The sequence below is a fragment of the Triplophysa rosa genome, linkage group LG15 (assembly GCF_024868665.1).
Source record: "Triplophysa rosa linkage group LG15, Trosa_1v2, whole genome shotgun sequence".
In the NCBI taxonomy this organism is placed as follows: domain Eukaryota; kingdom Metazoa; phylum Chordata; class Actinopteri; order Cypriniformes; family Nemacheilidae; genus Triplophysa; species Triplophysa rosa.
In genome coordinates, this window is record NC_079904.1 from 15,584,936 (window position 1) to 15,657,024 (window position 72,089).

At 39.5% G+C, this 72,089-nt stretch overlaps 1 protein-coding gene across 1 annotated transcript; it reads right to left on the bottom strand.

Annotated features, from left to right (window-relative positions):
- Positions 1-1,590: 1,590 nt before the first annotated feature.
- Positions 1,591-46,966, bottom strand: cdh2 (cadherin 2, type 1, N-cadherin (neuronal)). Its single transcript, XM_057352768.1, has 16 exons — positions 46,664-46,966; positions 43,830-43,938; positions 19,060-19,268; positions 14,097-14,237; positions 13,820-13,975; positions 12,419-12,563; positions 11,544-11,716; positions 11,318-11,455; positions 11,044-11,229; positions 10,093-10,346; positions 9,600-9,742; positions 7,240-7,473; positions 6,926-7,159; positions 6,036-6,175; positions 5,022-5,186; positions 1,591-2,962 (listed from the first exon to the last, which is right to left on the bottom strand). Exons 1-16 carry the CDS (start codon positions 46,709-46,711, stop codon positions 2,756-2,758), a joined length of 2,682 nt encoding a protein of 893 aa, XP_057208751.1. The 5' UTR covers positions 46,712-46,966; the 3' UTR covers positions 1,591-2,755.
- Positions 46,967-72,089: the final 25,123 nt, after the last annotated feature.

A 72,089-nucleotide genomic window follows, 5' to 3' on the forward strand; every position in this document is an offset into this window, starting at 1 on the left:
CATGTGCATATACAGTTGCTCTGCTCCAAACCAAACGAGTTTCTTACAAGTGTAGTATGCATTATACAGTAGGTAAGCAACTGAGTTATGCTACTTTTTTGTTTATTCCATATAGCTTTATACAAATTCTACAAACACAAATTCAAACAAAAAACTCAAAGTGAGGGCAGTACAAGAGCTTAAAATTATAAACCCGAGATGGAGGCAAGAGTATGTTGATCATAACTCAACATGTGTTTAATTAAATACTGAAAAGTATACACAAAAAATAGGTGCCCTGACGTTTAGCCAAGTTTGCAGTTTTTTTTGGAACTTTGAGATGATTTCTAGTTGGTAGACCATCCTAGACCAGCAATAGTTTTCAAGCTGGTCTAAGGAATATTAGAGTTGGTCCACCAATTAAATCACCAGGTTGGACAGATAGCAATCAGCTCCAAAAGGTTATTATACTAAAACTAAACACTTAAAATATTGGGCTAAATACTAATTGAAAAACGTAGAAATGTTTCCTCGGCAACAAACTGAAATATGTAGTAAAATAAATAACTGAATATAAAACTAAAACTGAAATAAAATAAATGGCAAAACACAAAAGAAGATATTTTGAAGAACAACCGCCGCTGTTCGGTCAACTTTCTTCAAAATATCTTCTTGCGTTCTGCAGAAGAAAGTCATACAGATTTGAAATTACAAGAGTGTGAGTAAATGATGACGTCATTTTTCATTTTTGGGTGAAATATCTCTTTAACATGAAAACCAAAATATTATAATAATAAAATATTACTACAATAAAAACAAAAATATAATAACTCTGTCCAAAATTCAATTACCAACTTTAAACTGGGTTGTCCAGGCGGATGACACGCTGTCTTAAAAGGCCTATGTAGAATGTAGGCAGTGATATAGTTTATATAGGTTAGCGATCAAATGTATTAATTTATCAAAGAAAGCAAACAAATCAACATTTCCAAAATTAGACTTTTATTGGTCATCTGGGCTGCAACGGGTCATAATATCAACAAGTAATTGCAAACAGAGCCCACGGAACTCTGGACAGCCGTCGTTCATTAAAAAGCTGTTGATCATTATATGGCTGTCAGCCTCATGAGCGGACCGGTCTTCTTCTGCTCTTGTAATTGGCGCTACACAGGTCCTCTCTGAATGCATCCAGTAATACACACACACGCACACACACCAATACGGTTCTCTAACAGGCAGAGACAAGTTATCATGGGGGCTTCAGTCCACCACTAAAGTTTAGTCCGAAAACGAAGATCCCAAAGGACTGGTGCATTTAGAAATATGGCCTCAAAGCCTTGAACGTCACTCAACCTCTTTGATCCATAAGAGCGGCCCAGGGGAAAAGACGATGGAAATGAAGAACGCAGAAGAGAAGAACAAAGCGAGAAGTAGAAGATCCTCGACAATAGACGTCAAGCAATGAAATCGGACAGTGATCAAATGGAAGGTCCTCAGCTGGGCCGAAAGGCGAAACCAAGCGGGAATGTTAGTTAGAATGAAAGGGGAAGGATGAAAGTAACAGGTGTCTGGACCAAACTACCATCTCACTTACTCGCTCCAGTCTCTTCGTCTCCTTATTGGTGGGCATTTCTTTATTTGTGTGTAAATAAAGTTCAGAAAGACTTGTTTTATACGGAAAAGATAAAAACATGCAAAAATCATTTTGTCTGTAGTCCAAATTGTACATATACAAGTTCTTCACGCCCTGTTCTTCTTCATAGACTACATCAAAAGAGGAAAAACAAAACAAAAAACTATGTACACACCATTTAATTTACAGTGGAGTAAAAAATGAAATACCAGGCATGAAAGAATACCAGGATGACTAAGGCAGATGACATTTGAAAAAACAGAATGTTTTCATCTTTGCAAAATACTAAATCACTTCAAAAAATGCCAAGAGAGAAAATAAAAGAACAAAACGACGAGTTCTGCTACCAAAGAATTCTGATGTTTATCTCTCATTTGCAATTGGCCTGCATAAGTTAACGTTTTGGTGGAAAAAGTATGGATATAAAAAAGGAAACCCCAATAAAAACAATAAACTGAAATCTATTTTCTAGCATACTGTACAAAGCTGTTCTCTCTAAACGTTCTTGTTCTCCCAAAGTCTTTGTGACGTGAACGAACAGCGTGACGGTGAGAAACGCAAACAAAAGCGTGTAGAAGCATAAACATCATAAACGGGCTCACGACAAGAACACTCCAAAACTCTGAGCCATCAAAGCCGCTGAACAGAAAAACATCTGATCAAATAAACAAGGACCAAAAGGAAGAAAGAAAAATGTAAAAACAAAAGAAAAATGTACAAAAAGGCACGTAATATCCCAGTGCTTCTGTACTGTGAGATTCAAGTGTAACTTAGCATTCATTTTAACGTCCTTCAAGTGTTCCTTCATAGCGTTCGTACCGATAATCCTTCAAATTTGGGCAAAAAAATCCTGGACTGAACCGAAACAAGTCACATTTCCTTCATTAGGCCCCCTCTATCTATAACAGAGGGCTTCGGAGAGACCTGGTTTTGTTGCCATGGTGATCTTCCTTCCACTTCCTTTCTCTTCGTTTCTGTGTCTTTATTCTCTCTAGGGTATATTGGTTTCTTCATTGTTTTGATTCTGCACACTGTCCACGCCCCGCGATTAAAAAAAAAAGTGCCGCACTGTTTTTTTGATGTTGTTTTCTTTGAACTATCTCCGTCCTTCCTCCGTCTCTGGTCCTGCGGTGATGGCGTGAGCTAGTCGTCGTTGCCTCCGTACATGTCGGCGAGTTTGCGGAAGCGGGGGCCCCATTCGTTGAGGTAGTCATAGTCCTGGTCGCCTCCGCTGCTGGAGGAATGAAGGGAGCTGAGCGATCCGGCCGTGGAGCCGCTGCCCTCGTAGTCAAAGACCAGCAGGGAGTCGTACGGAGGGGCCGTGGGGTCCGTGTCAGCTGCCTTTAGACCCTGAGGGACATGAAGAGAAGAGTTGTACTTTTAATATACAATCATTTGAAATTTGAGTCACTTTTGTGATTTATTTGTCTTTTACTATTTTGTGACTGACTGGTTGCTTTAATAGTAGCCAAGAAGCTAATATATAATAAAAAATACAATTTTACTGTGCTGTCGTAATTGCTATTGTGCACCGTGAGATTTTTGCTATCGTGTGAACAAATTCAATCCAATTAATTGCATTCCTCAAACACGTACTGATTATGCGCTATACGTTAAGAGTGGGCGATGCAGAGGAGAAAATGAAAAGGCAAAAGAGAAGGAGGGGGGAAATGGGAGGAGATGAAAGCAGAAAAGGATTGGGGTCGCCGTGCCAACAGATGCTGGGCTGGGGCGAAAGCGTTTCTAAGCTGTAGAGTTGTGGAATCAGCACAGCTAAGCACAGTCGCTGAAAGATCGCTCGATTAAACAACGGCACGCAGAACACTCTTGGTCGAGCAGTGGATGTGGGCTACTTTAGTGCATGGATGACTTCAGAACCAGTAGAGGACAAATGCAGAAAGGGGGAATTTGACAGAATGCGATACTGGCACAAACATTCGACTGACAGGACACAATGACTTGTTTTAAATCCAAAAAGCTGTCTAGATAGCATTTGTGCACATTATACAGTATGTGCATTTACAGTAAATGCATTAACCATCATCGCATATCGTCGTTGTCCTTCTGAAACCTTGTATGTCCACATTTTTTTTCCAAAATCTTCCAGAAAATGGAAAAAACACTGTACTTTTTAAATGATTACATACTGTGTTGCCAAAGTTGAAAATCAGTTTTTAATACGTTATATTGGTTCAATATTTGCAAAAACCAGTGACAAACATAAAGGGTGACTAATAATGATTTATGGCAAAAATAAAAAAAATCACAAAATATGGAGATACAAGCTTTCGAAAGGATAGCAGTGATATGGATGGTCTAAAATGCTATTCAGACAACTACATCCAAAAGACAAGCTTATGTTGTGTTTCAGATGCTGGTATTCTGGTGTCCCTAACATTCTTCTTACCCAAATATCAAAAAAAGATGAAAAATATAGTTTGTAAGTGTTTTGGAAAGTACAGTGCAATATATTAAATAATACATTGCCATACATTATAATAGTTCTAATATTTGTCAATATACAGTATGAAAATCGGTAACTTAAAAATGATTAATTATTATATATTGCAATATATTACCAAATGTATTTAAGATATTTGAAATACATTAAATAATATTGACAGTTCATATATAGCAAAATACATTTGCCAGCATTTTATATTTGGGGAACAACATAGCCATTTCAGTCAAGTTGGTGGCCATTGCTGTGTTCCAACAGAAGATGCTTGAGCAAAACTGCAGTAAAACATGGACGGCCTTTTAAAACACAGCCAAATTCAACAAATAAAGTTTGATTCTTGGCATAACATTGTCCAGACTGAACACTGACGCAGACTAAACATTCTATAGTCATTCGCTTGACATTCGCTTGTCCAAACAATTCTATCTACAGACACGAAATGACTATAAACAAAACTCAGCTTTCCACTCAACTTCACTAAAAGCCAACCCATAAGTGATGGACTTTGCCAACGCTGCGAGTCATGTTATACGGCTAAAATAAATCCTAACATTTTTTCTTGAAAATATAGATCATCCCGACAGATTGGCATACGTCGACTTCTAAAGCCTGTCTGTCTTCTAAGCAAGGCTTCTTCTTACATTTAGCAGTAATGTTTAATTCATTACTGATTTAAGCAGTTTCTGACTAATCTCACACTGCTTTGAATGCAGCAACGCTGGCGAAAGCCTGTGAGGTCTGCATGTGTGCGCAGTGGGTGGGTGTGTGGGAGGGTGAATATCCACAGACTGTAGCTGGAGATATTGAATCCCTAAGCCTGGCTAATGACGAACGAAACTAAAAGGACCTCGGCCCAATTAACCAATCAATCACCATTAAGTCTTATCACTGGTGCCATCGAGCCATTTTATATGGCTGGACTTCAGACGATAGGTCGAATGGGCGTACCTCGTGGATGAACTCTCCGATGTCTCCGGGGTGGGGCGCGGCCGAGCGGATGGGGTAGTTGGGCTCGGAGTGCATGGGCCGCTCGTCCAGACGGCGGATCCCGACGGGCTTGATCATGTCTGGCTCCAGAGTATCGGGCTGCTGCAGCTGACTCAGATCGTAGTCCTACAGAAGCACAGATAGATGAGACAAACACACCCGGGGTTAGGAGTTTGCTAAAAGCCCAGGACTGTCTGGAAACATTAGTGTCAGCGCTGGTGACCGAAGCACTTTCATTTTAATTTGCTTTGCGACGTGTGTGGGTTTACTTTGTTATACTTGGGGGACAAATTTGTTCCTGGAAGCTAGCTAAAGCTGACAAAACCTCCCTTTGGGACATTTGGGTACGTCCTTGTTTGGAAAAATGACTCAAAAATGCTAAATTGGTTTCTAATTCGGAGGCCTCGCCACCACGATTCCTATCGTGGTGAAATCCATTTTCTCATAGATGTACATTTAACCAAAACAAGAGAAATTACTTAATAAGCTACATTTTGTCCTAATAAAAATGTAAAAATGCCAACAGGGTTGTCTAAAGGTTAAGTTTATCAAAAATAAATATCATTAGCTCAGTATAGATGTCCGTCATAAAAATCAAACGTGTATGTATGCGTTTTCTGTTGGCACTGCAGAGCACTGAGACACCTTCTCAAAAAGCAACGCGTACCTTATATGCAAGTCTAAGAGTCTATCACATACGCGCTAACACCACGGGGCAAAATAGGAGCCGCTTCATCAATTTAAAATTAGTCTCTTGCTTGCCATGACTTAGAAACGGCAGCGCTTTTGAAACGAATTCTGGAAATTATTCATCGAGATCACACTGCACCGCACAGCTCAAATTAAAATCACGACTACAGGTTAAAAATACTTCTCAACATGCTTTTGAACAAGCTAATTGTCTACATGATCAAATGAATCGGCGCTGAAATTAGTGTGTATATCTAACAGCATCTGTGGAGACAGGAGGTGTACCTGGTCTTCCTCTCCACCGCCTTCCTCGTCGTATTTGAGAATGTTGTCTCGCACGTCATCCTCTGGGTCGATCAGGAGCTGCTTGGCCTGTCTCTCTTTATCTCGTCTCTTCATCCACATCACAAACATCAACACCAGCACTGCAGAGAGAGAGCGAGATCAATATAAAACGAACAAAATGACATTAGATCGAAAGTCACTACGAACGGTTTATGTGGTCAAACTGGGCCGACATTACACTAGCAGAACCATTTGCTTGAGTTGGGGACAAGACTATCCCAGACAACAGGGAACGTTTTCTAAACAATGTTCTGGGAGCAATGTTAAAAGAACGCTTTGTAAACATTATGCCATTGCTAAACATTCTAAACTATTATAAAAACCTTGGTTATATAAATGTTATTGTTTCATTGTTAGTGGAATGTTTAAAAGCATAAGGTTTTATATAACTTAATGAGAATGTTAGCAAAGCATTCCTAGTACCTATTTGTTAGCTGGAATGGCTTGGCAAATATGTGCATTAACAATGGTTTTATGTGCTTTTATTTGCCAACCAAAAATCATTATGCCTGCGCTATTACACTAGTTCTGCTTATCCTAGCATTAGAATCGCTAAGTTTTGATTCATTTCAGTGAATCACTCCAAACTATTTCAATTATCTAATTCTGTAAAAAACATGAAAAATATACAAACAAGCTAAAGGAAAAAGCAAGTAAAGCAATATTTAAATCTATTTCCACCACACAGCTTAAAATCTTAGGATATGTGTGCTAGTGTTGCTAGTCATAGAAAAATCACGCATTTCTAAATTCAAAAAGAAGTTTGGTACAAATGTTATAAACTGTTAAGAACTCCAGAGAAGATGCAATATGAACCCGAACTGTCTTACCGAGCAGAATGATGATGCAGATGAGTATGGCGATGATGGCTCCAGTGCCTAGCCCGGCGGCCATGATGCGTTCCATGTCCACGCAGTCGCCATGGTGATCACACTGGCACACTTTGATGCGCAGGAAGGTCGTGTTGGACATGGGCAGGTTGCCCGAGTCTGTGATGCTAATGGGCACCTCATATATTCCGCTTTCCAGGTAACTGATCTTAAGACTTAGCTGAGCATGATCACCTACAAACCACAAAGACATAAAACCGAGTAATCAAAATGTGTTAATTCCAGTAAATATATAGAAAATGTTCTTGACGTACCACTGATTCGGGTGAGCGTCCAGTTCCTGCGGATATCGGAGGGTCGGTTGGGCAGGTCGAAGGCGTAGGGCCCAGCGTTTGGGTTGAGATCTCCATCTACTGCTGTGATATTGATGGCGTTGGGCTCCGGACGCTCGCAGACTTCTGCTTCCTGGGGGAAGACTCGAGGAGCGTTGTCGTTAATATCCAGCAGGTAAATCTGCAGAGTTCCTGTCCCGCTCGCGGGTGGGACACCTGTCGAAACGGAGAGAAAGTCAATACGGGCCCAGTTTTGTGTAGTCGGACACATGGTCCACATTGGGAATAGCCAAGAACCACCCACTGAAACAGGAAGAGACGATCACGAAACGACCAATTACAATTTATTATTGAAAGTGGAGGATGTGCTCAAGGATATCTTATTAATTTTCTGCAAAGAATTTAGAAGTGCTCCTTTTAAAAGCCTGATAAAAGGTAAACAGGACTTTGTTTCCTGGCAGACTGATAAAAACGTGTACCCAGACTCCCGGAAATTGTTTTGCAGCCAGCCAATCAGATTGGAATTGGTGATTTCAGTGAGCTCTTGCCATTTTATGTGCAATATATATTATGATTGTGCATGTTTTGAAGGGTCTGAGCCTAAAGCTAGTACAAATTTGGTATTCTAGCTTTACTGTAAAGACCTGTTAAAAGTTTTTAGTGTGCAACATGGCAATGCTGCTCCACCTGCACCAAGCTATCCGGAACCAGCATTGGAATTTATGTTGGCCGAAGCTGGCCTTATCAGTAGGGTCAGTCAACCTGGCCATGTGCAGATTCGTAATCTATCTGCAAACAGGTGCTTACGTAACCACCACAGACTGGATATTCGCAACTGGAGCGAGTGAGAGCGAAAAAGACCTTTAGATTTCACTGATCTATGAACAAAGAGCTGCTAAAAGACGAGCGGATACGTACTGCACGCTAACCGAGCAGCGTTTGTCCATTCTCCTCCTGCAAGCATTCGCAATGAAAACAACTAAATCAAGTAGGACTAAGTATCCTTCAATTTATTGAATCAGTTGTGTGAATCAGCATCGGACTGGATGCTTAAAGGTCTCTTAGTGGGAAAGGGAGCCAATCAGCACCACGCTGCTGCTAACGCGCAAAGATTCCGCTTAACTGAGTGTTTCTGGGGACAGGCTTTCAAATTTACAGCGTGTGCGTTAAAGAGGGAGTTTGTTTCGCAGCTCGGATGAGGAGGGAATGTTAAATACCACAACAGAATGGGGGCTAGCAGACTTCTGTAGACTCATTCACACAGAGAGCAGTCTATGTGCATATGTGTGCTTTAGAGAAAGAGAGAGAATCAAAGAAACGACAACCGAGAGAAGTTGAGCGTATGGGCGTTTAAAAAAACTTAAATGTGTTCATTAACATGACTATGTTGATTTCTTTAGATCTAAGGGCCAGTTCAAACCAAGAGCAGTAACAACAACTACTGTATATTTGACCCTGTCTGTGAAAACCAGGCTAAAGTCTTAAAATCATAAAAGCAGTTGTAGCTATAAAAATGACATTTACATTTTATGCATTTGGCAGACGCTTTCATCCAAAGCGACTTACATTGCATTATACTATACATTTTGTTTCTGAGTATGTGCAATCCCTGGGATCAAACCCATGACTTTGCTGTTACTAGTGCCATACTCTAATCACTGAGCTACAGGAAAGATATTTTCTATTCAAATGAATTTGTGCCGTAGAAGCTTTTAGTTTGAGTTCGAAAAAAGGAACTATAGTGAGAACAACTCACTAGAAAAACACAAATATAAACAATTCTGGGAACTATGCATGAAGCAAAAAGCAGATAAATACTTGAAATGAAACAATAATAATGTTCAGGAGACATTTCCTGCTTAGTTTTTTCCCTGGGGGTCATGGACCCCAGTTTGAATCCCCCCGGACTATATGATAGATTTTGAGTACTTACATTTTATAATACTGAAATGAATTCTTTTATTGACACTTTATTTTGCACCAAAGATTGCTGGCTTCCTATTGATTTGACTCTTTGATAAAGCCTTACTCAGTCAATATTAAAGATATCAAGATTATGTTTTTACAAAATGTTCCTTACATTATGTAACATGATTTCATGTATAAAAACGATATACTTCCTTGTTTTTTGTATTGTAGTAGTGCTATAGACTCCACTATTCTAAATTTAGATCATTTAAAAAATGCCATCTTTATAGTTATCATTAAAGTTATTGTTTTTATAGTGTGAACAGGCCCTTATCGTTCTTTAGATAGAATCACTCATTCGTCACTGAATTTGTAAAATCATACGAATAAGCTTTTCTCAATCTTTATTCCAAATAAGGTTTCTCTCTACTTACCGTTGTCAGAGGCCATGAATGTGGCTTTGTAGAGGTTGTTTCTGACGTAGGGAGATTCTCGGTCCAGAACCGCAATAGTAGAAATTCGGCCACTGTTGGGGTCAATCTCCAGCCAACTGGCGGGGTCAAACAACTTGGAGTACCTTTAAAACATGAATACACATGTGTTTGAGATTCACTTCATATAAATGTGCAAACACAATGGCTATGTTCAGACAAGCTTTCATACTGCAGTGTACAGAGTATGTACGGTGTTCACATCATGCAACATTTGAGAGAATGGGCAGCATACAAAAGAGCATATTGTGCTGGGTGCTGTACCACAATACCATGCATTCGACTTGACATTCCAATCGACATTTCAATTCCAGTGTGAAATATGAAATGGAACTAATATAAGACATGATATTCAACGAACTGTAAAATGTGTGGATGTTTTTACACAAAATGTGATTAAAAATGCTAATGGAACCCAGTGTGTGCGATTTCATACCTAATACTCTGCTGCATGTATCTGTCTGGATCGTGTGCCGTAAAAGTCGCCAAAGTCGACCACTGTGGAAGACCCTCTTCCAGTTTGATCTGTTTGGGGTTGGGTTCGAAGTTTGGGCTTTCGTTCACATCGATGACGCGTATGGACACGGTGGCAGTTGACTGGCGTGTGCGATGGATCCCGCTCACCAGTGGCACCTCATTATCAGCCACGACAGTCAGCATGAATGATCGATTCATCTCAAAGTCAATTGGCTGTACGTAAGGACACACAAAACACAAACAAATACACAATCAAGTTAATGTTGCTGCAAAAGAATCCAAGTATACAATGAATGAATCTTGTTGCAATTACATACACAGAGGAAAATGTTAAAACAATAATTAATGAATGATTCATTCTCAATTAAGAGCCATATAAACCATTAACTCAGCTCAACAGCAGGTGAAAGCTGTTTCCATGGAGACAGTCTTTTGCTCTGTATTTGAACCCGTGCCTATCGGGCTTCGAGGAAATAGCAACACGTCCCAATAACAGCGTGTATACAGTGGCCTCAAATAGTATTTGCTTCCTTAAGCCACATCGAGTTATTCATCCAGTCATTGCATAGATGATCAAATATGAATGTAAGTGGCATCTGCAAACTTTTTACAGAATTACATTTAAGCAAATATAAGCACTTTAAGCACTTCCCCTCAAATTCACTTATATGTCTAAGTACCCAAAGACAGATTTTTTTAACCAAAGTATTTATCAAAAAACTAACATCTAAAAAACTGTTTTTTAACGTCTAAAAAACATCTTAAAACATATTTTGTTTTTTGAAAAAACGTGCTTGTGCTTTTATTTATTGTTACTATTTTAGTATATATTGTGTTGACAGTCAACATTTGTACATGTGGCTTATATAGTCCAAATACTTTTTGGGGTCTCAATGTCTTGTCACGTTACCTTGACGACAGTGACAAGACCTTCATTGGTGACGGGGTCAGTGGGGATGGAGAAGCGTCCGGTCGGATCTCCAGATACGACTCGGTACACAGCATTCCAGGCCGGAGTCCCCGGTTCATCTTTGTCTGTCACTGTGAGATTTGCCACTATCACATTCACACGGTTCTCAGGGACTTCGCCGTGGTACTACAGAGAGAGATGGCGGGATCGATTTTCAGCAAAGATGGCTTTCGTGAGAAAAGCGTTTAAGTGTGAGAGTGTGTGTGTGTCTTACAGTCTCGCGGGTAAACTCTGGAGCGTTGTCATTGACATCCATCAGCCGTATGACGGCAGTAGCAGTGTTGGACAGCCCGTACATGGGGTTTCCCTCCATATCAGTGGCCTGAATAATCAGGGTGTACTGAGGCACCTTCTGCTCAACATCGAAAACAACATGAATTAAAAACAGTGTTCCATTCAAAGGTTTTATGTCGTCATTACACTTTTGCTCACTTCCGTACCTCTCTGTCCAGGCCGGCAGCTACAGTGATGATTTTGCCAGTCTTATTGTTGATAGTGAACATACTTGAGGAGGGACTTTCTGGCGTCTGGGACAAAATCTTGTATCTGAGCATACCATTGGCTGTATTTGGTTCATCTTTATCCTGGGCCGTCACTGTCATCGCAAAAGTACCTACAGAACAACAATATCACCAAAACTGAACCAGGGTTTTTCCTGCATAGAGAAATTGGAGGCGGCGGCCGCCTCCGTCAACTATCATACCGCCTCAGACTATCGCCAAAATTATGTTGTGAGTCTTCACAACGTTGTGAGTCTTCTTTAGCTGTGCAGTTGGATCGTTGAATCAGCGTATACTGTACGCAGCGAGTTCGCCAGTATGAACGCACATTGCATTCAGAACGACACGCACACGAATGACTCATTTGAACCGATTCATTTAAACTACTGAACTTTTCATTCACTAGCGAATATAAGAGATCCTTGAATCATTTAAAGTGAACCACAGAGAATGCAAGATGTGAATGAGCTTTGCTCATTTAGAAAGACTGGTTAATTTAGTTGGCTATTGTGGGCTGAAAAGATAATTTTTTGAAAATTATAAAAAAGCTTTATTTGATTTAAAAAAAAATGTCTGTTTGGTTGAATAAAAGTAATGTTTTATATAACTTAATAATTGTAATTTTCATCTAATTTTATTATAACTTTTAATATGTCAAAGTCACTTTGGTTAAGCCACTTAAAGGTACGGCAGGCCTATGTGTGTGTACAAGACCAGGATGGCACCACCTCCGCCTCATTTTGAGCCATGAAAAACCCTGGGAACGTTTGGTTAATATGCATCACAAACTTCTGAGAACATGTATGTCTCTGTACCTGGTTTGGCGCCCTCATCTACGGTTCCATTCCAGATCTGATGCACGAACTCGGGCCTGTTGTCGTTCATGTCGATGACGTTGATGATGATGTCGATGGGGTTCTCCATCTGGTTCCCGTTAATGTCCACGGCATGAGCGCGTAGCTGAGGACACGAGCATGCAGTCTCACAGTTAACATTTACCTAAACCCTCTTTGTGAAAACAAAAGCTAGGAAAACAAACACTCAAGTCAACAACAGAGCAGCTATCCAAACAACATTTAGCAATTTGCCACCAAAACGGTGCTGGTTCTCGTGCCCGCCCCGTGAACCTGTTTTCTACGTTTCAACTGACTTCATATCTGACCGATGAAGTAACTGACTATGTTACAACAAACCAACCCACAAATGCACGCCTTGCATAATAGTTGTGCTAGTTGAGTTGTTTGACAACAACATCTGAACATAATTGCTTAAAGGGTAGCTCACCCAAAAGCAAAAATGCTGTTGTCATTTACATGCTGTTTGAGTCTTTCTTCTGTAGGACACAAAAGAAGATATTTTGAGAAATGTGGTTTTGTTCATACAATGAAAGTCAATGGTGTCCAATGCTGTTTGGTTACCAACATTGCTCACAATATCGTCTTTTGTGTTCTGCAGAAGAAAGAAAGTCATACAGGTTTGGAATGACATGAAAGTGAGTAAATGAAGGAATTTTCATTTTTGGGTGATCTGTCCCTGTAAGTGGATGTAGGTAGTGGTTTAAAGTTTTGATGCTAAACCAATTTGTACAGTCTACGACCATCTTTTTGTGGAAAAACAAGGTAAGTGGAAAAGGGGCCAATCATTTTCGAGTCTGTAAGCCCTTGCTGCACTTTGTGTGCTGGAGCAGTCCTATGTCTGCTGCATATATTCATGAGCTAACTGAAGCAAGTCTGATGCTCCACCTTTGGCACCATTAGGAGGTAAATCATTACATATTCATGTAATCTCTGCAGTTATTTGAATGTGAATGTGGATTAGGCACACTGAGGTAGGTTAACCGCCTTTGAGGGCTGGTGGTAAAGTGAAAGGATATTGAAACAAGGCGGGGAAAGGATGGAACTACTTTTAGGAAAGATTGTGGATTGTTCTTACCTAAGAAAGGGCAGATTTGAGGAATGCCCCCCTGCTAGCACAATGAATTAAAGTGTCTGTATGAGACTTAGTGCTGGGATAAACTCCTCCGAGTTTAATTTTGCCTGCTCTTCTCTTCACGGTACAGTGGATTAAAGACATGTCAAAGGTCACATTCTCAGACTGGCTGCCATGGTAACCCTGACACACGCAATTTATTGGGCTCTTTAGAGTGTTTCTTCGTATCCTTGATGGAATGTATCGAAAATCCAGGATGTGCCGTTATACAGTACACACACACTTACATGGAAGTTGGGGATATGTTCCCTGTCCAGCGGCTTGGTAACGGACAGGATTCCTGAAATGGCGTCGATGATAAACAGACCATTGGGGTTTTGGTCGGCACCTGGCCCGGTCACGCTGTACCGCAGCGTGTTAGTCTTATCTCTATCTGACTGGATCTGCAACACGACAGAGACAGGATTTTTTTTGGAGCATTCAATACGATCTAATGAATGAATCACCATTTATATTTAACGTGTGTTTTCGAGCGATAAGCTGTTGTTCTGAGTGTGTACACACTTTGACTAGCTCTTCTGGGAATTGTTTTCTAGATTTCTCGAGCACGTTGACAGGTGGAATGACCCAGTCTCTTTTCACACGATTCACACTGCCGTCGCCCATGACAACCACACTGTGCTTCGGAAACACTATCTCTGGTAGCTGGGAAAAAAGGAAGAAAAGAACAACAGTTAGATTTACAAACACCCACACTCGGTCAACACACAATAGGTGATACGCACACACAAACACACACTTGCAACACATCTGCACCGGTCTTAAAATAATTACAGAATTAATTTTACCCTCTGTAATGGGGTCATAAATCTATCCGCTGTTCCAACATTACATCCTACAATAGCAACACCCACATAATGAATGTGCATTGTGTATGTGTGTTAAAATGGTAAATTCACCATTGACTACCATAATAGGAAAAATGACAATGGTGGTCAAAAGTGCCCCAGAACTGTTTGCTTCCTACATTTTTCAAAATATCTTCTTTTGTGTTCAATAGAACAAAGAAATATATCAGGCAATTTTTCCTACTATGGTAGTCAATGGTGGCCAAGATCTGTTTGGTAACAAGCATCCTTCCAAACATCTTTCTCTGTGCTCATCAGGCTCATATAGGCTACAACCAATCTCATCCAAAGGCTGAAAAATGTCAAGATATGTAAATGTCAGCAACATTGCCGGGCTCAGTGTTTATGTGTAGAACTTGCAGTACAGTTCCATTTTCTTTCACACTGAGTCGTGTTATTAAAAGGGAGAGACAGCCAGAGATGTGCTTGACCAGGCATTGGCCTTGCTCTTAGTGCTATATAGAAAACCGAACATAAAAACCTTGTTGCGTTCATCTAAGAGTTCATTTCTAGACCAAAAATGGCAATACAAAGACAGATCTCTTTATGCGAGCACCAGATCTCTTGAGTGTGTTTGCTTGTGAGGCATTTCAATGGTTTCGTTCATTTGATATCAGCTAAGTCTCCTCCTCATTGACCTCTATTCTCTCTCTTTCTCTACAAGGTGAAATATTGACGGTAATGACAGCGACGTGGAGTTGGGAGGAAGCTCCATGTTAAAGGGGGCAGGTTCTCTTCTTTCTCTGGTTGCTTAAATCTATTAAAACTTGCGCCTCAAACTCTCCAAACAAACTCAACATTAAATTAAACATGATAGAAAACATCTTAAGCGCAGTTCAAGATATCAGTTAGTAATTTTACACTGTTTCAAGCAGGAAGGCTCCAGATCCACCGAGGCGTTTTTACGCGACTGAAAACGGCAGGCGTTGGTGTTCTTTTCCGCAAGCTCAGCGCTGGCGCTCGCCGCTTTCTTCACGGTCAGCGTATCATAGCAACCTACATGCCACCGCTCGAAAAAAAACCCCCCGCTGTTCAAGCACCCGCACCTGCCGTTTTCAGTCAGCACCTGCCGTTTTCAGTCACGTAAAAACGCCTCGGTGGCTCTGAAGCCTTAAGTACAGTTTATAGTTGTGTGTACGCGGTAGGTACGGCGTAGCCTATGCAGAGACGCATAGTCGCATACCCTACGCTGTAGCCTGAAACCCACCTCTCCAAAAATGTAACGGTGCATCAATGCGACGCGGAACGCAAGCGCTCTGATTGGTCTGCTTGAACCCCCTCCCTTCAGGTCTCTGCGATAGCGTCGGTTTTACCCATACGCATTTCCAAATGAATTGTCTATATACATTTCGTGTTTAACTGTATTTAACAACTCAAGCTGCAAAAGTGACTGTTTACTTGCCGCTATCACTGCTAAATGCTTCTCAGACAGCGTACACAACGAACCGCTTCTTCTTCAGCTCTTGTCTTGGTTACACAAGCAACACGCCTGTGGACACTGACGCCTAGTGGCCATTGTCTGTCGACGCAGACAACGACGCACAAGTATAAATGAAAACCGGCACGTTGGCTACGGTGCAGGTCCGAAGCAGAAGTTAAAAAAAGCCTTTACTGCTTGAAAAAGCTTATAATTGCTAATTTATTGTGTAAACTAGGGGTGTGCTTGACTAAGGATTTACATAGTCGAATCAGAATTGTCACGTCTTGCCTATAGTCCACTGATAGTCGAATCGCACGCACACACGTGCGTGTGGTGACTAGGGATGTGCGAGACTACTAGTCGACATTGAACTAGTCGACATTGAAAACAACAGTCAATTACACAGAAAAATTACACTAAATGTTATAATTTAAATGACTTCCATTTTAATGTTTCGTTTAAAAAATGTTTAAATCACTTACTAAAACAATATGTTTGATAAAATAATTATTAATAGTCTTTAAAAGGGTATCAGGAACGAAATGTTTTAATTTTAGGTCAGATCTAGCATGCGTTTCCATTGTGCTAATTGTAGCACGCTCAGAAATGACCACTTGAAAGATTTCGAGTTCGAACGAGTTGTTGGGCTGTTTTGAAGGAGGAAAATGGATAGGTTTTACGCAAACTATGTCATATCAAAGTGGCATAATAATAATTTCACTGGAGCCATGCATAACCATACTGTATCGTGTTCTTTTTGGCGCGATGAGAAAAAGGCAGACGGAAGCGCAGAATACAGGCATAAAACAAAAAAGTAGATAATGATTTAAAGCTACATACAGTTATGTTAACAATTACTTAATAATAATTATCAATATGTTCATATTTAAAATGCATGAAAGACGGATTTACGTTATTTGATTCTAGATTCACAGAACTTTGAAATTTCTTTGATTATAATGTTTATCACAAAAAAGCACTTGAATAAACATGATCGCTTAGCACTGTTATCTGTGTGTCCTTGCAGAGTTTGCGCAGATTCCTCAGACGGAGTTATTGTTCACAAACATTGAGCCGACTTTCATCCGAGCATAATGCTTGCATTTCCTCAACAAGAACATGTAAAATAATATTAACATCATAATCTCATGCGGACTCGAGTGTTTAGCCTATGTATGTTCTATAAATTAGCTTATTTGGGCAGTATGCTTTATTAGCGGCTTGTTCATTCGCTCTCCGCGAGATCAAATGTGTTCTGTACTTTTTGTCCATTGCTTTCTATTCTCTTTTTTGTTTACACACATGTTGCTCTTCTTTATAAATAATAAAAACATGATATAATGTAGGCTATCTTGTTGATATTCTATAGGCCTACCCTAATTATATCTTGTAGGCTACTTAAATTGCGACATAATAAAAAAAGCAATATTTTTTCAATCAACATCATTTAAATAAACAAATAACGAAACATTCGTTTTTAAGCTTTAATTAATTGTTGTTAAATATTTTAAGTTTCATGACTTAAGTGTAATAGACATACTTTTACTAAAATTTTATATAAAAGTTCAATTAAATTATAGTAATCAATTATAGTAAGCCTACATTCTTTAGTCTTTAAAATGTATTACATAGGCCCTACGCAAAGTTTTTGGACCGCCTTCTGGGCCATTCTTAGTTTTAGACTAGTCGACTACACGGTTACAAAACTTTCACATTATAAGCGACTCAAACTCGCAATGCTTTTAGATCGAGCAGCATTTCCTACTGACCCCAAAGACGTGCTTCACGGACAAGCTACGCATTAAAAAAAATATTGACACATTGCATATCGATTACAATAGGATTTAGTGGTATCGCGATAATAATAATTCATTACATTTATATAGCGCTTTTCTGGACACTCAGAGCGCTTTTTACATGGAAGGGGGAATCTCCTCAACCACCACCAATGTGCAGCATCCACCTGGATGATGCGACGGCAGCCATATTGCGCCAGAACGCCCACCACACACCTGCTTATTGGTGGAGAGGAGACAGAGTTACGAAGCCAATTAGTGGCTGATTAGGGGGTGATTAGGAGGCCATGATGATGTATAGAGGCAAATGGGCAAATTTGGCCAGGATGCCGGGGTTACACCCTTACTCTTTTCGAAGGACATCCTGGGATTTTTAATGACCACAGAGAGTCAGGACCTCGGTTTAACGTCTCATCCGAAGGACGGTGCTTTTTGACGGTATAGTGTCCCCGTCACTATACTGGGGCATTAGGACCCACACAGACCACAGGGTGAGCACCTCCTGCTGGTCTCACTAACACCTCTTCCAGCAGGAACCTAGCTTTACCTGCAGGTCTCCCATCCAGGTACTGACCAGGCTCAGCCCTGCTTAGCTCCAGTTGGCAGCCAGTCTTGGGCTACAGGGTGATATGGCTGCTGGTAAGTAGTGGTGTCGCATTTCTTTGCGGAAAATTTGTAACCCTTCCCCTTGCTATTTTGTTTCGAGGGTAGGGGTAGGCGAAGGGGTAGAAAATAGAATTGGGATTGGGCCTTAATATCTCCTATTAGTCTCCCACATGTGTGTTTTTTTCCCTCGTGGGCTCCCGCTATCTCTCCCTGTCTTAACACACCCTTCACCCTCTCCTCATTTTTCTCCTTGACCATCTCAGCCTTATCTTGGCCTTCTCCTCTTTCTCTCCCACTGACTCCACTCTCGCTCTCGCTCCCCTCGTCTCGCCCTTCTTCCCCTTGGTGGTGACACGTGTGCATGTGCGTCAGTAATAAAGAGTCAATTCTGCCTGTCTCTGAGCAGAAGGCAGGGCTATGAGACATATGGTTACTGTTCCCTAGCCGAGGGTCCAGATCTCCACTGCCTAATGTATCCTCCTGCCTTAATGTCTCTTTAGCATCGTTAAACATTAATTACCGGCCCACTATCAACGTGTTAGCGCTCTGCTAATTTTCGAATATAGTTTTATTAGTGCCCCGGCTTTGTCACAGAGGGCTTCGGATGGAGGGAGACATTTTTGTGAGCTCACATTCGCACAATGGCTGTTTGATGGCGTAATTGCTGCGCGAGGCTAGTTTAGAAACGCCACAAGCGGTCTGACACGGTTATAATTAGCGTGTGTTTTGCAGATGCACGGTTTGAGTTCTGCGCTAACAAGGAAGAGTGCGATGCCGCTCAAGTCTGACTTCCGTACCTGCTTGGGCTGGGTGAAGTTTACGTGAACCAGCCACTGCTCCTGAGATTTCACGTCCTTGGCCTTAATCTCCAAGCCTCGCCCCTTCCTGTCGGAGAGCAGCAGGGTTCGTGCGGCGAATACGGTGCCATCTGCCTCTATCCGAAAATCTGCAGGGTCTCCGCTCTCGAAGCGCAAGCCGGAACCTCTGCCACAGTCCACGAAATCCACTGCAAAGAGAGAGAGAGTGTGAGGCTGCTTTTGTTTTTAAACAGCAAACATCTTAAAAAAACCGAAGCACACAGGAAATCACATTCTCGCTCAACAGCAAGGGAATAATAGTTTTACTTGAAAAGTGAGGACGTGGAGAGATATGGAAAGTGCACACTGACAGAAAGACACAGAGGGAGAGAGAGAGAGTTAGGAAGATCGGGAGGGAAGGAGAGCAAAGGAAAGTAGGAAAGGAGAGCAGGTACAACTTCTAAAGCTCTCCTGCATTATTCATGCTGAGACATCCCCTGCAAGCCCCCAGGTGTGCTGAGGAACGGAAGAACAGGAGGACGAGGAGACAAAAAAAGAGAGGGATGAGGAGAAAAGAGAGGGAAAAGTGAGAAAGTTGAGAGGTATCCGCAGCACGACGCAGGAGGGAATCGCATTAGGGTTACAGACATAAATGAATGTGCTTTATTTATTATGTTGCAATTAGAGAACAGAGACAGACAATTACACGCCCAGAAGTGAGAGATGCTCCGTTATCAGGACGCATTTGTTTGGGATAGAGCTCACATTGACTGTGCTCATTTCTCTGACATTTTTCATCTTTGGAGCAGAACGCCGGCGCTCATTATCTGGCTCAGGTGGACGCACGTGATTTCTCGCTCCGAGTTAACATGAAATGGCAGAGCTGCAGTGTGTGTGTGGTTATTTACGGTAATAGTTTAATAATTTTCATGACTTTTCCATATTTGGAGATCATATTTAAGAGAAAAAATATAATCAATTTAAAGTTCACTTCTGAAAATGTAAACAAAGCTGGTCTAGAAGCACCTTCTGTTTCAGTTTTTTAACAAAAATACAACAAACAGAACATTCATAACAGAATCAAACAAAACACTATATATGTAAGATTAGAAAAAAAACAGAAGTGCTTTACATCTTGCGAAGTGGTCTATAAAGAGGTTTGTGGCGAGTTGTCATTGCTACTTTATATTCATAAAAATAAAAGAAAAAAATAATTTCTAGTTTGTTTTTACTAAACGCAATTTGTGCTCGATGAAATATTGTTTAGCTGTGTTTTATTCACAATAAAGCACAGCTACTGTGTGACCGCTGCACCCAACGATTCTGTGTATCACTGCGCAGTGCTCTTAGCAACCACCCTTAGCAACATAAACAAACCATTCTTTTGCTGTTCACAGTTGACCAGGGACTATTTTTTTCAGCTGAAGGAAGGCTTCACGTGATTTGACTTCATGAAAGTTGCACTGACACATATATTTTGGCTTTATTATTTGAATGATGTGTTATTTGTAACCGTTTTATAAAAGCAATGAGGTAGACTACGCAGAATACATAACTTTTCAAAAACGTATTTGACTTTGTCAGACGTGGCGGTCGCAATTGAAAAATGTTCAAGTCTGTGGAAATCCTGCGGTCCTGTCAGGAAATAAAAACTGCACTGCTGCGGTCTACTGGCTAGCACACACGATCTGACACATTAGGGTCAACCAGCACTTGTAAACGTTCACCCATTCTGCACCCATGATTTCCCTTACTATCACTTTCAATATAAATGTAAAAAAAGCTTGAATAAATAAGCGCACCTCAAACACCCGGGCAGCCGTAAGCAGGTGTGAAGGACAGTCAATACAATGAAAAAAATCAAATAAAAGTCCCACACACTGTTGAAGCTTATAAATCTTTATTAAGGCACAGTACGCTATTTTCAAAATGCCTGAAGGTCTTGCACTGAATGGCTGCTCTCACTAGTCGGCACAAACTACATTTCTTTCTCACAGACGGCTGCACATTTGTCTCTTCGGCCGTGTCTTTAGCCCTTTTCACACAGCAATGCTGGTAAATTACTGGTAAAGTCATTCTGGTAAATTTATAGTAAATACCCAAATGTGCTGTTCACACAAGCAATGGCATTCTATTAATTTACGCGTTCACACAGCTGTCTCAAAATACCAGTAATATGATGTCATCAAGCGGACGTTTCCTTATAGCTGCAATACAACCGGAGTTATGTTTGAAAATATGGTGGGGGTGTGATCCGAACACAGCAATATCTTATATATACACTGTGAGAGTTAATTTGACCATTTTTAACACTGGCGATTTTGCTGTGAACGAACTTGTTGTTGAAGTTTGGGTCATACACTTGCTCTTAACCCAACACTGCGCCGTGCTGCCCGCGTGCAGAGTAGACAGTGTACGGTCATTTCATGTATTTACAGTATATATACAGTATATATATATATATATATATATATAGATAGATATGTAATAAAGATCTGCGCATGCGTGAGACGGCATGTCAAGACGAAGGGGGAGAACTAACGTGAGATGAGAGAACTGCTCCGCCGGCTTCTGTTTCTGTGACCGAAGTTGGATACCTTTTATGTTTTGTCACTTGAATCTGCATGTATGCTGATGACTGATAAACTCGAAGGAAGTATTACAGCTTCTGCTTCGTGTCAGTCCTTCTCTCTGGTAATTTGACTTCTTTCTCTACACATCCCAACTTTGCGTTACAACATGGAGATAGAAAACTTTAAAACTGACTTGAAATATATGAGGACAAATGCAGAGACGCAAGAAAAAAAACTGCAAGCAGAAACAGTAATGTTCATACATACAGATACACAGAAAGTGCACGAGGTCGAGGGACGTGAGCAGTTTGGCGAATACATGAGAAAATGTTTGGCGCTGTGTTGAACAACTTCAGTCCAGAAATGTTTGAGTGTTATGATTGGGCCAAAGCAGTCAGCGCGTCATGCGTTGTACGTAGTGTTGTCACGATACTGGAATTTCTAACTTCGATTCAATACCTAAAAAAATATCGATATTCGATACCATTTTCGATACCACGGGGAATAAACTGCCATAGCAATAAGGCCCTAATAAGCAATAGCAATATAGGCCTTTTTAAATTTTATTTGAAGTTAAATTGAACAAGACTAGACAATGAGGTATATATTTTTACATTACTTATTAATTGTTAATCTAATCTTAATTTTACGAATACATTTACTATTTAAAATCAAAGTTGTATTTGTCAGTATTAATGGACCAGACCCTGTTGAAAAAAACAGCCTATGCTGGTTTGGTATGTTTTGATGCTGGTTTGCTGGTTTGTGCTGGATTAAACCGTTCATATGCTGATTTAAGATGGTTCTTAGCTGGTTTAAGATCAAACCAGCATCGATCAAAACATACCTTACCCAGCATACAGTATACTGGATTTTTCAACAGGGGAGCTTGAACAAATGTATTGCTCATTCATTGTTCGTTAATATTAGTTAATAGCCTACATTTTTATTTGGCTAAATTGGCTTTTATTCACCATAGGCCCATACTGTAATCATCGATCAGCGCACATATAGACTTAAACGCAAGAAGTGTTGCAGAGACTCCGCACTGGACATCTTTCTAACATTGACAACGTTTAACCGGAGCAAATGAGACGAGTGGATGAAATCATTGAACAGCGCACATACATAGAGCGCGATGGTAAACACGGAAGTGCAAACGTGTATCACACGCGAGAACTGTTGCGGAGACTTTACTCGCACCAGCATTATTTCAAACATCAAATTAACCGGAGCGAACGAGACGAGTGGATGAAATCATTGATGAGCGCACATAAAGACAAACGTGTGCATTAAACATGAGAACTGTTGCGGAGACTCTGTACTAACATAAACAACATATAACCAGGGCGAATAAAACGAGTGGATAAAATTATTGATCAGCGCACATACATGGATCGCTATGGTAAACACGGGAAGCGTAACGAGCGTGCACCACGCCAGATGTGTTACTGAGACTGGCCATCTTTTCTCTAACATAAATACGATTTAACTGCCACAAACGAGTCAAGTATGTGAGAGGAGGCGGGGCTCTGTTGTTATGCGTTCACGTGCAGTGTGCGTTAACTCACTGTCGGAAAAGAGAAAGAGAGCGGGAACGCGCAGCTGATATCGATACATGGGACATGGGTATTGGAACCGTTTCAGATTCTTCAGTATCGATACTTATCGAAATATCGATATTTTTGACAACACTAGTTGTACGTGCTCTTAACGGTAATCTTCATTCTTCATTCACACATCGCCACTTACTGGAATTTGCCGCTAATGTTACTACTTCTATTACTGGAAAATTGGAAGTACCGATTTACCGTAAAGGTCCTGTTCACACATGATCTGTTAACTGCAATTTTCTTGCAATTTACCAGTAAAGACTGTATGTGTGAAAGGGAGGTTTGATTTGTCACGTGCACGTGTTGTGTTGCAGTTGCGTGAGGTAAATTGTTGATTTGCCTTATAGCAATTAGGCCGGTCTGTTAATCATCGTTTATTATGTAAGGACCTCTCAGGGAAATACAGTAGGCTAAATTAGTCAGTCACTATTATTAGACATGGCAACCAATGAGACCTTATTACTGATTATTAGATAAAGACTGCCTGAAGGGGCCAAGCAATTAATATGTTTATCTGATCTTTAATATTGGTAGTCTCGGTGTCCTTGCACGTAAAGCGGCCCCGTATTGTTTAATTCCCGCCAATCGAAATTAAATGACTCCCTTTTTCCTGGCCCCTGGCAACACGTAATGCATTTAATGTAACGTGATTTCCCTGATAGCTGAAGACCGGCAGGTGTGAGCTAGGTGCCGAGATGATGTGTGTGTGTGAGACGGTCTGGCTTCACGAAGGCCGTTTTATTAGATGGCTGCACCAGTTTCGCCTGCAGCTGCATTTCCTCGTGCACTTTTCGTGAGCGCGGAGGGAGGGTGTTCTCGGGCGCGAGGGGCTCTACGTCTACGGCGCTGTCTGCTTCCATTACTGAGCCGTGCTCTTCTAACGGGAGAAACAGAGAAAACAGTGTCTTCGCTCGTGTTAAGTCTTTGTTCTCGACGCGGTCTCTCTCGGCATCTCGAACTGGCAGTGCGGCTTAATGCGGCACATAAAAGCTGCATTACTCATCGCGTCTCCAGAGTAAACACGGTTAAGGGAAAAACAGTGAAAGCTAATTTAATTATAAGGGTGATTTAATTTAAGACAGAGTTTGCTTAAAATTAATTCACTTGCATCTGGGGGAGCTTCTGCGTGTTGTTTCTGAAAGCACTCGACAAACAAGGACACATACGGACGGATGTTCAAACGGCAATATGATTCGGATGAAGAGAACCTTCAAAGAGATTTGATTGCGTCTTCAGTCCATAAACCACGTCTTCTCCGCCAGATTTGGTGTGTTACGTTTTTGGTGTTATTGATTTTTTAATATATTAGACCTGATTATGTAGATCAGCCTCATTTTTATCATCTGAAGGGCCTGACATTTATGTCTGGTGTTAGTATTGACGATGTGGCGCAAACCAACATGAAATATTTGATTCACTAACATTAATACAGCAAGGAACATAATAGCTTTATAATTGATTTGTAATCTTAATAATACACAGTTAATAAATAAATTCATTTTCTGCCACCTTGACCAATGTGATGAAAATTCATTTGTGCTAAATGTGCAATGCGTCATTTTAAGGGCCTATAAACTTATAAAGTAGAAATGAATCCAGAATGGTGGTTGAACCGACATTTTATTCAACAACAAACAAATATAGATACAAAAACCCTGTTGAAAAAACCAGCATATGCTGGTTTGGTATGTTGTGATGCTGGTTTCAGCTGGTCATGTGCTGGTCCTTAGCTGGTCAAACCAGCACCAAAAAGTACTCCTCGAGTAACTCTAGTAATTCGAATACAAAATATCATCGAGGCAATTTTTGTTGCCTCGAAGCCTCGTTTAATCCATTTAACTACAGTACACACGGAGCACTGCGTTTCCCCACGGACCGTTATTACTGACGCACAGCCCGCTAAACTCTATTCATGTTACAGGGCTCTAAAGTCTCACGCATTCACCGTGAGACACACGCATTTTAGTCTGTTCACATGCTCACACGTATTTCTCATGCTGATAAATAAGTGATAGGTTATTGAAATGGTGACTGCTATTTTACTTAGTTTTAGTCTATTTTGCGAGTGAAACTTGTTTTCTGGCTGCATTGAGTCCATCAAACTAGATGCGGACTAGTGAATGCCGAATCCTGTTATTTACACATGTCATCTGGGTGTTCTGCGTGTCTGAGTGAATGAACTGCACAGTTTAACGTGCTACACGCGTGATGCTCAATTATGAATTTGTCTGCGTCTGCGCTTTATGAAGACATGAACTTCATCTCCAGAGTTGCTCTTAGAGTTTATTTCAAGAACATTTTATTGTTTGAGTGAAAATAAGCATCTTCCGACAACCTGCCAAAATAAAAGACCGGTTAACCCGGTATTTTATGTGGACAAATATATTACTATTTAATAGTAAAAAAAGAAACTAAAATTAATTTAGATAAACTAAATTTTTCAACAGGGGTCTAATAAAACATTGCCTATTTTACCTATTCCGATCGTCTGTCATGCATATTCAAGTACTGCACGTTATTTTAGCAACATGCTTATATCCAACTTCACTGAACCAGACAGCCTGGAGTGCTATTGTGTGCCGCATAGAGTTGTCGCCTATGTGCAGCATTCCAAATTAGTCACGAATGAGGTGCCATGAAGGTTAGAAGAACACCCGCGCATGCACGTGCGTTTGTCAATTTATGGGAATGTATGCGAGATGATAATCAGGTACTAGAGGCGCCTCTGAGAGGAGTCCATTGCTCTTCACGCTCTCCTCAAAATCATCCAAACCATTCTTGACTTGAGAGTAAACCGTTTGCAATTTCAAGCAAGAGCGACGGAGTAACGATACCCTCAGACATCTCAAAAACGCAGCGAGTAATATATGAGAACACAGAAGACACATTCAAGCCAAGGTGCTGATGTGGTGAGCTAGCAGAGGTGTGATGTGCTCTGTAAGCAGTCTTATTCAGCCATTAGCAATTAGCATTCAACACCGACTTCACATCTGAGCCACTCTAAGTGTCTCTGCTCTTCTCTCCCAACAGGCATCTTGCTCTCTTTTAGTAGCAGCATGACATAAATGAGGATAGTAATGGAAAAATAGTTTTGTTTAGAGCCCCACCCCCAACAGGCAGCGTAAAATAGCTGTCTTAATGTAGTCGTTTGGAGTTTCACGGTCTCCAAGACATACTGAGTCTTTCTGCGAAGCAATTCAGATGGATGTGCCACTTAGGACCTCGCTCTGCACTGAGCATGGCTGCCTTTTGTACCGCCTGCCTATAACTGCCCTTTTTCCATGACTTTTCTAAGGCCGCATTTCCTCTAATGGCCCCATTGCTCAGACACGTCCCTCGGTGTGCATGGCAACTTAGGTTTAACTCGAACGCACTTCTACCGCTGCAAATATAAAAAGACAGACACGTTCGCACGTATGATGGAGAAAATATGCCAGCGGGAGCGAAATCAATTTTAAAACTAAAGTTTACATTAAACTGTTAGGATTTTTCAGCTCGTGAAAGGATTTATTATCTCTTTTGGAAAGCGGCACATGTGTAGCTCCCATAATGAGCAAATGGCTATTGATAAGTTGCCAAAATATACTAATGGTGAGTAACAGTTTCTTTCACGTGCTTTTTTGTTAAAGGGGCAGTTCACCCAAATATAAAAACGATGTCATTATTTGTCCACCTGAATGTTGTTACAAACAGAAAGAGTTTTGTAGTGAGTTTGTTAGTTGAATGGCTAAATGACTAAAAAGCACCATAAAAGTAGTCCATATGACTTGTGTGACCTGAGAAACGTGAGAGCCGGATCAGCGAATGAATCGTTCTTTTCATTGAACCGGTTGATCTGGTTTTCAAATTGGACTGAGCGTTTCTGAACAGACTGAATCAGAGTTCAACGCGCTGACCCAATGATCCGGTCAGTCTGAGGATTAATGGTGACATGCTTGTTGTTCGGGAGAGCTTTTTGCAAAATGGAACTGCTTCCATTGAATTTTGAACATTTACAGTCAGATTTTATTTATTAAGAATATAACCGTGAAATGTAAGTTATGAGCTGGGGGAAAAACCTCTCATGTGCATTAAACAGCATCTGTCACAAAGCACCCGACACGTCAATGTGACCACATTAAACTATATGCTCACAAGCTTCTTTGAAGTGTTATATATATATATATATATATATATATATATATATATATATATAAAGTACCTCCGTGTTCTGAATTGTATATCTTTTCCACCGCATCTTTGCCCTGTAGCAATTTGAAACTGCTTTCCAATTTAAAAATGTTTTACTTCCATAAAGTCACATCTAAAACTGAGGTTTTACAATTCACCATTTGTTGTTGAATTTCTCATTATCAATTCAAATGTATGCTACTACTACACAATATACTGTACTGCTCGCACTGTAACACAAAGGCAGGACATGACTTCAGTTATAGCTCGTTCCCTTGACATCAACCCTCTTAAAATATCCTCCTCTCCCTTTCCTCATTTGCTGAGATTTTTAATTTAGATCAAAAGAACACGCCGAATATCACGCCTGATTAGGCTCAATCTCAACCTGTTAAATGACTTGATCGCATGCAAATGCATGCACACTCAAACACATGCCGAGAGAACACTAATATTACACTCATTTTCTGCCTGTTGCCTTTATCACACCAATGTAATGCGTTGTCGGTTCAACAGCATGCCGTTTTTAATTTGTGCATAATACTGCAGAGTCCACTAACAAAAAAAGTGTTGAAACGTCCTACTATGATTACGGTACTTTTTAAAATACCTTTCAGTACCATATAAATACCATGTGCCAAACTAATGAATACTGTGTAAATGGCATATGGCACCCTAATTGCTATACGCATACAATAAACATGGTATTTATCACAATACCATGGTATTATCACCTAATACCACCGCTGCACCTTGACATCCCCAAAGTGTTTTTTTTGTGAGTGTCACTTGGTTGCTTTGTGCAAACACAGATTAGCGTTTGAATAAAATTTGAATTTCTGCAAATGTTGTTCAGTAGTGTTTTATACATAACACTGATTCTAAACATGCAAATAAGGGACACACCACAATACACCAGAATGCTACCCACTACATTTGACATTCAAAACATGTGTTAGCTTCTGTCCAATAACATCAATATCGGCCAAACAGATCCATGAATGAAAAGTGAAATACTGAACGAGAAAACAATATTTCCTAGCATTCGTTGGGCCCTGTCACTTACAAACTTAACCGAATCATAGGGTAATAGCACTAAGGGCTTTTGGGTTATTTTCCAATCATTAATTTTTCAGCGCAGACATAAAGCTCAGTGTGTATGTTTGTGCAGATGCACATGCGTGCAATGTCATTATAACCTGTGACCTTGCTAGATTGCTGGTGTCTGTGGACACTTAGGATTTATGACCGCGCACAGACCAGCACACATTCGGCAGATGGCAGGGGCGCCACGCCACTCCATTCCGGCACATTCCATTGCTCTTTCACTTCACACATAGCCACACACAGAAAAAAAACGCAATTTCAGTGCTTCGAAAATCTTGTTTTTAAGATCTTTGTCTAATTGGCAAGCATATCTTAAGCCTTCGTGAGAATTCCAGCCGTTAAACTTAATATTCTTTCTAATATTATGCACACAATATGTGTATATCCAGAGGCGTTTCAACACCTTCACCTCTCACCATTAACCAGAAATAGTTTAAAACACATCAGACCGTGTCGCTGCAAAATGGCTCCATAATAAAAAGTAATTTTGCATGTGTCTATTCCCGGCTTATTTTTATGAAACCATTTTGTAAGGTTTTATTGAATCCACGCTTACATTTTAAGGTAAATTAATTTGTAATGATGTGTAACTACAGACTACACATGTAAAAAATAATAAATACAAATATGAAAATAAAAATATTATTGCATGTTGTCCACATTGTGCTGTATTTTTTTCATATAATTGCACTGTAAAATGGAGTCTATTAGAATGTGCGACCAAACATCCATGTGAATTACCGTTATTTAGGTTTGAAACCCCAGAAAATGGCCTTTCTGACAATGTTGCCTTTGGGAACGCTGACTGGGTCACAACATTTACGCATCAATGGACAGACATTACAGTAGCAACCTTCCATCCCCGTACATGCTGTAATACTTCCAACTACACATATTAAACTTACATTTAATAGAGCATGAATAGATGAAGAAAAGATCTAGTTTTTAGAGATTTAGAAAGGTTCAGTACACATTTGCTTTGTGAGAACTAGGCTTGATGAAAAACAGCTTTGACGAGCTTCACATTTACCACTTTGCAATCAGGGCTGGGTCTGGGGCGCATTGCTCCTCCAGATTTTTCCTGAGCCCCTCCAAAGCATTCAGCTGACAATTAAAATAACTACAAATTAAAAACTTTGTACGATATATTAAATAATGATCTGTCAATTTAATCAGAAAAATGCCATGCTATGCTAACTATGCTATGACCAGAATTTAAGATATATTTTTAAAGCATCTCTCTGCTTCTGCATGCTTTATTTAAATGTTGGATGGTTCCATTGAATGTGATCTGACGAGGCTGTAATAAAATAAACAGAACTCAGCTAGGCCAAATTTAAGACTTCTCATCGTTCACTGAATAATATCCAGACAACAGTACAACAGGCAACAGCAAAACACTAATGTACTGCGCTAATCTACCAGGACAAAGCATCGTATTTACAAAGATAGCAAACATGATTTTTTCAGGGAGGGAGGGGTTCTCAAATTGTTCTATAACAAAAGCTGAAAAAAAAAGAAAAAAAAACATGTTGACTTCTAGTAAAAGAATAGCACATCAAATAGAAGACGAGACTTTTAGACCAACAAATTTCCATGACATTTCCAGCTGTTTACACTACTTGATAAGTACTTTTCAGTCATTCAAATTTAGTATGATAGATATTTCTGAAATAACATTTGCATGACTATTTCTTGTTAGCAAGTTTCATTCTCTGAAATATAAAACTGCTCTATTAAATCATAACTAAATTCATATTTCGTTTATAATGATTGTGTGACTTTTTCAGGCCTGGGAAAGAATACTGTAAAAATCCCTAAACCTCTAAAAAAGAAAGCTAAGCGGACAATCTGAGGACTAATATTTTGAGGTTATTAACTTGCCGGTTTGGTGTTTAAAGTGGCATGGATGGTAAACCACAGGAAACATTAATTGAAGGTTGATAAAGGGAGGAAAAGATTATAAAGGCTTCAGATTATGTGTGTGTGTGTGTGGAGCGATTGAAGACTCCCTCGGGTAAGACTGACCACTGTAATTGCTCTTCATTGTGTATCAGACTGACAGGAAATAACAAACTGCAAATAATTACAAACATCTGCACACTCTTTCACAGGCCTGAATGCAGATGATACTTTCATTTAGGAAGATTGTTCAACAAACCGTACTCCATTCTCAAATTGTGAAATTACAATATGTGACGATCTGCGTGTTAGAACATCTTTCATACTGAACCAATGTCTGAGCCGCAATTTAATATAAAACAGAGACACTAACGCATTGTATAATCTCAATCCTTCTAAATACATCTCTGCATTTGTGTACCTGCTGGCGTGCGTGTGCCCGGGCGCATTTATTTACTGATTCTTTTAATCTGCATTTAAAAACCGCAGATTGAAACAACCGACTGCGAAACAAAAGAAGACAAAAGCGGGATTAGACTTTCTCAAATCTTGAGTTCCCGGAAAATAACAGTGATTTGAGCTCAAACCCAGATTAAATGCATTGTGCGTGTGTGCGTGGCATGTGTTGCCATCCAGGCGTTATTTCTTTAAGAGTGCTTCTTGCTTTTTGATCTCTTCATCTGACACGCCGTATCTTACCGTGAGGGCGCTAAAACCGCATCTGATGGCGCTGTGTCAATAAAGGTGCAGCCCCGCAAACAAAAAACAACAAAGACGCTGGAAGATTCAAAGAGCTAGTGCAACACAAAACCCCAAACACTGTAGAGAATCACATTAGTATTTGACCCCGAGGGGATGATATTCTGTAATATTTCTTGCAGAAAATCTGCATAGCGACCTCGATAAGCTCTTGAAACAAATACGATGCAAACCAAATTGTGAATAAACCACTCTTGCTACTACACAGACGTACTCTTCACACACTTCAATGTGGTGAGGGGTAGAGAATTGTGGATATTGATTTCTTCTCCAGCAGAAATCCATAACCTCCTATTTGTAACAGATGCCCATTAGATCCTGCAGTTCAGGAAGAAACATGCTTATTGTGGCCCCAGAGTGTTTGTCAGCGGAGGTGGGTGTGTGAGGACGTGAAGTACCTGTCCTCAGGTGTGACACCGATACGCGTGCACCGCATGAAACGTGATTCCGTTGAGACTGCGGAGGTTTCAAATACACACATAAATCGCGAAACGAGCATCGGCTTTCCTTACCCACTCTCCTCTGTGAGATATTCAATACTCCACCATTTTACAAGAGCACCGTGAGACACGGCGAGAGAAAGAGTATACCTGCAGTGAACTACGGCAAATTGAGTTTCACGCAGACAGGAAAGAGACAAAGTAATGGTCGCACCGAGGTGTTGTTTGAAATACTGGGTCACGACTACATTACCCATAATGCATCAGGATGGCAGACTGGAGTGTAATGAGATTTGTACAGGCGCTGACCCAAATAACCAAGCCCCGCAGTGTGTGTGTGAGTGTGTGCGCCTGAGCGATTTGTCTTTGCGAATACAGAAAGGCAAATCTCAGGAATAAAGTTACACGTGTGTTTGGTTTAGCGGACTTTAGCATCTTTAAACTGCTGTGAGCAAAGTACTGATTCCATTTTGTTCCTGTTGTAATTTATGTCTGTCAGCATAAGTATGTCAGTCTGTGTGTGTGTGTGTGTGTGTGTGTGTGTGTGTGTGTGTGTTCGTGTAAACAGTGACAGCTGGGGAGACAGTGGGATACAGTATTGTGGACAAGGGTGGACTTAGTACTTTGATATGTGTTCGAGTACTAGGAGGTATGCGTACATTTCTGTGTGTGTGTGTAAGGATTATCGCCAACTGAGCAGAAGAAAAATAAGCAAGAGATGTATTTCAAAATTCTCAAATTGCATAACTATGTGCAGATGTAACAAGCTCTCCGAACTATCAAACATGCATGCGCTTTTGATTTGTAGTAGAAGCTGAAGATGTCTCCGGCTGTGCGGTCACGTTTGCACCTCGCTCTTTACGAGCAAGTTTTCTGTTGACTCAGGAACAATAGTCCCAGCACGACGGCGTTCAGCCAAATGGGACGAATTAGGCCAGGTTGCCTAGCGCCATGCTGGTCGCCCCTGGCAACCACAAGGCCACCGGCTCAGGAGCAAAAGGGATGGGTTTTTGAAAAGCCAAGGAATAGAGTTTCATTCGGCCACATGCTCTCGCAAAACACCTCCCCCCAGGCTTGCGAAACAATGTCGGCCATGTCAAATCAATCGGCAACGCCCAAGGACATCAATATGGGGCCAATAAATCTCGCTGGAGGGAAGACCACTCTCTCACCTCTCCGGCCATATGGGAAATGCTGTAATAGCAGTCGCAATGGTCCTCTACCACAGACCTGCGTGCTTAGGCATTTAAAGAGCGCTGCTGCGCATGGGCGGTACCGTGTTAAAGCGAGGAATTCACACAGGTAATAGAGTACCCTGGCAATAAAAGAGCGAAAGGTGATAGTGAAATAAAAGTGGGGCTTGGAAGAGGGGAGACAGAGAATGCAACAAAAGACACAAAGGCGCTCTCCTTTGAGGAACGGCTGTGTGTAAAAACGGCGAGAGCGTACGCTAGTAAACGATGCTTCAAAGCCGTGTGAGACAATGCAACACAAAGACGGTTATATCAGGGACGATGAGACATGAGGAGAGAGACACATACACACACTGAGAATAGACGGACAGACTGAGATGATGTCAGCGCTGTAAGATCTTGAGACGGCACCTCGGAGGAACGTCGCATTAAAGGAATAGTTCACCTTCAAAAATAAAAATTCTGTCACTATTTATATGTCATTTCAATCCTGCATGACTTTCTTCGGCAGAACACAAAAGAAGATATTTTGAAAAATGTTGGTAACAGAAAACTGTTGGTCCCTGTTGACTTTGGCTTTGTCTCCATACAATTGAAGTCAATGGGGACCAACGCTTTTTGGTTACCGACATTTTTCAAAATATCTTCTTTTGTGTTTTGCAGAAGAAAGAAAATCACACAGGTTCAAAATGACAACAAGGTTTTCAAATTTTTAAGGTGGACTATTCCTTTAAGAATTTTGCCCTGCTGTTGGTTGTTTACAAGGAATATTTGACCCAAGAATGAACATTATATTATTATTTATTTACCCTTATAATGTTTATTTTATATCTTCACTAAATCACAAAATGATATGTTTGCAAAACGAGTTTTTCACACTTTCACACATTTAACCATGGTTTGACTATAGTAACGTGGGGTATCTGTTTTGTTATTCGACAATTTAGATTAATACCATGATTAAACTATGGTTACTGTGGTGAGACCATAGCAAATGTGTGGTTACTATGGTGTTACTATGCTTACTATAGTTAAACCATGGTTCATTATTGTAATAGACATCAGTTGATGGTGATTTATAATGCTAAAAAAACACCATAAAAGTGACTTTCAAAGTCAAACGACAGCTTTGTGTAATGAACAAACGTAACATTTAAGTCATTATTTACTGAAATACACATCTATTGTAATGCTCAAACTAAATATAGCACCCACAAAGCAGGTTTAGCATCAACCTTTGATGTGTCATTTGCACTACTTTTATGATGCTTTTTACATTCACCAAGTCACTATCTACTTCAATTGAATGGCTGTCTGGACATCCTGCCTCACACCATTTGTCTTTTAGGGAAGAAATACAACAATACAGGTTTAAAGCAACACAAGCGTGAGTAAATGATGACATATTCTTATTTTGGTAACCTGTCCCTTTAAGCGTGAGAAGAGAAATCACATGAGCCGGTCCAATTATCACCTCCCGCACCCACTAACTCCTGCACCAGCTAATGTCCTTTCTCATTAAACACCAGAGAAATCATTTTTAATGGCCATCGTCTTCCTCTCCTGTTGTGTGCGTGCTGAAAAAAACGGACTCGTATCAGGCACAGCTGCGATCCATTGTCCTGTATTAAGGTCATGCTAGCTTTACCCCAATCCAAATATATCCCTCCATCTTACGGGAAAAGGCAAGAATTCCACTTCACACTCTCTCCCCTCGCTTAGCTGCTGACACACCTAAATAGGCAAGTGAGCTGATAGCAGATGCAGAGGTGTGAAGGGAAGGAAAATGAGGGGAAGTGGGTAATCATAAACAACAAGAGGAGAGCATTCATTCAGATGCTGCAGTAACCTAAAACAAACCGGAGCTGGACGCAAGCCGGTCCAGCTGTCCCTTCTCTAACGCAGACTATCTTAACTCCTGTAAACACACACACACACACGTTTCTTTAGCTTATCTAAATGAGGACATACCACAGTTATCTATGTGTTTTTATTTTGGAGCCGATGATATGCTCTACCCCTTGAGAGTAACCCGCACACAAACCTTTTGGCATTTTTACATGTCCATTAAAGGGATAGTTCACCCAAAAACAAAAACGATGTCATAATTTGTTCACCCTTGTGTCATTAAAAACCTACATATGACTTTTTTTGAAGAAGATATTTAGAGAAATGTCTCAGTGGTCATGTGTCCTTACAATGCAAGTCAATGGGGGCAATATTGTTTGGTTACCAACATTCTTCAAAATATCTTCTTTTGTGTTCTGCAGAAGTAAAAAAGTCATACAGGTTTGGAATGAAATTAGGGCAAACTATCACTTTAAAACACTATTATGTTTCTTTATGAACCAACAAAACATCACCTGCACACATGACGTTTTATATAAAGTGAATTGGAATAAAACCATAACACACCCCTTATACAGAACGTCTTGTTTTTAGAAAAAAATTTTTTATATTATATTCATCATTTCCAATTGAAAATCCCCAGACAGATTTCCCCAACTTGTGGGTGCGCTGTAGTGCCCAAACTACAGTTAAGTGAACCCCCAGACACACACACACACACACAAAAGGAAAAAATGACGCATTGGTCTGAGACATGCCGATCTTGGCTTATCCTGATTGTTGAGGGGGATGGGGGGTTGTATTTACAGCTGTCAACCATTGGGTCTTGATGGCATAATAAATCCATACACACAGACACACATATGTACTGACAGGAAATGCATTGTTTTGGTCAGACGCCATTAGGACCAGATTACCCCTCATACCCCATTATCGAATAAACGGCCTTCAAATCTGAATACCTCTCACGCCATCATACCTACAACTGTAACCCTTTATGGATAAAGATTAGAATAACACAAATACCAGCCAGATTAGGGGTGAGGGGTGAGGGGGAGGGTGCTTCGGATGGGTGGTGAGACGGAGGCATGAAAGAGCGGTGGGCGCCGTCTGCCGGAATGTGCGTTTATGCACGCGAGTGTGTATGTGAACTGTTGACATTCTTCATGTCTGCGGTAGCCGTACACGCCACAAGTCAAGGCAACATAAACACTAATAAAGCATTTAAAGAGCCACAGCCAGACGTTCTAAACCATACACGCTTCCATCCATACTACAAGCGTGTGTCCCATATCTTTCCTCTGCAGGATGGAATAAGACGAGATTTGGCAGAGCATGAAATAGACAGCGGCCACAGCAGCGCCTCTACACACGCGCGCTCGAAACGCGCTGCTCTATTCACAAGGCTGTTTTAGCATTGTGGTGTTTTGTTTGGGAGTACGGTGAAGCATTGTGATGGTACTGATGACATCATAATTGCCTTTCTATGTAACTGCGCCGTGCTAACAGTATTTGGGAATGATTCACAAATTCACAGCCACCATCCAGAATAAAAAAGAAAGCCAAATCTCCTTCCAGTAATTTGTTTCCAACATTTCATTCTCGCGGTCTATATTGTGTTTGTCGGTTGCCTGAACCATTAGTGGACCAACTGGTTTTAGTCCATTCAGGCTTGTTTTGCTTTTACCCGACCAAATACATCTGAACTAGGGCTGTCACGATATCATATTTTCACTTAGGGGTGACTATACCAATATACCAGCATTGTCAGTAACTGTGATATTAAAAACCATTAATATTGTGTTAATATTATACATATAGTAATATTGAAAATTATTTAGTACCTGTTTGAAATTTTGCCTTAAGAGTGACAATAATCACAAACTCTGCCTCCCTACATTTGTTTTGTGAGTGTAATTCATATATAAATTAATTATTTTAAAAATAAATAAATTGTTTTTTAAATACAAAATAAATTGAATTTATAAAAAAAACAATACATATCCTTATGGTATCCTTATCATGAATTCTTCTGGACACGATAATAGTGTAGTAAAAATCTTATTTTGTGACGGCCATATTTTCACTACACCATTATTGTGGGCAAAAGATTTCACAATATCTATAAAATATCTATAGATATTTTTATAAAGTGAAATTCACTGTTAATTTGGATTAGTTACTGGTTTTTTTGGCCAACGAAACACTCAAAGTACATGTAGGGAGGCGAAGAGAGCGAAAGAATTTGTACGCATTGTGTCATTAAAGGCAATTTTAAATGGGTATTGAGTAGTACACAATATTATCATATGTGTAGCTTTATCATAATATCAATTAACATGTTTTTATCATGATTGTTGCCGATACCAGTTTATTGTGACACACCCCTAATCTGAATATACTACATATAGACATACACATTTTTTTATTCTCTCACTATTATGATTGATGCATACTTCCATCTCTTCAATTTCCCCCGGGGGAAACGTAAAGTACTATTCTATCTTACTACCCTCTATATACGGAAAAATCCATTATGATCCATCCCTCCAACATATTCTAAACTATTTGGCACCGTCATGTTCTCAATCTCCATTCCACTCCAAACTTTCAAGTTAGCCTTCATATCACTCCATCACCCCCGCCCCTACAAAACCCCTGACTGCTGATTGAAACCAGACTTCGGTGTAGTTCAACCGCCCCCGCATTCTCATACTGATCCAGTGCGCAGTCACCAAGGCATGCACCCAACCGCAAACTCCAGGCACGTAGAGGTCAGCAGAGCTGACCAGTGTGTGTGGGGGTGAGATTGTAAGCAGTGGGCTTTTGAACCGCAGGCTTGTTTAGCCGCGGTCGCCCTGCCAGTAAGGGGAAAACACAAAAACTGCCTCTCGCAGCCAGTTCTAGTACATAAATGAGCCCTCATACACACGGCGAGGGTCGGCGATCCGATAAGGATCTCTTAGCCTTACCGCGTAACCTCACCGCGATTAGCATACATGCCACATAATCACCTGTTTCCTGTGGTTATTAATGCGTGAATTACGTCTTAAACGTCTCAAGCATCCTATTTAGTGATAAATACCATACTTGAGTATGAAAAAACATACCACACCCACATTTAAATGTTTTCCCTCCACCGCTCTCTTCTCTCTCCCCACCCCTCCTCTTGAGCCAATACGGTCAGCACAGTGGGAAGAAATCCATCATTACTACGGAAACTAGGGCATCCCAAATGAACTTGCGTAGTGTGTTTTAAAGCATGCGCACGAGAAAGAAAGCCATGCAGAATATCACAGAGACAACAGAATTTTCGGGTCACCTGACCTCCAACAACAAAAAAGCCAGTGAGAATAGAATCAGACAGTTGCCATGACACCAAAGCGCCCAAATAATCCCCCGACAGTCAAAAGGGGCTTACACGTGCATGTGAGAGAGAGGGGAAAAAGCCTAAAAGTCTTTCCGGGTTGTGTTTGCACTGCGTTCCAACACCCTCGAGCTGTCTGAATTCAGCGAGCTTTGGCTGTCCATGAACCTCTTTTGTAGCTTTTGGCAATAACCGACAAACACAGCCCAGGTCATTTCTGATGTCATTCTTTACTCTTCTAAAACACAGCTTGCGTTTTTGTGCAAAGCGCTTCTCTAAAAATATCCGTCTCAAGGGCTGATGTCACATTGGATGGCTTCCACGCCTCCCCCCGCAAGAGCGGAGCCCGAGACCAGCTGACTAAAGAAACGTTGCGGTGATGAAGCTGAGATTTTTTACACCGATTTAACGCAACATTAACAGGTGCACATACACACAGACATTAATGAGTAAGCGGCTGATCTTGTGGTCCACGGTAATCCTGGAATGTCTGGTACAGACCACCCAAAAAGGTGTCGGCCTTTCAAACAATACTAAACTATAACCTTCAAAAGGTTTATTTTCGGTCTCCCCCAGGTTCACCACCCAAGAATAATCCTTTCTAGCTTGCTTGCTTTCTTTCACATACGCATAAGCTCTCACACATTCGCTCTGATCAATACTCTTAGGGTCTTTGTTTTGCTAGATCGATTTAGGGTAATGAAGTCCATCTGGCCAAATCCTACAGCGAGAGAGAGACTGTCAAGCACACAGAGCTTTGACCGTATGAGGATCAGAGATTTGCGCTTTCGAAAAGTCATGTTTTACTCTCATCGCTGCACCTTTTTAAACAAACAATCCCTTTTTATGCCAGGGTTGGGTCACTTTGGTCGGCTAGTCATTCCAACACTTGACTAGTCGCTTACCAAGGTCAATTAGTTCTATAGATTTTTCTTAGCCTATTTTTAACAGTGGTCCTTTTATGTAAATGTATTTTTATAGCTCTCTCTACGAATTTGCATTGTTGCAAAGCAGCTCTAGAGAAAATAGACCAAACAGTATGGAGACACGAGAAAAAAATTAATAAAGTAAGACAAAAAGAAATGATAGAAAACAGGAACACTATGAAATGTACTAGAATATGTGGTATTATATAGAATACAGAGTATTGCTGCAAATTTTCCATAAGATGTACATTAGCAATGCTAACTGTAAAAGTAACTGTATTTTATTGGCATGACGATTATCCACAGAAAGCCCCTCTTTTAAAGCACACCATTAACGCCCATATAGATGCATATCATCACCTTGGAATTATAACCTTGGTTCTATCTGACATTTTTGTCATAATTAAGTTATTCACATATTCTTTTCTGTGACAACTTATTTACATTGTGATGTTTTTTCTTTACGTTGTGTACATTTTGAGACTTTTGGAAAACGAAAAGGTTTTATCAACAATGTCAAAGGGAGCACAAAAACTTTGTAGCTCAATATCTCAAAACCTTTTTAATATGCGGATAGAACCTTATAATTCCAAGGTGACTATATGTCTTTGGCCGTTGTGTTGTATATCTACTGCTGTAGTTTGAGCATCCCACCATGTCATATTTAAAACAGTCAGAAAACAGATCCTCAAGACCCCAGTGTTCAGTTCCGTTCCTCTGCATTCAACCTAGCTGATTTTGAATACAAGAACATGCAAACGCCCCCTCATAAATGTGTCCGCTCAGGGTCAGATAAAGTCAAAACCAGTCTAATTCAACAGAGGTTCCTTAGACTAGCAGCCAACAAGTCCATTTTTGATATAAATAGTTAATAATTTGTCTTGTAGAAAAAATTTCCATTCCGCATAACTGTCTAGTCCTTACAAAACACAATGGGCCTCATTCATGAAACATTTGTAAATATATGAGTAAATTCCAAGTAATTTGCGCGTAAAACAGACCTTCCCGAAAACTTTCCTCCGGATTCACAAATACTTCGTAAACGTCAGATCTCATAGTAAAATGTGCTTATGTTAATGAATTCCAATCATTCGTAAACATGGCGCGTATGCACGCTCACTCGCAATTAGCATAATCCCGCCTATGATTTTACAGCTACGCAAATTACGTATCTAGGAATGCTGGATTCCTCTGGACTTCGTTCTCTGGTTTGGCTACACTGTATTGCATGAATGCATAAGAGACTAATAGGCTATGTGCTTACCAATAAATTAATCATTTAAACTGTGTCCACCAAAGTGTTTACAGTATAGCCAGCTAAAATAATACCTGGTGCTCTTCTGAAAACGACCAGCTGGTGGCGCCTGAGAACGTTTTGGAGGCTCTGCGTGAGTACGCGTTACTCCGGAGATGCTTTGGTTGCTGTGATTTAGAATATCCGCAACAGTTAGCCTACTTGTTATTAGTATCTTATTTTTGAAAAATATTACTGAATATGAAAATGCAGTAATAATATTAACTTCTCCGTCCCGCCTCTTTTCCACTGTGATTGGACGGCTGTGTAAAAAAGGACAGTGACGAGCTCTGCATTTTACCCAAAGTTAAAAAGTAAAAAATGATAAAAGACAGGGTAAAATAACTCGTGAAATATCATTAGGATACATAGTGCATCAAAATGCAGTGTCATCAGTTTGTCTAAAAGAATACACAACGTTACGTGCAGTTTTACGCACTATTTACACGTGGTATGGAGCAGGTGTACATTTCTTTCGTACCAACTAACATTTTGAAAATACGAACATTTTCATGAATCCGAATATTTACGTCAAAACGACTTTACGAACGATTTACACAAAAAATCGTTCTGCTTGTGTGATGAATGATTTTTTTTACTTTGACAGCATAGGCCAAACTGGCGACACACGCTGTTGCTTACGAAACAAATTCTTCTAAACTCAACGGGACAACTGCAGATTCTGATGGTAAACTAAGTGGAGAACAATTGTACCACCCTGTTGTCACCCAGGTTTTGGGGGTATTTTTCTTTAATTAAGAATGTCATCTCATTATCACATGCATAGACACACAACAAAGCATTTTGGTGGCTGAACAAATAAGACAATAGCACGCTTGGTAATCTTTAGACAGCTCATTAGGTACTTCATATTAAATTTAAAAAGCACTAAAGGGACAAAACACCAGGAGACCCCCCTCTGTTTTCACTCTAATAAGGTCTGTATTCCCGTAACCGTTCTTTAATTCCACCTCAGTCAGCCCATTGAGGGGCAGTGAACCGCATGGTGATGACCTCACTGCCGCACTCTGATTGGTCAATCTCGGTGACCAGCAGCCCCCACATGGGCCAGACAAAGACACTATCTCTCTTTCCGTCACTCTCTCCCCCTCTCTGTGTTGACACATCATTGTTTTTCTACTCTTTTCTTTGACTTGTTCTTGAGAACAGGCAGCACTGAAAGTTCTGTTACGTTCGCTCTGATCGGAAGTGATCATAAACAAACATCGCCTCCCGGCGCGATACAGTAATCACCTCTCAGCCACTGCGCATTCCTCTGATCATCTGTTCTCTCTTGTTTTAAAACAGATCAAAAGAGAAAAAACGAGTTCTTGTGAAAACAAGGAGGACCAAGTGAGAGAAAGAAATTCGTATGTACCCGTTGGTTGAAACGAGATTGAGCGAGCCGTTTCAAGAAAGGGAAGTAGTTACAAAATGACTCGACTAGTAAAACAAGTTTGTCTTAAAACTTCAAAGTCATATCTCCTTACAGGAGAGAAATTAGAAATATATGAGAAAAGAAAAAAGCAGATGGATTGATATTTAGAAAACCAAAAGAAAGACAAATAATAGTTAATATAGCCATCTAATATATAATAAATTTGAAAAAAATTCAGATATGCATATTTATTTATTAGTTCATTAAAGAGCGAGTGTCTACTGAATCTTCGTGATCACACTGTCTCTTGAGACTCAAAACTATGTTTTTAATAGTTTCTCTCTATTAAATTTTATAGTTGCTAAGTTTAATTCATGTACCTGAATCAGTTTAAATAATTTTCACTTGAGGTTGTTTAAAAAAAAACTTTGTATGTATTGAACATTCTTAATTAGACTTTTACTTTTTACTTTATTTATTACGCTAAACATTTTTTAATCTACTGGGAAACAAAAGCCGGCTGAGCAAAATAATGGTACCTCTCCCTGATGAAAAATATTGCGATTTATTTTACTTTTATTTAACTATCTCGCCAAGCCTCACAGGAATGGAATTAAAATTCTTAAGTAGCTGTAAAGACTACATAAGCACATTCTTTTGGTCAGAATCACGGAGTCGGGTCAGCGAATCAGCGCTAACTGTACATTCCCGTGTCCCACTTGAAAAGAAAGAGTCGGTCTGAGGGGGAGAGAGAGTGAAAGAGAGGCTGCAGGGGAGAAGGGAAAGTCTTCATCTCTAAGTCATTTGCCTAAAAAGGACGTGATGAATGAGTGTCAGGGACACAAAACATCCTCCTCATGTTTAACAAGAGACTCCCCCATTCCCCAGTTGGGGGGGAGATGGACAAAGAGTGAAGGGGAGGAGAGAGGTGGAAGCAGAGAGAGAGAAATTGTGTTTTGCAAATTCTTATGTCCATTGGCAAAAGCCAGTGTGCGTAACAGAGTTCACATTGACTTACAACCCGGACAGGCATTCTTAACCGAGGCCTGAAATGGTAATGAAATGATAGCCGCTTTTGTGTTTGTGTGGGCAATGTGATATCGCTCACCTTTCTACTGAAAAGGGCATAGGAAGTGAATGAGTGAGTCAACAGTGAGATCAAATGACCGGGCTTTGTGAGCCCAGTAACTCGGCCATCAGCAGATCTTGACACATACGCGCACACAGTTGGGAAATTCCTATCAGGGTGTGAAATATTGAGTCTCGGTGTGAAATTTAAAGCTGGAGGTTATCACTTATATTGTAATTGTAACAGGTCTTGTGTGTGTGTGTTTGTGTGCAATGCATCCATGTTCAGTGTAACCTCACAAACAGACTTGCCGCTTCAAAGTGTTTAATCGTATATCTAGACTTCCACGGGAACTCATGAAGAAGCCAACAAAATGGAAATATAAAAATAATATTTCGGTTGAAAGAAGTCACGTAACACTTTCCAAATAGAAAAAAAAACATTTTCTTCTTTTCGCTTTCTTAAAATAAGGACAAAAATATTTTATTAAATATTATACAATATAAATTATTTTGACTGAATTATGAGCCGTGGTTATAATTGGTGGTTTAGTTTCGTTGATCTACTGGAAATGTAAACTTGCAGTTAAGCCCTTTTTACACAGCAGCAATTAAACATGAAGCACAGATGTTATAATGCCTTCCAAGTTTACAACCGCAGCAGAACTGCAGATCTGACGGTGCTCTTTTGTCAGAGCCAGGCGGGATGTGATTGGCTGGATCGCTGAGTGTGATCTATGACATTGATCGACTGTATGGATATGGCTGGTTTGATCAATGCTATCGATCGCAGGGTGGGTTTCACCCGTGTGCGAGACCGCGGCGGGGGTTGATGATTTAGCCCCCAAATACTTCACACAGAGACCCTTCAAAACACGTTCCTCCAAAACACTGAGCTGGGTCCCCCCCAAACCAAACCACCCCCCCCCGCTAAAACAACCCTAACACTTAATTCCCTCCCCCTTCGTTCTTTGACATACACACATAAAGCCTCACCCTTCCCCCACCCGCTCTAAGACGGACACTCTCTTCGCTTGTTGAGAATCAGGACAGAAACCACATCCTGGTAAGGCATCGCTGTCAATTAAGCATTTATTAGTGGAGAAACGTAAAAAAAAGCATCTTCGTTTACCTTTGAGGAGAACTTGTCCCTCGACAATGACATCACCCATCACGACGTTGTACTCTTTCTCAGCGAAACCAGGCTGACACAGCATCGCCCCTGTGCCCTGGATTGCCACCTGCCAAAATAAGGAGCACCAGACAAATGAATCCCCTGATTAATGGTGATTAATAAACATCGCCCCTCAGCGCGGGCCAACATGCACCCCGGCGAGAGCCAAATATCCCGAATCTCAGGAGGAATCGATGAACATAATGATCACGCTCTTTCACCATAAACAGAGGAAATGAGGCAGAACTCTGCTCAAGAAAGGCATCCTGATGAGACGTCAAGAACCAGCGAGAGCATTGATCACATGCAAAACGAAGTCTTTGAATTAGCGATACTATTGTATTTCGTCAATGATTACCCACTAATTCACGACGGATCGGCTAAATTTAATAAGGTTTATTGCAGCCATATCCATTACAATTTTCTGCGCTTCTGAATTATTCCACTTTTCTTGCTTTCCCCAATGGATAGCAAATGGTTTCCATCCCCTTCCCCCCGCTGTGGCACCAGGGCATCTGTTATTTTGAGGTGGGTGTAATTAGACTGATGAGGTCAGGAGGGCGAGACGTTAGAAAAGCAGAGCCGACCGGGCTACACACAACAGTGCGGTCTGGTGGAGCACTTATCATATAAAAACACAAACACACTCTCACAGCTGGTGTAGGCACTCTTCTGACACAAGTCACAAATCCCCCTTTATGGCTTACGCTTAAAACAGACACGCACACCTAGGAGGACAGAGCCGTTTAACAGCTACGGTCCGGATAAGGACAAAGCCACATTCATTCTCCACCAATCCTATCAGAAAAATAAATACGATACACTGAGTCATTTCATCTTAATGCGATCTAATGGCGTGCTAGAATCTGATAAAACACATGGTCTGTATCTCGTCGTGAGTAAATAGGTATAGGGCTTTTAGTGTGCGCTTTTATAAGATCAAAGGTAGAGTTTCGGTCCTGGCTTCCACCGTGAAACAACATCTTTGTTTTGGAAGAAGATCAGAGGAAGGCGGCTGGCCTTGTTTGTTAATACAAGCACAGTCAATTTATCAAACATGTTAATCGCTTGTTAGCTCTATGGATGCTGACTTGTGCCCTCCTGCATAACAACTGATCAAACGTTTGCTCTGACAAAGATCATCATCAACCAAGACTGAACAGTGAGCTTTATAACAAAGTTCGTGTTCCTAAGCTTAAACTGATCAGTTTTCGATCGTGTTTCGGACATACCACGCTGTCTTTCCTCTGGTGATATATCTGCAAAAGCCCCACATAAAACTGCCACTACAGGGGTGCGTTTGAAAATCTGACTTTAAACTGTCCTGTCAGCAATTGCTTGGCAATATGCTGCCTCGGCACATCCATACAGAGGGAATGAATCTGGATGGAGCTGCACCAGCGGCCCTGCTGACATGAAAAATCAGCGAGAAACAAACGGGAAAAGAGACAGGGGCTGTAAAGCCCGTGGAAATCGGATAAAGAACTGGTCAACGGTGTCCAGGATAAAACGCAATGCGATTCGTGAGCTCGCGACCTTTACTCCTTCAAAAATTTGAATTTTAAATGAATTGCCGCGCGCTCTCTCTCTCTCTCTCTCTCTCTCTCTGAAAGAATGCGAAGCGCAACGACCCCCACCCGAACACAGCAGCGGGCTTTAAACATGTGGAACCGTTACAACACACGCACAAACAACACGAGTGGCAGTAAAATGCGACATTTATGTTACACTTTAAAAACTAACCCTAAAATGACATTTACGAGATCGGGACTGGTACTTTTGACCACAAATTAAAAAATTCAAACCTATGCCAAATGGCTGCTTGCCAATTGTTAACTTTATTGGTCTGCGGATTTCAAACGTTTGGTTCCATCATCACATAATAATTCGCCAGTAATTTCTCCGCATTTTGCCAGTAATAAACTCCTGAATACAGAACATCAGACCGTGTTCAAAACGGTAACGTTAATTCTGCTGGACTAGGCATTTTCAGCTATTCCGAGGGCAGTGGACCCCAAACCTGACAACACGCCTCATTTCTCCGCTCGTTGATTCAGGTCAGAGTGATTTTTCATATTTGGGTTACGCGCGGACCCGTTGTTCTCCGCGAGATTTCACATTTGCACAACTAAACGCGATGCGGTCAGCATGAAGTCAGCGAAAGACGACGCTCGCCTCGCGGCCACTTCAATAAGCTGTTCATTAACTGATTATTATTGTTACGTTTGTTTCATCAGTCGCAACGGAACCATTGTGACCTAATCACTTCCCCGAGGGAAACTTTTCTGTCTCCTGCCAAAAGAAGCGAGGGCGCGTTTGAAAACCCGCATTCATCTGCGACTGGCTCCGTTTCAGCACGGGACGGTTTAACGGGGCTGCTCGGGTACAATCCGCGGACAGTTGCTGTGGGCTTCACAATGTAAGAAAGCCCAGTAGCTTCGCACATCGAATATAAAGGCTGTTAGGGATATGTGGTATGCAAAAACAAGAATTACACACGAAACAAACAAGATGCGACACTCCTTTACTTCTCTATTCTTAGAACACAGATAGGATTGAATCTGATGGCTAAAAGCCACCAGGCGCTATCGCCCTTTTTGAATATACTAAACGCAGGCGTTTATTTGTAATCAACGCAGACAAATTATTGCATTGACTACATCGAACACAGAGTACAAATTATAACATTTAGGGACACGCCAAATCCCGTTAAACATGCGACAGCATCGTTACAACACAAACCTCGAGCCCCTGCCCGAGCGTACAGCCTCATCTCGCACCATGAATTTTACCTGCAGAGCCGCGAGAAGCGCCAGCATCACGCCTCCCGAACGGTACATCGTGTAAATTCCGTCCTGCGTGAAGAAACCGATATATTTGGCCGTTTTCCGTGAGGACCGATGCGTTACAATGTTCCGTAAGGTACCAGCAGCAACGGCGGCGGCATGTATCGACAGATTCGTTCCTCCCTCTCCCTCTCTCTCTAACACTGATCCGTGCTGCTCACAGTCTGGTACTGACGCTCCGTGCACTCTCCCAGTTCAACGGCAGAGATGACGACTCAGTGGCGCTCTCTAGCATCCGTCAGCGGTACCGCGCCGGAGAAGGGGCTCCTTTTCCTTATGTCACCCCACTTCAGCCGCCGGAAGTCACAGTGAAGAAGACAAGACCCCGCCTCTTTTAGTACAACAAAAGGAACATCTTCTTTCTTTAACCCCACCCAACCCCTTAAAGCCCACTAATCGGCAGGAGGGACTGAGAATGCCTGATTATGTAGCACATCTTTCATCTTGGTGGGATACTTTAAACATGTATTAGTTCTGTTAACGCTCTCATGTTGTTTGTGGATGCACATCCAAATAAGGAATTTAAATGTAGGCTAATCGGATAAAATCTCAGGAGCATCACATTTGGGAAATAGTGCTCGTCTTGTGAATTTTAAATGAGAGTGAATTGACTTTGTAAATAGATTTTGATGATACTTGATTGGGGATTTTGCTCAGGTGATGTCTTATTCCGGCACGACCGCCGTGACAGGCAGTGACAGGATCCGGAAAGCTGGCACTCGGAACGCGTGTGACAGCAGCGAATGTCTACGTAACAGATGTCCTGTGCACTCCGAGAGAGTCTCCGGTCATCAGCGCGCACCACCATCTGCTCATCATTACCGGCCGGCCGAAACACACGAGCACACGCACATGCATACACACAGGCCGCCGGTCTGTCTAGGTGACGTCAGAGAGGTTGGCCTTGACTGAGGGAGAGGTAAGAGATAAAGAAAGAGAGGGAATGAGACATGCTCTATACCTGAACAAACCAGTCATCCTTTTTTTCCTGAAAGTATTTTTAAATGTAGTTTATAAAATAAATAAATAAAAAAAACAGGAATCTTAACTATATTCTGTCTGAAAAGGGTTGGTGCCTTGGAATCATATTCAGTGTGGTATCGAATTGTCTTTGGCATGATTATTTTTCCTCAGAATTTATTGTTGTCCAGTATGCTAATAGCACTGGACATGTGCAATCTGAGTGTGCTATTCAAGATAGCTGCCAAATCCTAAACGCGAACCACAACAGCCATTTTAAGGCTTTTTAAAGTTGCCAGCTGGACTGCAGACTAAAATTAACCTTAATATTATCTTCCATCTTATTAAGGTCCCGAAACCGCTTAACGGCAAGCTATTTCATTACATTCCTATAGCATTGTATCAGCTCATTACCAGAGACATTAGGAAGTGCTACCTTGTGCCTTGCTTTATCCTTACAATAAAGTCAATTCATAAGGTTGTAATGGTGATTGGTCCATTATGTATTGCTAATTATAGCAACTACTTAATAGTCACACATACTGTAGCTGCTTAATGAATAATATGGAAGTAAACAGAGAGGCTCTCTCGCATATACAGCACTCCTACGCTGCTAAATGCATTATATGGTCAGAACAGAACATAATGGTCAGCTAACTAGCCATCGGTCCTCCTGGGAGGAAGTTTTCTTACATGAGCTTCAGACTCGGAGTTGAAATAATTTGTTATTTTCCAGAGTACATTTTCTGTACCCTGAACCATATTTCAACCAGACCGTGTTTTTCATGCCCTGACTGCCCTTTGAGTCACGACTCGAGCTGAATCTCAGCATCTGCTATATGAATAAAATACAATGTGCATATTGTAGACTGTCTCTCATAGAAATGTAGAGATTTATTAGGTCTTTACACGAACCAGAAGAATTTCAAATCCAAGCATGAATGATATAGATCTAATGTGCAGGCAGGAAATTGTGGCTCATTATTAATTTATTTTAAAGTGATTGGCTCTGAAAACACAAACATCTCATGAATCTGGTGAGAAATGAATTTTATATAATATATAGGAGGTCTTTATTAGGGTCAATTTATCTATCTGTCTGTCTATCTATCTAGAAGGTTCCCACAGGGAGGTAAGTTATGAGTAAGCTCAGATTCAGTTTCCTGCGTATCTCATTAGCATGCCACTGTGTTTTCTAGTGAGTTTTTCAGATGCTCTGCATGCGATATATGCATGTGTGAGTGTGTGTGCAGAGCTAAGTGAGGTCACATTCCCACACACTTCACTTCAGAGTCTAACAGTCAACATTCTAAATCTGTTCCTTTCCCCATTAAAGCATCTAAGCATCTTCTTTCTCTTCATTCTTACCTCTGCTTTCTTCAGAGGTTCACCTAAGGCCTTGGAGAAAATGGGAAAAGTCAAATCATTCCGAAAGGCTTTTTGACAATCTTCTAAGTCACAGTCAAAACAAAGTGTCAAACCGTATCCACTGAAAAGACAAAAAAAGTCCACTGGGAAAAGTTCAGATCTAAATGTCAACTGTCTCTGCCACAGCAGGTTTATATGAATGAGATCAACAGAAATGTACTTACATTGGTCCGTCTCATTCAATATGCCACTCTTCATAACCTTTATTTGCGAACCATCATCTTACAAGCCCATATAACATTCACACCTGTACACGCCTTTAAGCGTATTTGTGTCGTTGTGTATTAAATACAACGTGGAATCTGTTTACTATTACTGTCTACTTACGTTAATGCAATATAGTAGGTCTGCCACATCCAGTTTGCAGAACATTTGCAGACAATAGCATAAAAATATGCATCCGGTTTCACAGACAGGGTTTATCTTAAACCCGGACTAACCCTTAGTGATATTAGGATATTTAAACTACTTTTATAAAAATGCCCTAGTAAAAACATCACTGGTGTGCATCTTGAGACAAAACAATGGCGCTGACATACTTTAAGATGTTTTAATGTGTTATTTTCAGTTAAGACTGCTCAAACATTCATTTTAGTCTGGAATTAGCCTTAAGCCTTGTCTGTGAAACCCGGCATTGTATTTTAAAAAAGCACTGTTAAAAAGTTAAGGTTTAACCAGGGTCTGCCGCCTAGGAGAACCTTTATTGTTCCTTTATTGAGGAACTTTTAGGTCTATGTAGTATACCTTTTATTCTATGTATGGGTCAATGACGTATAACGACAACTTAACATGTGTGACCAATAATATCAATAATTGTATTAAATAAATAAAAAATATCTCATTTTTGTGGCTGAAATTTGAATCTCTTATGCAGTTTGAATGGTATTTTGAAAACAGTTATATCAGTTGTATGCGATTTTCAGGAAAAATAAGTTTAGTTACTTTAAGACGACAAAATTACATAACAAAAATGTAGAATTAATATACAATAAAACAAATTCGCTTTAATTTTTACTGTTTGTCTGTGAAGTTTAACATGCTAGATACGAAAATCACATTCATTTTTATCGACGGTACTCACAAAAAAACTGGAAAATATTTTTACACATTTATACATTTCGGTGTTATTACTCGTACGCAGAAATTAAAAGTTGCTGGCATAACACTGAGCTCAAAACAACAGTTTAACATAAGAGTTACTAAAATGAGTCGTCCAAAACTTCATAAGTGTACATTTGATTGTTTTTGTATTTTAGGACTATAATACTAATACTAATTAACTTGAGCTAAATATACACTAAAACTTTGATGCTACATGACATTACTGTATTGTTATGTAGCATCAATGTTTTAGTGTATATTTAGCTCAAGTTAATTACCACAATAACTAGCACCACTGAATTATACAAGAACTATAAAAGGTCGGGCGAAACAAAAATTTGTTACACTGTTTGTTACTTACCAAAACTCAAAGAAATGCAAATACTTGTTTCTAAGCATTTCAAATACTAAAAATCTGTAAAAAAAAAAAAGTTAAAGCGGCCCTAACACACTCGGTTTCTGCCAATCTCATATTAATCTTGAGTAGTATTGCATACATCGTATCTAAGAGTATTTAGTTTGATCACATTTATAAAAGAGAGATACAGCTGTACGATTCTTTCCAAAAGCATACGGGGGGAGGGGTATGCTGAACTAAAGCACGTGCACACCCATTGTCAACAAAACACAAACATCCGTTTCACTCACCGCATGCGGTTCATGTCCGGCATCTTTTAGCGCTGGGACGGTTCCATATATCAGTTTCAAACGATCTCCAAATCCAGCGTTATATCCACCATTTATATAACATTCATCACCCAAATGCAGTGAACAAACAAACACCTGAACTTCGCGAACGTATGCTCTCTCTCTCTCCTGCACACAAGTGAAAGTGTATTTAAATGAAGCCATTGTTATTCTTTTTGCCCAAATGCCCCTCCTTTCTATGTAAATGACCATTTTTCACAAAGTCAGTCCTAACTTCCTGGTGCAATTAACATCACACTATTACCACCTGCGGAAAACATGCGGTAAACAAAATAGTTTTTTTTTAATGGGTACATATTCTGTGTTTTAAATGATGGAGAAGAGCCTTGTAAATATTGAGGACACTTTCAGCAAAGAGCCAATTCAGGTGTCTGGTGGAGAGATGCTGCAAATTACATTCAACAATAAATTATATACATTAGGTACTTTCAAGCCATAGCCTAATATTAATGCTTTTTCAGGTTGAGTTTCCAACTCCAAATCCATTAGCCCAATTCTGAAATGCATGATAAACATCTCAGGCATTCATATTCAAATGGTCTCACGTTGCACGCATCATGTCGTCCTTAAACACAATAATGGCCATAATGCACACCTGTTCCTCTCTGTTGCCCTCTCTAATGTCTTTAGACATTCTATTCATTTAGCTTTGCCTACATCTCTCTCTCTTTCTCTCACTCGCTCGATGGGCCTAATTACCCTTGTGCAAAGGAGTTCAGCTCACTGTATTGAGGTGACTTGTTTTTGGAATGGGAGGTTGGTGAGCACTCACGGGCACACACTCCTGCTCACACAAGGTTGAGGTGGCATGGGGTTTCGAGCAGATAATTACATTTGGAAGAGTGAAGAAATGGCTTAGAAGAAAAGGATCAGATCTCTCTTTCTCTGTTCTTCTGCGTTACACGCTCTTGTCTTCTGCCTAATTATCGGCGTAACTCTGAAGCTCGGCTAAGAACTCTCACTTCTCCCTCTTCTAAGCTTTTCATTCTGTCAGTCCTTTTTAGACACAACCAGTGAAAGACTTTAAACATGTATGTGCACTTATTTAAGGCTGATATCTAAGTTTCATTGTTCGTGGAGGCTTCAGTGTGCTAAACTATGAGACTGGACTGATATACCCAAGTTGATGGTTCTTATTGCTGGAGGCTAGGAGGAGTTGCCTTGGGGATAAACATCTTTAACTAGCTCCCAGTAGGGAAAGATCATATATAAAGTGGGATTGTTACTTTTACTTTTATACCCTGATGCCTGCTCAAAAATAAAATAAAATAAAATAAATACATTTAGAAAAATATATACAATAGTACCTATTGTACCTAAATAAAAGGACCAAATGCAACATAATTTCCTGAATAACATTTATTGTTTGAGACTCATTTCAATTAGAAAAATAAATGTTTATCTAATATGTTTTGCATCTGGATTGCACAATTCATTTTGGCATTGATGTAGCATTTTTTGTGACTTTGTTGAAACTAAACAGGGGATTTCCAGTTCCCAGAATGCTTTGCATGGGACTGGAAAGTAAATAAATAAGTGTCTTTATTTATGTTTGAGCAAGATGAGCAAAAGAGACTTACTAGCACTGAATGTTTTTTAAAGCGGAGGTAACTGGTTGACACGTGGGCGTGCTCTTTCTCTCGCTCTCGCTGGTTGACGTGTGGGTGTGCTTGTCTGGGAGAATTGTCCAATAAGGGACAAGGAATTCAGGAAACGGGAATTCATGTTTGAAAAAAAATTTCCGGAAGCTGTACGAACCCTGGTGGAGTGTATCGAGCACAGAAATACTATGTCATAAGTCCAATTTGTTTTTTGACAAGTTGATCATGTTAAGCATGTGAAGCCAGCACGTTTAACCGTGTAAAGAAATCAGAATGTATGAAATGTGTTACCCCACCTTTAATGTTAGGTTCTAGTGTTTCTGTTATGTTTTAAAGTGTATAATGCGTGCTTATACTAAAAGGGGTAGGAACATTATGATATGCTTTAGCATGCTAATGTGTTTGAATGCTAACTGTAGGAGATAACTGTAAAAATGAATTAATTAGTTCATTTGTCTAATTTTGCTACGTTCCACTGAATTCCGTTTTGGATTCAACTTTTTGCTTAGTTTTTTTAAGCTCATAGGTTTAGTGCAGCGGTGGTTGGGGTGAAGTTTCATTCTTGCATTTTGTAATAATCGTTTTTGTATAATTCACATTGTAGGAATTCCTAAGAAATCTGCATCTTGTAAAATAATTTCATCATCCTGTAAGATCGGTTTGGAAAACGACTTAAAAGTAGCCTAGAATTGTTCAATTAAAAGGATAGTTCACCCAAAAATGAAAATTCTGCCATGAATTATTCACTCTCTAGTTGTTCCAAACCTGTATAAATTTCTTTGTTTGGTTTATCACAACGAAAGATATTTAGACGAATGCTTGTAACCAAACAGTTCTTAGCCACCATTGACTACCATAGTAGGAAAAATGACAATGGTAGTCAAAAGTGCCCCCGAATTGTTTGCTGTCCTACAAAATATCATCTTTTGTGTTCAACAGAACAAAAAAAATATAAAGTAATTTTAGTCAATGTGATCCAAGAACTGTTTAGTTATAAGCTGTTTAGTTTATAAATTTAAATTTATAGAGATTTGGAACAACTCAAGGGTGAATAAATGATGACAGGATTTTTATTTTTGGGTGAACTATCCCTCTAACCACCTTAATTACACAAGTTGTTTTTTCTGATAATTTTCCAAAGATCGGTTCCGAACGCACATAGGCGCTCCCAGAGTACCAACAAAAACGCCTTTACTGTGATTAAGAATTGCATTTGCTGCTGTTATCGCTATCAGCATTATCAGGCCTCCTTTAAGGTCACTGGAAAAGCGTCATACTGTGAGCCAAGAGCGACATCAAAACCCGCCGTATTACTGAGACTGTGTCAGATGTAATAAATAAATAATACACTCCTGATTAAGTTTTAAAAGTTTTTGTGCTTTGCAAGATTTATTCGGCTCCCGCGCTACAGAAAGAGGTTCTTTCGGATTTTCTGGGTTCTGTTGGGTTTTCAGAATATAAACCGTCTCCCCATCTCTCTCGCTCGCTCATGCCGCCTCGCCAACATGCTTATTAAATAATGTACTTTGATGTTTTTTAAACACATATCAGACGTGTGGGTTGCTAACCAACGGAGGCCTTTAGGGATCATAGGAAAAAAGGTACAGAAATAAGGGATAGTTCACCAGGGTACCACTTTAGTCGAGTCTGTACTAGAGAGAAAAAAATAAAAACATATATACATTTCTATACCCTTTTCTGAAATCATATAATAAGCCCAGTGCTGAGGAAAAAGTATTTACACCCTCATCTGGCGCCGTTGCTTTTTAAAAGACTCTTAAAGATTTTCTAGGCCCTGTCTATATTCTGAAAGATTTCCAACACGCTCTGAAAGTTCATTCGAAATGGTTTGTGTTTTTTCACAGAATTTCAGAGCTGCCTTCCATTCCATTTAAAAGTCTATTTCTCCAAACCAGTTTAGTGATGCAAAATTGACACTTATGGGAAATGTGGGTCACACCAAGTATGAATATGTATTCCCTCTGATATTAATGTTTCACTGGCCCATAAAATATCAACAGGGAAAAGCCGTATTCCGTGGTCCAAAATATTATCCTACAAGATGTGACAGCTATAATTTCTGACAGACTAAAAAGGCTTATTGACATATAATCTAACCAATGGCATTGTTGCAAGTCTGTAGCTTTGTTCCAAAACCTGGCTGGCAGAAATTTGAGGCGTCTTAGAATCGATACACACCACGCCGATCGTCGGCCAGGTTTTGATCGTCGGCTGACTTGAACTGTTCTGAACTGTTGGCGAAGATAAGTCCTCATCGTTTTGCTTCAGATGCTGGTCGGAAGTCATAAAAAATACCCAAACATTTTCAACTTATCAGACATTACGAATAGATCACAGATTTGATTTGCATGAGACTGGTAAGCAAACACTGCTTTGTTTGTTTTGTATAAAAGTCACCAGCTCTTCCAGTCTCCCGTTTTGAGTAACGAATACTGACTTCTGCCACCTGCTGGTACGGAAAGTTATTTCCTCTCATGCAGGCGCACAACAGTTATGCCACTTGGCCATCAGGTGTCAGCTGTCGGCTTGGTTGGCATCTGGAGACTGCCACCGTGAGCCAACCACACACTTCGACGGTGTCGGCTTGTACCCTTAGGTGCACTTTTAACACAAAGGGCCGTATCATATGATAGCAAAAGCATTGCGCCCATTTGTGCGCCTGTCTGAAAACGAGGTGTGTTCAGGCGCATTGATGGCGCATTGCTATTTTGAGGCAACTGAAATAGACTGCGCTATTGACCAACTAAAACCTTGTCTATGGTGCAGCCATTTTTTATTTATTTAAAGAGCGGGTTAGTAACATGCGTCTATAGAAAGCACTGACAGACTAGAAAGCCCAAAAACTGTTCCGAAAGATGAAAGGCATAACTGTTCCACCTTCTATAATAGGAAAGCACTGCATCTTTCATAGAAAGACAATCCCATTATTGTGAAATGTGCTATAGAAATTCATTTTAAATTGAATTGAATTTGAATTGAATGAAGCATTGGGACAAGTGAGGAAAAATCAATCCAAAATGCATCCCAGTGGATTATAAATAGAATTATTTCAATACCCAAGAAGTATTTGTAAAATAATTGCATCTTATACAATTTATTCTTTTTTGCAGCATTTATGTGTTCAATACAATCTTAGCAACATTCTAACAGCAAACTTTATCGAAATACATTGTAAGTCTAGTCTCCACAAAGGTTTTGCCCATGTAGAACGTCACCCAAATCACACACATACACACACTAACACTTTCTCTTGTCATTGTCTCCTACCTCTCCGCATTACGCTGTCTCATCATCGTCTCGCACACTCCTTTCACCTCTGACCCCTGTTGCCATGACGCCCAGCTGAATACCCCTTTGTGTCACCCACTGTCATGTCCTGTTTGCGCGGGCTGGCTTTCCTCTGATGATTCTATCTTTGTGTGTGTGGGGGTGTTTGTGCGACTAATGTTCCTGACCCACACTGTCTTTGTGCCATGAAGGTTGTGCTAATATTTGACTGCCAGCTGAAATATTGTGACCTGCCTCACGAGTCACCAACACCCAAGCTGTCAATCATTAGGGCCTATGTGTAGTTCCCCACTGTCCATAAATCTCTAGGGCGATGATTGGAATTGTGGATGGCTATGAATATTTATTATTGGAACATTTTCAGTTTTGCTTGAGTAAACCTTTAACAAAGCTTAAAAATCACAACATTGGGGATGTGAATAGATTTTAATGATATATCATAATTTTTTAAAAGATTTTTATGAAATGTAGTAGCACATACAGTTCTTTTTAAAGGGATAGTTCACCCAAAAATAAAAATTCTGTCATCATTTACTCCCCCTCAGGTTATTCCAAACCTGTATAAATGTATTTGGTTTATTGAACAAAATGGCAGATATTTGGAAGAATGTCAGTAAGCAAACAGATCTCATCCCCCATTTACTGCCATAATAGGGAAATAAAATAATGTGGGAGCCAATGGGGGATATGAGGAGCCAATGAGATATGTTTGGTTCCAGACATTTTTCCAAATATCGTTCTTTGTGTTTAGCAGAACAAATACATTTACACAGGTTTGGAACAATCTGAGGGTGAGTAAATGATGACAGAATTTTCATTTTTGGTTGAATTATCCCTTTAAGGAAAGAACATTTAATATGATTTTATTTACTTTGTTGAAATTATATTCCAAGTAAAATATGTACTGTATGTGCACATATCTAAAAACATTTTACAAAGGTAAATTTCTCAAGCGGAATTCCTAAAAAAATTCTTTAAAACAATAGGTGTGTTCCCGTAGCTCAAATGATAAAACATTATGTGAACAATGTAAAGGTTGTGGGTTTGAAGATACAAATACTACATAACAGTTTGCAGTGCATTTATATTTATATATAAAGGATGTAAATAAAGGATAATGTTAAGACTTTGCTGGTTTGTGTGACTAAATCTTCAGGCAGGAAAAGTTGGGAAACCCAGCTGTAAAGCAGTTGACCAAACATGGATATTTTCATGTTGCTACCTCAATTCTTATTAGCATGCGGAGCTTCTCAAATGAGATGCAAATGAAAAGGTGAACCGGACTGAGCGCTTTACTCGCTTAAGACAAAATGAAGGACCGAAATGAATGTGTAGTATTTGACACGGGCAAGACGACAGGGTTACAACCTCTTCTAAGTAAGATCAGCAGCTTTTGTTCACCTTTTGTGCCGGTGTGTGCGTGTACAAAACTGTGACCTTGAGAAGCGATGGATCAATACTCATCCTGATCCACTTTCTAACCACTTTCAAGCCATTCACACCCCACACACACGGTACCACATATACAACCATCTGTTCTTATCCAGTTACACCAGCTCAGCCCTCAAAACCTTCATAGCCATACAGAAAAATACAACAAAACCACATATTGTGCATAAAAAAACAATGGCAACACAAACACAACTTTGTTCTCCACACCCACAACCTCACGTCCCACTTGAAGCCCCTTAAGGCGCTTGGCATTTTCTCTTTTTACGATATTTGAAATAAACAATATGATAAGCTGTTGCGAGCTGCTGTTTGCTGATATTTGCCAATGACAGCGCTGTGCTCATTTTGGCGACGTATCAGATTTAGCATTGTTTGACTTTCATGTCAACAGTGCGTTATCAGAGTGGGCTGCTAACTAGTTGCTAGGAGATGGATGCATCCAACTGTCTGACAACACTACAAGGAGTCTTTGTCCTCTGCATCTGGAGGCATGATGATTTGGAGAACTGAATGTTTTGTGAACAGCAGACCAAAGAGCAGTGGATGCTAAACTGATGCAAAATTAGTAAACACGGAAAAAAATCTATTCGCTTCTTAATGTGATAGTATATTAAGTATATTATTCTGAGACTTAAAGGGACAGTTCAACCAAAAATAAAAATTCTGTAAAAAAAGATATTCGAAGAATGCTTGTAACCAATCAGTTCTTGGCCACCATTGACTACCTATGAAAAATTACAATGGTAGTCAAATGTGCCCCAGAAGGGTTTGCTTGAATACATTCTTCAAAATATCCTCTTTTGTATTTAACAGAACAAAGAAATGTATACAGATTTGAAACAACTTGAGGGTGAGAAAATGATGACAGAATTTTAATGTTTGGGTGAACTGTCCTCTTAATGCATTGATATAAACAGAGTTTGACGTTAGCATGTTGCTAGGCTAACAAATACAATTCCAAGGGATATTGAAGTGATGAAATAACATATGCCTAGAACAGAGCTGTCACATTCTTTCTTTTGAATTAAATAAAACAAAGTGCAAGAAGAACCAAACGAACATCAAACTGAATTTTTAGACTCTGTTGACCACTGAACTATGCTGATGAACTTGTACAGTTTCATTTGTGAGTCCCACTCTCTCCACAACAACCTTGAAGCACTAACCACCCCATTAGTCTCTATATCGTGCTACGCTAACCCTTAGCTCACCATTTGTTTCCTGCATGCCCTCTTCTCTGCTGTAGACCATTTGCTATCTTTCTCCAAAGTCCTCTTTCTCTCTCCCTCTCCATTTTATTGGCTGTAATAGTGGTGATTTATCTCCTCTGTCTTCACTCTGTAGCAGATGCTGCTGACCTTGCAGACCGTCAGAGCTCGGTGTGTTTGTATGTATGTGTGTGTTTATGGATGTTTTGGTTTTTGTGCACGCAAGTACATCAGTGCAGGACTTTATGGATTTATATGAGGTTTGTGTCTATGTGTCTGTGACCTTTATTAATACAACTTCCAAACCTCATGTTCTGTTGAGAATGACTTCAGGATGGTTTAGGGTCCAAGAAAATATTTAATTGTATACATTTAATATAAACTACTGTTTCAATTGTTTTTATTTTTTGTTCCTGTTTCAGTCCACTTAAAATGTGAAATGTAATTTAGTTTTTGACAGGTTTCTCCATAAACCGCAGCAGTGACGCTGCTTTTACTTTTTAAGGCATCTTTCTTATGGAAGTATTTAAGTATATTTAATTTCTTCATAGGGATTTATTCATTGTGACTCACAATATTATAAAATTTAATTCGAAGCAAGAAACAATTTGTACTCGAGGTTTTACCTTTAACAGGAAATCTAGCTTTGCAACATAAGGTTTATACAATAAACAAAAACTATGGAAAATATATATGTATATATAATATTATATAATTATAGATGGTTTCAAAGCAACAACATAAACAAACGTTGCTGGGCATTGCATTCGTTCGTGGACTGCCCTTAACTTCGGGTACACATTGACAAACAAAAAAGTGCCTGTAGATTATTTCTCATAGCTAGCAAAAGAAACCGAGAAGGACCGTTACTTGGCTAAACTTGTCTCTCCAATGTTTTGAATTTAGACTGTGATACCAAGCTAAACCGCTAGATATCAATGTACCATATGGTTTCTTTAAATGCAACCAAACTAAAGGACCCATTCAACAAATCGTTTATTTACTACAATTATTATACAATAAAATAATAATATTAATTAATATTAACATACATTTAATCAAATATAAATAGTTATATTATTAGACACTAGCCAAACACAGACCGGAAGTTAAATGCAGTCCGATGAAACGGTATATAAGAAGCGTCTCTCCAGTAAAACATTTCTTTGTTTTTGTTAGAATTCACTTTATGTTGCTTCATAGTTTATTGCTTGAACTTTATATTCGAAGATAAAACTTAAAATGATCAAATAATTTTTTGTTGTTGCTTCTAATCAGTTAAAATGAGAAGAATTAAGAGTCTTTAACATTTCTCACTTTGATGGAAGCTTTCATGTATATTTTGGGGTTAAAAAACTCCCAATACTCAATACTGAATACCAACCCAGCACAAAGCTTTCTTTATCATCTGCACTCCCAAAATGATTACAGTTATTGCTGTATATATCATTTAGAATAAGGTCATTTTCCCAGTGGAAGGCTAATACCGTTATTTTTTTCCTAAATTAAATGCGAGAGATGATTTCAGCAGTTCAGTTCTGGGAAGTCTTTCTTATTGTGGCTGAATTCACACAGAGCTTTTGTACAATAGGCTGAATGGAAAAACTGTAGCTACGTAATAAAATGAATTATTAGTTGTGCTGCTGATACCACAAGTATTATAAGTGAACCCTGAATACAGACTAAATATAAAAGATTCAAAGGATTCGATCAGCTGGAGATATGATATGTGCTTGGCAAGAACTTTTCTATCAACATCACAAATGGAGACGTAGTTAAGCTTAGATCTAACCCTGCATATAAAGACTGGTTTTAGATGCTTTTCAATTTCATCTTCACCTTCCTTGCCTGGCAAAGATGGTATTTTGCTTATTGAGATGATAGGCCAGTTTGTGGCCAAAACCCTTTTACATTAAACCAGCAAAGCAGACCCGTATGACTATCCCTTAGATCTTCAATCACCCTGATTAAGCACAGACATAAACAAAACAAAAATAAATTATTATTATTATATAGGCCCATGTACTGTAATTCATGTAAACCATTAATCTTGCTCCACTGCCTGAATACTTAATGTTTTTTACAGAGTATAATGGCTACACAAGTCCCAGAGACGTCAGGTGATATTCATGAGCAGAGCACTTGTTCTCATATTTTAACACATTATCACTGTGTTTGCAGTGAACGTAATCATTATTTATAAAGAAACACTGCTGTTCTTAATTGAAGTCTGCTCCACATTCACAGGCCGAGCGCACGCTTGCTGTCAAATGTGACACGCGGCGTGATTTACAGTGTGTACTCTAGCCGTTTCTCTCTGAGCGTTTCTTCCAGCCTCATTTGTTGATATTGAAACCTAGGCATTCAGATAAGGACCTTGGGTGGCCAATCAAAATTTTGGTGTGGCTAGACCCCTGGGCTGGTATCTCAACCTTACCACGGGACACGTGCCCAAAACCCCTCAAAAACCATCAAACCAGCCTACCCAGTGAATCCAAAATAAGTTTGCCGTGGATGAGTCAACAAGCACTGTACATTCAATTTGAGATTTTTGTAATAAGTAAAGATGGATGGATTTTTAAACGTATTCTGCCATTACCACCGGGGACTAGTGAAATCTAAAACACAGCTTTTAGGCTTCCACCTGCGTTGAAATATTTTATGTTGTCAGCATTGTACCTTAAAGCGTTTTTCTGCCACCTAAACTCCATCTGCTGGATGATTATTCAGGTCTTTTGAGTTCTGAATAGGTTTAGGAGGACAATGTGGGTGGTTTGGAGTACAACATTTCACATCTGTGCTTTACCTGGCAAAGTGCTCTTTAGCCCGACAGTAAGCGAGAGCTAATAATTCTCACACTGCCACTCGGAGGGCATTTCACCAGGACTGTTTATCACAGAACACATGAAACATCTCAACATAATATATGATTCAGACCTGTAGATTCAATTTGCAGTGCTGAGCTAATGTCTTTAATTTTCCATGGCTGTCAAATTCATTACAGTGTGAAGATGAAAATCACCAAGACAGCTAAGAACCGCCATCAAATATTTCCCCATCCTGCGGAGTTTGGTGGGCGTTTTTCTCTTCCTCTTAAATTTACTTTAGGAATAAATGGAAGTGACAGTTTGTGTGTGTGTTTGTGCGTGTGCGTGTGTGATCACACTGAAGATGTAAGCCAATGATGCCATATGGAGGGCTATGCATTTCCATTTCCCAAAGAGTTTGACCCTTTCTTACAAGGTTGCAAAGACACCATAACACAATGTGTGTGTGTTGTGGGTTTGTGAAAGGACCTTGGATGTGTGAGGTTTGTGGTGTGAAGATAACAGTACACTGTGTATAAGACACTACAACGTATCTCCAGGACATCATTCCACCTGCGTAAATCATTATTTTCTTTTATTTTTAGCATTTCTGTTGCAATGACTTGCATTAATTTTGCTCTCCATATTTTCTGTAGACATTCATTATAATCATGTTAAAGCCAAATAGCTCACTTAGGCATGCTGAGTTGAAAAGAATTCCCAGAAATGCACATCACAGCGAATAATATTACCTTGAATTCCTACTTGACATCCCTTAACACAGTGGTTCTCAAACTGGGGGCCGTGGCCTCCTGGGGGGCCCCAAGATGGTTCCAGGGGGGCCACAGATTTTGTGGCATTTTAGAAATATAGATATTTATCATACATTTTGTGCAATCAAACATCAGAAAAACAACGCCACCAACCAAAAATGTTTTAGCATTGTTTAACTGAATATTTTCTTGGTTTAATTAAAATTTTAAGTTTAAGATTATACTGTCTTTAAGTCTTTATTTGGGGGGCCGCAAAGCAATGCACTCTACACAAAGGGGGCCTTACAACAAAAAAGTTTGAGAACCACTGCCTTAACAGACGGTATTTCTGTTGGTGCTCTTTCAAACCTCTTTCTCCGTGAAGGCCGAAAGAAAAGTTTGAAACGCAAGAAAAGACAATGGCAGAGAATTAAATGAGAAACTGCTTGCCCGCGCTTCTGTTATAGGCAAATTATTCATTCTGTGATCCACAACAGAACAGCCTTGTTAGGGAATGTAACACATCACCCACCAAGGGCCAGCAAATGGGAAAAATATTTGTCAAGATCAAAGATCGGCACGTTATAATTCATGACACCAGGGGCGGTGACATGGTTTGGCTTAATGATCAAAGGCAGCAGAGCGGCGGCGTATCAGACAGGCGGCAAGCCAAACAATGAAGCACAACGCCTCATCATATTACATTCTGCTGCCACACCAGGTTAGCATGAGACCGCCGCAACCCGCCCTCAAATGGCCCCCATTACCAACATTGTTCCAAAATAGCCTCTGGCACACTTAGCATGAAGCTACATTGACAAAGCACCTTTATCACATGCTGCAAGCCCATCGGAGCAATGCCATTGTGTTCAGAATTTGCAATAAGTTATCACATCACAGGAATGCGGTGACATTACACACAGAAATAAGGTAACTGAAAGCATGATGATCTACTGTTGTTTTCCTAGAATTATTAACGATCTGAATATAAGCTTCGTTGAAGAATATACACTCTAAAAAATGGCTGGGTTAAAATAACCCAATTTGGGTTATTTTGGGTTATTTTGGTAACCCAACGCTGGGTCAAATATGGACAAACCCAGCGTTGGGTTATTTTAACCCAGCCGGTTGGGTTAAATCTTTGACCCAACATGCTGGGTTGTTTTATTTAACTCAACTATTGCTTAAAAATTACATTGCTGGTTTAAAACAAACCCGAAATATTTGAAAATAATAATAAAATCACAGAGAATTACTAGAGTCAACAGTAAGAATTAAAAGTTGAAGTTTTATTAAGGATCGAAATGCAAGACAAAAGGAATTCAAGCATGCAATATTTTAATGCTCAATGAACAATAAAACCGAATAACATTAAAAAAATAAACAACATCAATAAATAAATTACATAAGTTTAGATTTGAACATAAACATTTTTATTTATACATTGCGTTATGGATGTGACATAAAAACACTCAGAAAATGTATTTGTTACCAATATACTGAACCATTTGTTTATATTTTACTAAACCCTTGTTGGTAGAACTGCACTTATATGATAAAATATCAGTCTATGCACAAGTTTTCTATTTAAAAAATGGAAAATAAACACGTGTTAGGATGTGAAAAAAGGACACCGTTTTCGGGAGGCGACAAACTTTGTAGGATTTCTGTGAATTAAAATGTACAAACAATACCTTAACTTGAAGAGAGACCTCACATGGGTATTTGAACCACCAAATGTTGATATCGGTGCAGCTAGTACAGTAAAAACCTTTGGTAAAAACATTATTTTCTCATGGTATTGGTTGACATTTGCAAGGAATGTAGTAGTCCGAGAACTTTCCTCGTCATATGAACTCACAAAACAGTTTATAGAGCGTTAGTTGTTTTGGTTCCAGTACTGCTTGACCTGACATATCCACGGAGCAGTCTTACTGAACAGGATCTATCTTTTCCTGGGAGTTAGTAGACAACAGTGTGGTGTGCACTTCGGGAAGTGGATGTCCAGCAGGAGGGTTTCTTTATCAATTTGTTCATCTATAAAGAGAGTAAGAGAGAAGAAAAGAGACAAGAAGAGAAGAATGTAAGAAAACTGGCCTACCCAGAGCACAATGGGTTATAATGAACATATAAAAAAACACATTACCAAAATAAAGTTTACCTTTAAGCTTGGTATCAGGACATTGAAGTTCCATTCCTCTTTCTCCTGAACAGAATTATCCATTATTATTAGCTGTTATTCTGCACCGTCAGTGGGGAAAAAAGAAAAGTGCCAGAGGCTGTGAGCTCTAGGTCTCTAGTAACGTTACAGAAAGTTAAATATAGACTTAAAAAATAAAATATTATAAACGTTAACACAACACTTAAACTCATTCGACTAACTCGGGAACACGTGGAATAATAGAACCAATGATTGCTCGTTTCATATACCCAAAATTAATTATATCGCACGGTTAATATATACGAGGCACGGCATATTCCCGAAACACTGGCGAGATAAAGCTGCTCTCAGCGGAGCCACGGGTGCTGAACGACCGCTGACAGCCTGAAGCTCACATCTCCGACAGCGTCTTAACAAATTCTCAAAAAGTCGCTATGTTTATATATAAATCGCATTTTTAAGGTCTAAACAACTACATTCTCGTCTAAAAGACTGTTAAAACTACGTTCCGTGACCGAAAACTAGTAGTATTTATTTAAAAAAATGATTAGCTGGATTTTTGCTTTTTGACACGACGCTCGCGTGTTGACCTAATATAGATGCACTTACCGAACTAAATGACTCACACAAGTCACAAATTTCAGAGGAAATGTAGACCATAAAGGACGTTTTAATTATTCAAAAGCTGTAAGTTATACAACGTGGGCATTCAGACTAACGTTAACTAACCAAAGCTAACTAAGCTAAATGGTACTTTTCAAACCTAATGTGAACCGCCGAATTTTGCATACTTATGCATTTTCTGATGTACAGTGATAGTTTTATAGATTAAAAACTCTCAAACATGCCTTTTTTCTCCGAATAACAGCTGTCTTCGCTTGTTCCTGAGGTGATTCAAAATGCCCGCGAAGGTAGAGTTTATCTGAGGCATCGAGGAGGGGGAGGGGTTTACTCTCTGAACTGTCACTCAGTTGGACCCAACCGGTAACCCAACGATTGGGTTACACAAAAAACTACCCAACACTGAGAAAACAACCCAACAAAATGACCCAACAGGCTCAACCCAGCGGTTGGGTTAAAAAACAACCCAGCATTTTTTAGAGTGTAATTATTATGGCTTGGCAGAATAAAACATCATAACAACAAACATAAACAAATAAAATAAGAAAAGATTAAATGACTGGCTATACACTAAACATCGACAGTGACCTAAATTTATGTTTTGAAATACTTCTAGAAACATAATTCTATACATCAAGGGTGCACCAAGGGTACCGTTGCCGTCGCCGCCTACTCAGATTAGGGGTGTTAACTTGAACTCTTGATAAATGTACCATTAGAAACAACACAGAATGCACTCAGTTATCAGATCAGGTATGTACGAGCACAATTTAAACCTCTACCACTTTGTTGTTTAGACATTTATTGTTGTTTTTTTATGTTTACTGTTATCAGTGTGTCAGCTGTTTATTGCTATTGTTACGCTTTTAGGTTTAAGGTACAGGTTTAGGTTTATAGACGGTTTCATTGGACGCACACGCCTGGCCCGAAGTTAACTTCCAGTCTGTGCCTGGTTATAATATGACAATTCATTTTATATTTCATTTACGTTAATATTTTAGTGTATAGTAATTGTATTCAATTAAATGAAAACTACTCAACAGTTATTGATTCTTTGCGGAGGTCTACCAGAAGTTAAGTTTGGGTCACATAACATTTGTTTATGTTGTTGCTGCTGAAACCGTCTATATATACTACTTTTAAGGTAATATATTCTAGTCTGTTGTTATTCAACGATTCAATTCTGTTTCTGTGGGTTCGCTTAGATATACACTTCTAAAATTTTGTCCTTCTCTCTTCCAGTATACCTGTGACAATTAATATTTTATTTTATAAAAAATGAACAAAGCAACTTAAAAAAGTTCACTATGCATTCAGCAAAGTTTTTAAAGCTTTAACGGGCTGAGAAACGGGAATTGCACAGATATCTCTATTACTGTTCCACGCACGTCTCTTTCGGACAAAGCCGGCAACTCTATCTAGTGCCTTGTAAATTCATTCCCTTTCTGATACGCAGATGAAAGATGACAGCCCCCGTTCTGAACGCGTTCTTTTACCTACATCTTCCAGAATTCCTGAATACATCTTGTCTTTTCTGCTACTTTTCGGAGGCACCAAAACTTGTGAGGAGGACATGTTTTATTCAGAACCCGTGCCGTTCCTTTTGTGCGAAATCTTGAATCTAATTTAGGGCGGCGTATTCCAACACCTTACTGACAGCGCGATCTCGGCTGAACTTTGACATACCTCATTTATTTCCTCCCACCATTTCTGTCTCGCTTCATTTTCATGTGTTTAAATGCTGCATCAACATTAGGTCGCTTCATTAGCATAAAGCTTTATATGAAGGGTGCGAGGGGTCTAGGGATGGGCAGAAGGTCAGTGCAATTGATATTCAAGCAATGCAATCAATACCGGTTGACAATTCGTGCCGCTTTAAATCTACAGGACATTTTGTGAACACGTCTGTTCTCCGTTAATGGAGTATTAATACGATTGCATTGAGAAATGTCTTTTTAACACAACGATTCTATACGATATAAGAGACAGTGGGCTTTGTGGATAGAGAGTTGCACTTTGAATGAATATGGTGGCAAGGTCGAAACAGAATGAAATATCTTGATGTTAAATATTCACCTACATCAAGTCACCTGGAAAGTGAAAATATATTGCTGAGAAATGCGACAGCTGTGGTCAAAATGAAATAAGTAATATACAATGTGGTTTATTCTGTGGAGTTTATTGCAGGATTTGGAAGGCAGTGCTGATGTTATAAGTTGTCTCATTAAATATGAGGCGACCAGCGTGAGCACTCTCGGCAACTCCGAGATATGATTGATTCAAAGGTCTGCTGATATCAGTCTAAATATTTCTGCAGTGCAAGAATATGATTCACTTTGAAAATGAAATTACAGTAGGATTTGGCTCTAAGTGCAATAATAAATGAATTGGAATAGGAATCACCTCTCAGCTTCTGCATTATGCATGAAGGTATTCAGAAAGTTGAGTAATGGTCCCTGCATTAAAGCCCAAGTCAGAGCTCCGTCCTCCACTTCGTCCCCACTCTGCACGCTAGCGTACGCCCGTGTTAGGGGGAGAAAATGAAAGAAAGTCTCCCAGATCGAGTGTGTGAGTTCTGTGTAATCGGTCACTTCCATTATCAACCCCTTAAATCATCTCTGCAAGGGTCCTTTGTTACAGTACACATTCTCCGTACTGTCTCTCTCGCTCTCTCTACACTTTTTTGGTTCTTATCTCTACGCCTGTAGATTTCGGTTTTGTATTAGGGAGGAATTTTTCCCTTGGTTTCGTACCCATTTGTTGAATCTAATGGTGTCCAGAAGTCCACATCTGTAAGTCTGGGATTTAAAATTGAATTTAAGTATTAAACTTAAAAAGTTTTAGGACTTAGAAAAATGTAAAACTGAAATTTAAAGTGTAAAATAAATGTATATTATAGTATATCAATAATATATAAATTAGGGCTGTCAAACGATTAATCACAATAAATCACATCCAGAATAAAGGTTTGTGTTTACATAATTTGTGCACTGTGCATATTCATTTTGTATTTATAAAAACGTACACATTTATAAACATACACAGTATATATAATTTATATCATTGGTAAATATAAATAAATACATGTAAACAGTACGCATGTCTGTGTATGTGTTTATAAATACAAAATTAATATGCACAGTACACAAACATATGTTATGTGTCTGTGTTTCGCCTTCATTTAATGGATTTATGTTACTTCCTGTTTCCTGTTCCTGTTGTAGTTTTTTGTAGTTCTTTTGTTCATTGGTTCTGTGTCATGATCAGTTTCAGGTGTGTCTTGTTAGGCCTCTGGTTACTCTGTGTATTTAAGCCCTTGTGTTTCCTTTGTCTGGTGTCTGTCCATGTTAGAGGGTTGGTCTGATGTCTCTTGTTTGCAGTTGGTTTTTGTGTTTCTTGCATCTTTTGTAACTTTGCTTAGATTTATTAATATCTTAACTGAATGTGGATTCGCTTTCCTGCCTGGTTACTCTGCCCGGTGTTACATTATGTAAACAAACTTTTATTCTGGGTGCTATTAATCGTTTGACAGCCCCAATATAAATATATTTATTATTCTTTACTGTTTTTAGTTTCCTAATCGATTTGAATTAATCAGATTGACCATGTTAACTCCTTTGTACCAAAGGTCAGATTTTCTTGCTTCAGTTAAAGCGCTCAAGATGATCTCCGGAACATTTTCAGGTCATGCTGGGATGACATGGACCATCAGGTTTGGCACAAACTTGAACCCAAGCCAGCCTGAGCACGTGCTGTCATTAAAGCAGAAGGAAGACATGCTTGACATTTCGCAATGCATGCTCAAATAATGTTCACTATGACTGTAATGTTGACAATATAATTTATAATGACAAAATCTGTATGAAATTACAGAAATACTTAAAAAACGATGCTATAAGAATATTTCCTCTTCAGATTTCTGTATGAAGCAGGTTGTATGATCTAGTGTGTCAATGTGAAAATGAAATTCAAAATACACACACATGGTATATCACACATACATTCTCAATAACTAACACACACACCAACAAGTGAGAAATTTAAGCTGTGCAATATGATCCAAGAGATGAAACTTCCTCTCCGCATCATGCATTATTTACTAAACACTCCAAATACTCCCATTCGGTGTTATCTTGTGTCCGCCATATATTATTTTCATGTGATTCTTACTATAGTGAGCACTGCTTATTTATGCATGTGTATAAATATTACATGTAGCCCACATATACAAACCTGCGGCACAAAAAACTAAAATGTTTTTTAACATTAAATATAATGTTTGTGGTGTGTGAGAAAAAGTCAAGTAGAATTGTGTTGATTTTGCCATTTCTGTTCGAGCTGCCCTGTATCCATTTTATGGCACCATCACGTGCCACCAAATCACATTCTGTGCATAACTAGATGAATAATAATTAAAACAATGATCTTTTATTTGTGTAATCACGAACCACCTGTTTCCAATTTAAAACCAAAAGCACATTACAACAGGTCTGGAAAAACCATCTTTCTCTGCTAAAATGATCTTGCTCACACACTTGATCTGGCATTAACTGAATTTGATAGAATTAATGAATGTATAAGTTACTAAGAGATCCTCTCATTAAGATGCAAATCATGCATGATACAGTACATGTCTGTCCTGTGAATACTGTATCACCAGTGAAGGCCAGACAGTGTCTGTGGTTAATTGCTGTCTGGACTACGGTTGAATCCATTCCAAAATGTTGGCTTTTGGTACGATACCAGCTTCTGGGAGATTAATTGGGAGCTTAAAGGTGTTAAATTGCATGAATGAAGCAGAAATATTTCAAGGAAACAAAATATCACAATGTAACCAGAGAAGACAAGATTATCGCTGTAAAAACAGGCCGTGAAGGTATTGGCTTCATTAATGGGAATAAGGATTTAGTTAAATATGATTCATTAGGATAAGATTTAACAACAATGAAATCTTTGGTGTTCTGCCATATAAGCACTGAGTTACCATTAGTATCTGGACACTACAGTGGTCAATTTCACAATTTTGAATTTATTATATAAAAAAATAATGATTTCAGAGGCGGACTCGGACTAAAAAGTGGACTGCCCTGGACTACTTCATCAAGAGCGGCCCACAACACCGGGCTCGCAACATAACACACCAGCTTATTGATGCACAAACCATTCTGTAACACCACAATTTAGAAATAAATGTTTCTAAAGACCTTTTAAAGACACATTGCAAAGCCAATAAAACAACAAACATTAAACAGTAAAGGCCAGTGCAGTCTAAGCAACAATTAGACATCAGAATACATAAAAGCCTGCCTAAACATGTCAGTGTAATGTAGGGTAATGTATTTGACATGTTTGTTAATGAACCTTTACTGACCATGACATGCACCGCACCTGAGTCAAAGATTCAAGTTTAACCCAGTTTTAAGTCTGAGGGTGATGGCTTCCTACTTATGAATAATTTCCTAGACAAGATAATTTACTAAAATGCTGCCGAAAAAGGCATGACTAGACTTTGCTAAAAACTATTGTTTAACATCTGATATAAAGTCCAAAATCAACATACAGTACAAGTCTAAACAAAAGTGAGCATTTAGGATTATAAACCAAGAAGAGAGAAAACATTCACTCTTTGGGCTTAATAACTTAGTAGCTTCAAGAAGCTTTATAAAACTGTACATTCAATAAAAATTTGACCAAAAATAGTCATTACCTGTGATAATAGTTCTGCAATCTATTGAATTCTTCAATGTTAATTAAATCCACCATATACACACAGTCTTATCTTAAGCCTTGAATGGTAAACTGTATGCTATCGGTTATGTTTTTAGTCATGTTAAGTCGAATACACGTTACACATCTTAAATAATGCTACAAACCACCTAATATTTAAATGATCATTTTTGCTTCATTCTGTGAACTACTAAGAATATTTCTCCCAAATTTTAAATAAAAACATTGTTTCTATTTGCAAAAAATGAAAACTTTAGAAATAGACCTCAAACACTGCAAAGAAAACAAGTTCATATTCACTGTTAAGCGATACAACAGTAATATTTGTACTAATGTAATATGTATTCAGGAAAAGTTTAAAACATATTTTTTTATTCTGATAACCTCGATTTTTATCACAGTTTTCATGTGTCTTGTCATGCTGTCATTCTTTCACATTGCTGTTGGTTGACTTTAGGTCACTCCTGAGGTTTGATTTTGTTGAAATTCAGCAGACACAGGAATGGAATTGCCACAATACATCTAGAAATGTGGATTAAATTTAAATTTGGAATAGTCTCTTATTTTATACGCGGATGTATGCAGTATATAATGTCATTCAGTGGTGTCTCTATTTGTATGATTTATTCTATTCATTTGAAGAAAAAGAAAATAAAGTGAATAAGTGAAGAAAAAGAAAGCATTTTGACTGTATTTGAACAAAAACATTTTTTTATCTAGCACTGTAATTCAGTTATTTCTTTAGGGGGAAAAAATGTCAGTATTGAGTTTTTTTATGATGACGAGCTAATTTCTGAAACAGTGATATACAATAATGGAAATAGTAGAAACAATAAGCATTCTATATTTCATAAACTTCATCAAAGGGCATCAGAAATACGAATAGCTAATTTAATGCAAATTGGCAATACTTAAGCAATATAAACAACTTCCCCCACACTTTCTGTTCATATGTAACAAAGATGTTTTTGTTACAGTCTTCTAATTAACCTTCATACGAAAAAAAACTATTTTTCACACTTCAATGATATTTAAATGTAAACGTTTGCAAATGACTTTACTTTTGTGAACAATCCCATCTGGAATAAAACTGTTATAATGTCAAATTGGTAAAATACACATTTAATGAAGCGCACGCATCGTTGCGTTACCTTTTACGCTTCACACTGCTGAATAGCACTTTGTCGCCCAGGTCACGTTACGACATTTGAAAGACTAAAGCTATGATAAATGGTGCATTTCTGGTCCCATAGCGCCTTTTAGCATCTATGCCACACAACCCTTTTCTGGAGGTGTGCTATAACTACTTGATCTTCATCAGCTGCGAGGAAGAGGAGGATGAAGAAGTGCTGGAGGTGACAGATTCGCTCCACTAAACGCATCTTGGGCAGATTAAAATGTATGTGGGAGACTATGTGTGCATGTGCACGTGTGTTTGGGGGGAGTGGTGAGGAAGTCCTGTCAGGGCACATCAGGGAATTTGAGCCGCTTTCTCTGCGTGTGGAAATCAATCACCACCACCACCGATCCTTTCCTG

Bases quoted from the DNA above. Each gene is read 5' to 3' on its own strand.
- cdh2 (XM_057352768.1), bottom strand. From the start codon at position 46,711: ATGTACCGTTCGGGAGGCGTGATGCTGGCGCTTCTCGCGGCTCTGCAG. The intron at 14,238-19,059 runs GTACGGAAGTCA...CTTTTTTCCCAG, and splicing joins ACTTCACCCAGCCCAAGCAG to CTACCAGAGATAGTGTTTCC. The intron at 7,474-9,599 runs GTAAGTAGAGAG...CCGTTTCGACAG, and splicing joins ATTCATGGCCTCTGACAACG to GTGTCCCACCCGCGAGCGGG.